Source organism: Ostrea edulis, chromosome 2, assembly GCF_947568905.1.
Source record: "Ostrea edulis chromosome 2, xbOstEdul1.1, whole genome shotgun sequence".
Lineage (NCBI taxonomy): Eukaryota > Metazoa > Mollusca > Bivalvia > Ostreida > Ostreidae > Ostrea > Ostrea edulis.
This window is the reverse complement of record NC_079165.1, coordinates 26,585,599-26,652,481: the sequence shown is the minus strand read 5'-3', so window position 1 is coordinate 26,652,481 and position 66,883 is coordinate 26,585,599. Positions and strand designations below refer to the sequence as shown.

Below are 66,883 nucleotides of genomic sequence, written 5' to 3'. Positions count from 1 at the left end.
AGGAAATATTATTGTGTGAAAATTCGTGATAAAGTGAAATTGATTTTTACTCTTCCAAAGAAATTTGGGCCTCCATGTCTGGAAATTTGGGCCTCCATGGCCGAGTGGTTAGAGCATCGCGCTCAAAATCACACGGCCTCTCACCTCTGTCGGCACGGGTTCGAATCCCGCTCGCGCCGGCAAGTGAGAATGTTTCCCAGTTTACTTTTGGAAGGTCGGTGGTCTCTTCCCAGGTACATTGTATCTGGGTTCTCTCTTCCACCAATAAAAACTGGGCGCCACCAGATAACTGAAAAATTGTTGAGTGTGGCGGAAAACATCAATCAAGCAGTCAATCCAAAGAAATTTAATATTACTGTACAATCTGTGTTACACTTCACTTATATTCTAGAGTTTAAAGACTCCATATTCTGTATTGCACTTATATTCTAGAGTTTAAAGTCTCCATAATCTGTGTTACACCTATATATATTCTAGAGTTTAAAGACACCACAATCTGTATTACACTTACATTCTAGAGTTTGAAGACTCCACAATCTGTATTACACTTATATTCTAGAGTTTAAAGACACTGCAATCTGTATTGCACTTATATTCTAGAGTTTAAAGTCTCCACAATCTGTGTTACACCTATATACATAAGTATATTCTAGAGTTTAAAGACACCACAATCTGTATTACACTTATATTCTAGAGTTTGAAGACTCCACAATCTGTATTACACTTATATTCTAGAGTTTAAAGACTCCACAATCTGTATTACACTTACATGTATATTCTAGAGTTTAAAGACACCACAATCGGTATTACACTTATATTCTAAAGTTTAAAGACTCCACAATCTGTATTACACTTACATGTATATTCTAGAGTTTAAAGACACCACAATCTGTATTACACTTATATTCTAGAGTTTGAAGACTCCACAATCTGTATTACACTTATATTCTAGAGTTTGAAGACTCCACAATCTGTATTACACTTATATTCTAGAGTTTAAAGACACCACAATCTGTATTACACTTATAAAGTTTAAAGACTCCACAATCTGTATTACACTTACATGTATATTCTAGAGTTTAAAGACACCACAATCTGTATTACACTTATATTCTAAAGTTTAAAGACTCCACAATCTGTATTACACTTACATGTATATTCTAGAGTTTAAAGACACCACAATCTGTATTACACTTATATTCTAAAGTTTAAAGACTCCACAATCTGTATTACACTTACATGTATATTCTAGAGTTTAAAGACACCACAATCTGTATTACACTTATATTCTAAAGTTAAAAGACTCCACAATCTGTATTACACTTATATTCTAGAGTTTAAAGACACCGCAATCTGTATTACACTTAAGTTATATTCTAGAATCTGTTTTACACAACAGTTAGATATTAGATTTCGTGGATCTCTTAATTCTTACACATACTGATATACCAGAAATAACCGGTTTTAAATCTTGGAAAGGTGTTATTACACCAGAGCTTTCACTTTACATCTATTATTTATGATTTTATATTAACATTTCTATTGTTTTTGCTTTTCATATCTTTTCAGATTCTAATGAAAGCCATTTCCTCATGAATGCATGAGTTTTAAACAATATGCGTATGAATACAGAACTACTTAACGGCTAGGAATTCTGATGAAATTTATTTCTTAAATAGACATTCTCAAGAAAAGAGGTGTACATTTATGATTTATTCTGAATGGCCAATTAAGATATAAGTTTCACTTTTGAAATGCACATGATGGTATGAACTGCAACACTTTACATCGGTATACTTCATGAAGTGCATTAGTTTTCTCTCGTAGGTTCGCCTCGCAACTGGAAGGAAGGGGGGGGGGGGGGAGGTTCCAGGATTACTCCTCTATCCTGGCACTGTGTCAAACCTATGATGATGAACATAGGCAGTGACTGGTAGTGAACCACGAGTGGACACAAACTAAACCTTGCTCAAATTTATAGCCCTGTAAATGTTTTTAGAGAATCCTTGGTCACTATATCCAGATAGCAAAACTAACTTGTAATTAATAGAAAGCCTAGCTTGTACACAATCAAACTATTAGCCATTTGCAGACTACAACTCCCATTCTATGGACCCAGCCTATTAAACCGGTGGTTTATTTCATGTCAACTGGAAAAAAAACTCGATAGAGGAACACGGTCTTGATGACGGCTCTTCAACTAAATGTTTTATGTCCTGTCGAAAATATTTCATTCATATTAAGACGTCACCAGCTGTTGATAAAGTGCCACAAATTTTGACCAATGCTTACCGCTCAGGGCCGTAAGTTTTTAGCTCACCTGAACCGAAGGTTCAAGTGAGCTATTCTGATCACATTTTGTCCGGCGTCCTTCTGTCTGTCTGTCCGTCTGTCTGTCTGTCCGTCTGTCCGTAAACTTTTCACATTTTCGACTTCTTCTCCAGAACCACTGGGCCAATTTCAACCTAACTTGGCCAAAAGCATCCTTGGGTGAAGGGCTTTCAAGTTTGTTCAAATGAAGGGCCATGTCCCTTTCAAAGGGGAGATAATCACAAAAATGCAAAAATAGGGTGGGGTCATTTAAAAATCTTCTTCTCAAGAACCACTGGGCCAGAAGAGCTGAAATTTACCTGAAAGCTTCCTGACATATTGCAGATTCAAGTTTGTTCAAATCATGGCCCCCGGTGTTAGGATGGGGCCACAAGGGGGGATCAAAGTTTTACATACAAATATATATGGAAAAACTTTAAAAATCTTCTTCTCAAGAACCACTAAGCCAGAAAAGCTGAGATTTACATGAAAGCTTCCTGACATAATGCAGATTCAAGTTTGTTCAAATCATGGGCCCCTGGGGTTGGATGGGGCCACAATAGGGGATCAAAGTTTTACATACAAATATATAGGAAAAATCTTTAAAAATCTTCTTCTCAAGAACCACTAAGCCAGAAAAGCTGATTTTTACATGAAAACTTTCTGACATAGTGCAGATTCAAGTTTGTTCAAATCATGGCCCCCGGGGATAAGATGGGGCCCCAAGGGGTGGATCAAAGTTTTACACACAAATATACAGGGAAAAACTTTAAAAATCTTCTTCTCAAGAACCACTAAGCCAGAAAAGCTGAGATTTATATGAAAGCTTTCTGATATAGTGCAGATTCAGGTTTGTTAAAATCATGGCCCCCTGGGGTCGGATGGGGCCACAATAGGGGTTCAAAATTTTACATACAAATATATAGGAAAAATCTTTAAAAATCTTCTTCCCAAGAACCACTAAGCCAGAAAAGCTGAGATTTATATGAAAGCTTCCTGATATAGTACAGATTCTAAATTGTTAAAATCATGGCCCCCGGGGATCGGATGGGGCCACAATAGGGGGTCAAAGTTTTTTTTTTTTTTTTGTTGTTTTTTTTTTTCTCTCGTTTTTTTTGTTGTTGTTGATATAGTGCAGATTCAAGTTCGTTAAAATCATGGACCCCGGGGATTGGATGGGGCCTCAAGGGGGGCATCAAAGTTTTACATACAAATTTATAGGAAAAATCTTTTAAAATCTTCTTCTCAAGAACCACTGAGCCAGAAAAGCTGAGATTTATATGAAAGCTTCCTGATATAGTGCAGATTATAAATTGTTAAGATCATGGCCCCCGGGGGTCGGATGGGGCCACAATAGGGGGTCAAAGTTTTACATACAAATATATAGGAAAAATCTTTAAAAATCTTCCCAGAACCACTAAGCCAGAAAAGCTGAGATTTATATGAAAGCTTTCTGATATAGTGCAGATTCAGGTTTGTTAAAATCATGGCCCCCTGGGGTAGGATGGGGCCACAATAGGGGATCAAAGTTTTACATACAAATATATAGGAAAAATCTTTAAAAATCTTCTTCTCAAGAACCATTGGGCCAAAGAAGTTCACATTTACATGAAAGCTTTCTGACATAGTGTAGATTCAAGTTTGCAAAAACCATGGCCTCCAGGGGTAGGTTTGGGGCCATAATAGGGACTACGGTTTTACATGCAAATAGATATGGAAAATCTTCTGATATGGACCAAGGTGACTCAGGTGAGCGATGTGGCCCATGGGCCTCTTGTTTCATTGTACCATGTCTACCGTGACCCGTGATCTCCGTTATTAAAGAGGAATGACACACCAGAGAAAAGTGGAAAATATGTACAATGTCGAATTGAAAACTTCCAATTTTTACCTTATTTAGTTTGAAAATACAGCTTTGATAGAAAGTAATCTGGAAAAAAAAGAAGGAAACCCCCTGCTGGATTTGAACCCGCGATCTACAGATCAGCAATCGCCACGTATACTACTGAGCTATCCAGCTCGGTAATAATATTTAATATACAAGTATTGTTAATAATTATTTTTTCATTGATGTTTCAGAAGGAAATTAGCCATTATGATGATGTGTTTCTCCTCCTTAAAAAGTAATGTCTGATAGACACGTGACTCACTTCAGACACGTGACTCACTTCTAATGCCGGGCGCTTGGCGAAGGAACAGTCACTACGTATGTTAAACTTGCTAGGCTGGACGGGGGCGGGGATCGAGCCCTGGCATCCCGGTTGCTAGGTGAATGCCCTAATGACGAGGCTATACTGCGACCGGTGTAATGGACTGTCTTGCCATTCTTGGCTCATTGATTTTGACTACGAATAACTCTGTAAAAGGGCTCACGGCGGGTGTGACCGGTCGACAGGGGATGCTTACTCCTCCTAGGCACCTGATCCCACCTCTGGTATATCCGGGATCCGTGTTTGCCCAACTCTCTATTTTACATTGTTAGTAGGAGTTATGGGATTGATTACTGTTGGTTATCTTCACCTTTCATACTTATTTTGACTACGGATTACTCTGCTTGCCTGATCAAGATATAGGGATCACAGCGAATATGACCGGTCGACAGGGGATGCTTACTTTCATACTTATTAAAATATCCAGGTGAATGGGACGAATGAATATGAGTTACCGTATCTATACTTGATTGCCAAATTTTACAAAAATCCTTAGAAACATGGATGCAATGCTGGATCTGCTAAACGTTCTACCAAGCCCCTATCGTTACTCCTCACGAAAATATAAACAGCTGTGAAGGAGAATTTGCAAATACATTATGCTACAACATATTTCAGAAGTGTGGATTGTAAAAAAATATTCTAAAGAACTTTTAGTAAATTTGAAGTCACAAAACATTTCTCAAATCAACAGCATCTTGTCTTGGGTGCCATTAGAGACTTGAACACTGATGTGGAGAGGTCACCAGCTCTTTAGTGCCAGCAATTTTGACCTCTACATGATGTTCTATCATGGGGTGTGTGTGTGTGTGTCTTTTTCTTACCAAAGCCTGCTGTGACACGAGTCCTCCACCTTTAAAGGGACTGATTCACGATTTGCCCCAAAATTTGGTTTGTCACTTTTGATGATCAGAATCTATACTGTCTAATGTGTTTAAAAGATTTCACACGAAAATTAAGGTTATACATTATCACAGAAGCTTATTTGAGAGAGTTTATTATTTGTTTTGTAAACAAAGATTGCGGTATGTTATTGTTTACGAAACTTTCAAAAGAAATGGTTATTGATTTAAGTTTATTATATCTTTCATATTTCAAGCATTCTTCAGGTAAAATGTGTCATCTAAAAGTTAAAAATTGTAACTATGCAAAATTTAGACGCTTTATATTACAAAATTAACATTTCACTGGTGTGTTTGTATACATGAAAGGACTCGAGTCTTTGTTTACATATCACAGATTTAAGGCTAAAATATTGCTTTTATTTTCGCATTCAGAAGGTCAAAATGTTGGTTGTCAACATTAAATGAGTTATATTCTTAATGTTTCACATAAAAAATAAAAAAAATATTTTGTTCAAAAATCGTGAACCAGTCCCTTTAAGGTCATATCCAAAAGAACCGTGAACTTTACTACCTATGTTAAACTCCCTAGGTTCGACGTTTGATCGAGCCCGATCTTCCTGGTTGCTAGGCTACTGCGACCTCTATAATGTACTTACTTAATAGTAAAGGAATATCCATGAACTTCGTAATGGTGTTTTATATCGCATGGTGCTATATCGGGGCAAATGAATATTCATAAACTTGGAGTTTAGATGATGGGATTCCTGTTTTGATGCTCATCTTACAAGGGATTACAGATAAATCCGTAGACAATTGGATATTACAGAACATTTGAACAACCTTTTTAGGATACGAGAAGAAACAACCCGCATTTATAGTGCAGAGTGATTTATAATTATGCAAGAAGAGCGGAAAATTTATAAACTGGGTAAAGTTTTACAAAATAATTTTCATTGACGTTTTAGTTAACTTTGTTGTTTTACTTGTGTAAAGAATGGAGGAAATCTATGTTTCACTATGATCTAGGAAAGTGAACATGTTACAAGAATAGGTTATAGTGGTTATTTTCATTTTGTTACTTCAAATTCTTCAGTCCTTTTCATGTAAGGCCTCGTGTTCTTGTTTGAGTGCTGTCATGTTGTCAATTGTTTTGGAAATTGACCGATAGTGGGACCGGCTGTTTGTTATAGGGAACGGAATTCTATTTTGAAACACTTTTGTTATGTAATCCTTTGTTATTTTAGGCTTTGATATAGAAGAAAGTCCACTTGTATTTAAAATGTTACCCATGAAAGGTGAAGATAACGAGCAGTGATCAATCTCATAACTCCTATAAGCAATACAAATGAGAGAGTTGAGCAAACACCAGAGGTGGGATCAGGTGCCTAGGAGGAGTAAGCATCCGCTGTTGACCGGTCACACCCGCCGTGAGCCCTATATTTTGATCAGGTAAACGGAGTAATACGTAATCAAAATCAGTTTGCCAAGAACGGCCTAGCAATCGGTATGAAACACGTTAGACAGCATATGACCCAATGATAGGTTGTACCGTTATAAAGACCATAGAATTGTTGAAATGCTGACTTTAAACGAGACTGTTAGAACCCCTGCACCAAGTTGACAATTACGGTTGAATATTTCTAATAAAGGACAGATACTGTCTACCATTAAAAATAATAAACAGTAATTGTTAATTTCTTGGACAGTGCCAGGTAAACCCAATTAAACATCTAAGCTGAAAATTTGAAAAAGACAATATATTTAATTTGTTAAACAGAAACAAATTGAATTTTAAATTCTCTAAATCAATACATATATCGGAAAATCACTGAGATTTCCTCTTAATCTAATTCTCTACTCCAAATTCAAGATTCACATTTCATTTAACTCCATTGGCCATTACTATATCGCATCAAAATTTAGATTTTAAAGACACATTTTTTTGCTGTATTTGAATTTCGCTGGAACCAGAGGCACATTCCGAAACTTCTTCACAATGCGTTTTCTTGATGTTTTCTTTATTAGCATCTCTTAATTCTAATTTTTTTCAATTTCATAAATAATTTCACTTTATTTCACTTGATGAGCATCTTGGGTTCTTTTGGCTCTCCCCGTACCAGAGGAACACATGTCGATTGACTCGGCAACATATAGTGAGTGAATATAAAAATCCTGCAGCACACTTGATAACTTACCTGACACTGTTCAATAACTGAACAAAATAAACAAACCAAGACTGGTTATATTGTCAGACTATTCAAAAATAGCTTTATTCATAATTATCATTGTCAATGCGTATATCGAAGCCTGTTCAGTTTTAGAACAAAAGATGTAAATATAAGCCCCAAACTGTCCATTCCGTGAGTGAAAGAACTGATCTCGGCCCTAAATCTTTCTCTCACAGAATGGACGGTTTTCGGCTTATATTCTTTATTTAGATCACATTGTTCAAAGAGTGAAGAATGATTTCATACTGTGTACTCTCACTTCAGTATTAGATCTAACAATGTAACAGAATTATCATTCGACCAAATTTGCACACAGAATAAAACATTTCGTCTGAAGTGAGTATTCAGACTGACATTTACCTCAGAAATTCGCTGACGGGCATGTTTCTTGCATAGACGTGCATACATATGCATGGACGTTTATACAGCAAGATTTGTTTACGTGAGTATTTTATCAGAGTTGATAAAATCTTATAAACTTTCACCCGACAAAACTTTATATACTATCTGACATAAGATGAGTCGGATGTTGTAAATAAATGTCACAGCAGAAGACTGGCGGCTATTTACACAGCCGTTTGGAGGCCGACACTAAAGAATCCACGACTAGATACAATACCACCAGTCCTATTACCATCCAGGGGATTAAGATGAACCACCGCGCGTAGTAATACACCACAGGGTGACAGTACTTGGGGGCATTGGGCGGCGTGGCTACCCACTCCAGTTCATGGATACTTGTATTAGCTGGAAAATGTTCAAAAATCTTAAATATTCAAAATTACACATTCTAAGAAATTACATTATATGTAACTGAATGTCATTACAAACTGTATAATGTCCTTCAAATAATAGTTGTAAGAATATTACGAACAGAATAGTCAAAATAAGCCTGGCTGTACTGTAAGAATATTATGAACAGAATAGTCGAAATTAGCCTGGCTGTACTGTAAGAATATTATGAACAGAATAGTCGAAATAAGCCTGACTGTAATGTAAGAATATTATGAACAGAATAGTCGAAATAAGCCTGGCTGTAATGTAAGAATATTATGAATAGAATAGTCGAAATAAGCCTGGCTGTACTGTATAAGAATATTATGAATAGAATAGTCGAAATAAGCCTGGCTGTAATGTAATACTTTTAAGACTTTATTACAAAAACATTTGCTTAGCATGCTTAGGGAGAAGTGTTTATAATTGATCCCCTGTTAGAGGTCCTACCGACGATAAACAGGACGAATAAGGCAAACCCTCCTAAGTTGAAGACACATTGTTTAATCTTCTCCTTATCTTTGGTTGGATGGGATTCTTTACCCAACACTATGATAACCACGACAATGGTCAGCACCCCGTCCACAATCAGGTAAATCGGGATAAAGGTTTGTACCGGACACTGGTACAGAAATACTGATCCTGAAAACACAACACAGTCTACAGTTATAATACTAGGAAAATCAATCTTGTACCACTATCTTTTAGGAAAGAATATATTATAAAATAAATCAACCTGATTCAATTCGGAGTAAGATAAACTGTAAATGCTATATTCATCGTACTTACAATTCAAACAGCTTTTCCTGTCATAAACTTATTTGTCAGTAGCCTGCCTTGATTTAAAATTAATTATACGCAAAAAATGCTCTCGATTTTCGGATCAGTTAAGAGACATAAACACCATGTGTAGGTGATAATGGAATATTGCTACAGAGATATGGGAAGGTGACGATGGAGAGGCTGAAGTCATCCCGTTTGTAATAAAGCTGAGCAGTAGGCGGGAACTATAGAAATTAGCATCGAATGTAATGTATATTTCAATTTCTATTAGACAGTATTTTGGTATGTTGATTTAACGTTTTCCTTTTTATTTTCAAATATAGATATCATGAATTATTGTCTAAATTGTAGTCTGGGTATGTGAGGGGATTAACTAGGTGGAAAGCGTGGCGATTTATGGAATGGCTTAACACAAACGACACAGTGATTTCTCAATCATAGTTTTATCGGAATCAATATTCGCAAAAGTTCCATCAGGCCTGTTTGTCAGTCTGTGTTATCTAATGATATGACAATCTTGGAACTATGATTCTGACTTTTAACCTACTCATCGGAAACAATGCTTTTACCTTTGAATTATAAGTGAGAAGAATATATATACATGTAGTCTTAATTGGTAACAATGATTTTTAAACGATCTACCTTGTAAACGTTTGAAAACTAAAGCTTGTCATTCAAATATCATTATTCATTATCATTTGCTTTCTCCATATATGGTAATACTTACCAAAGACAATATTTGACACCATCATTGCAAATATCACGCACAAGATGACTGCTATAAACACTGGAAAATAATTACTTTTCATCACGCACATATTACTATTTTCTTCACCAAAGTTTCTTAGAATTATCTTTTTTTTTCTTTAACTCTCTCTGTTACTCACCTTTTGATTTGCTGATGGAGTTGACACGTTTTGCAGTTTCTGTTTTCCCTACTGACATTTGTATTCTACCAAACAACGAATCGTACGCTGGAGGTGCCCCTGCTGCATATGAAAGGTGAAAATAACAAACAGTGATCAATCTCATAACTCCCTTAAGAAATACAGAATAGAGTTGGGCAAACACGGACCCCTGGATATACCAGAGATGGGATCAGGTACCTAGGAAGAATAAGCATTCCCTGTCGACCGGTCACACCCGCTGTGAGCCCTACGTCTTAATCAGGTAAACGGAGTAATCCGTAGTCAAAATCAATGTGCCAAGAACGACCTAAGAATTGCTATGAAACACCTCAAACAGCATTTGACCGAAGGATAGATTGTATTGGCAAACTAGATCATTATGCCGACCATAGAATTGGCGAAATGCATACTTTAAACGAGACTATTGAAACCCCTGTAACATCAACTTGTTTGTCAGTAGCCTGCCTCGATTTAAAAACTGATCATACGCAGAACAAGCTCTTGTGTATAGAATCAGTTGAGAGACATAAACATCATATGCAGATGATAATGGAATATTGCTATATTAATATGGGAAACTGACGATGGAGAAGCTGAAATCATTCCGTTTGGTATAAAGTTGAGTTCTTAATTTGCCGTGAATATTCATTTTCTATAAAAATACGTAAGTAGAATGTCTAAATGCAGAACTCTATGGTGTCTTTTATTTCGAGTTCACAGGGATATATCTAATTGACATATGAATGAAAATTATTATTGCTGATAGATAAAACGTCGTCGATTTATCTAAATGTAGCAATATTTCACTATCATCTGCATCTGGTGCCTCTTAACTGATTCGATATACGAGAGCATATTGTGCGCATATCCAGGTTATACTTGGATTAGATAAAGACTATCTGGGTGTCCATTTGTAATCTGTTCAGCACCCTACAATTCCAGGTATCTCTATTCATTCTGGGAAGAAAGGGATCCATTAGCATAAAGTCTAGAATAGATGATCCTTTCGAAGTTCGAAATACACAGATGGAAGTTTAAGGACTATTGTCAAGCGGTAATACATGTACAATAAACACCGGTATGGAGATTGGTTTTGTGGTCTATAGTCAAGCAGTAATGCAATATTCTCTTTAGCACAATTTACCTGGAGTCTGGCTGCCACCGGCTTCATCTACAGAGCTGTTACCACGTAAAGAGGATTCCCGAATCACTAGATAAATTTAAAAAAAAAAAAACTCCATGAAAGAGTAGATTATGAGAGAGAGAGAGAGAGAGAGAGAGAGAGAGAGAGAGAGAGAGATCACTGTCATCGTGTTTCTTACCCTTTTTATTACTCTCGGCAGCCGCTACCTCGGATTTTGCTACGGTTGCTATTCCGTACGATTCTAAAGGCAAACAAAAAGCTTTCCTTATTCTTTGCCATAATCAGGTTGTGACTTAATAACTGTTTCATTGTAAAGAACATTGACGAGTCTTTGATAAATGTTACAGAAACACTTACCAGTGCATTGAGTGATCCCAATAATGACATGGCTCTAGATTAGACCGGATGTTGTATTATACGGGTCGTCTTGTCCACCAGGATGTTAATATACTGTGTACATGTAACACATATGTGGTAATGTAGAATACAGAATTATAAGAACTGATGAATCTATCAACTTGTGTTCACTAGTTATAATTTTTTGACAAATGCGCAAACAAATGTTCTATAAATGTATTCTTTTTTTATTTTATTTTTTATTTTTGTGCACATACCTGTAAAATACTACGTACCTTCAGCTTATGCTTTGTTTCTCTCTCTCTCTCTTTTTTTTTAATGGATATAATACTAATGCATATCTGATGTACCGGTATATATATGTATTCCTCATCACATCAGGAAAGTTAAATAAATGAAATACTACTTCTTGCTTAAAAGTTAAAAATTTGTGATTTTTTCCCAATCGAATTGAATACATTTCTTGTGTCTGTAAAACTGGTTGTTAATCACCATGCTTTCTTTCACAAAACTGGAAGCTATGTTTGTTTCTGCTTTGTTTGTTTTTGTTCATGTGTTTACGCTCCTTTGAGAATGCTGATAATGAAACGAAAAATATATACAATTTTTAACAAGCGCGAGTATGTATATCACGGTCCTATAACTGTACGCTAGGTAAACCAAAGAGTAAATATTTATACAGTAAGTTAACTGTAGCTATAACTGTAAATGTCAATGCTCATTGTCTTAAATCCATTACTGCCAACATTGCTAAATTGAGTAGAATTTACTCTATCCGAATTTTTCTTTTAAACGTTATGCAAAACGGGTACATGTATATTACGATCAAGGAAATCAATGCTAAATAGATGACTCCTGGGTCACATGATCCACGATCTAATATTAATGAAAGTGCTCATTTTCTTTCTTTACCTTTTATTATTTTATTTTATTTATTTATCTATTTTGACTTTGCACATCGAGTGTGGCTCTGGTGTTAGATCGGTGTAAATAATCTGTGCATATTCATAAATCTGAAACAAAATGAAATAGCTGTTTTTACAGATGTAAGATCTAAGCATGATCATAATGAGCGAATGTACGTCACCACTGACAATTCTGTGTCGAGATAGCTTACTGATCTAGAGTAAGTCGGATAATGGTGATGTAATGTTAGAAACTGATATGCTTTACTCTCTTGGCTGAATAATTTCGTCATGATTTTCCAAGAGGATCATCTGACGGTCGTCCATGAGCTTGATTTATTACATATTTTCGCCATTTGTCAACTGTATAAAGATATCCGTATTTCAATTCACGGATTCTGTATATAAATAAATACCATGGGATGCGTGAAAAATATGAAGTGAAATAAGGGGATCTGAAATCTGGATATTTACTGAGTATACATGACCACTGTACTTAAAACGAACTTGGCATCAATTCCACATTTGGTATTCGTAGTTTACACTCCAACTACCCTTTCAAAAGATGAAATTCTTCAAAAGCATGCTTCATTTGGATGAATGTAAGTTACCGTACTTATACTGGATTCCTAAACTTGACAAAAACTCTTAGAAAGAGAGTTACATTGCTTGATGCAGTAAATGTTCTACTAAGCCCCTGTCTTTGCTCCTCACGAAAATTTCAACAGCTGCGAGAGAGAAAATTCCAATATACTATACCACAACATATGCCGAAAGTGGTGTAAATCAAATGTAGGTTCTAAAACATTCTTAAGAACTTTTGGTAAACTTAAAATCATAAAAGTTTCTCAAATCAACAACATCGTGACCGGTTGACAGGAGATGCTTACATCTCCTAGGCACTTGATCACACCTCTGTATACCCAGGGGTCCATGTTTGTCCAACTCTCTATTTTGTATTCCTTATAGGAGTTGTGAGATTGATCACTGTTATCTTCACATTTCATGACAACGTGAAAGCGTGGACGGCCTGCAGGCTGTTGGCGGGACACATTCAGCGATAAAGGACAGTCAGACGGCAACATGGTAGAGAGAAACACTTTGAGCGATGAAAGGCGAGTTAAATTTCATTTTGAATTCCCCATTCCGTACGACTACATCCTCATCTCCCATGCTGTACATTCTAATACAATGTAATATTTTTCTTGGGTGAATAACTCTTCATATCTCTCGAAAATTCATGCAATAAATTGTTTATTATACCGAAACAAAGCAAGACTATAAATGTGTATTTGAAATTGGAGTCCGCACATCTATGCATTGCCTGTAGCTGAGATCGCCCTAACGGTAACACCACGCCGTTTACGTATTACGGTAGAAGGTACAAACAACGAAATTCAGTGATAAGATAACAAGTTTTTTGTAGTTCCATTCTCCTTGAATGCTGATTTACTTGCTTGTCTTTGTATCAACCAAACCCAGGCAATTTAACTGTGTATCAGAGACCCTCATATTTTGTGCCATATGAACTATGAAAGTACAATGACTCGGACTCATTGTGACGTCACAATAAACTACGTCTACCTTGCCGTAAAATATATGGAAAATGAACGAGGTTGCCCAAAGGGTAAATATGATGGGGAGATATGATGCTTGAGAGGGAGATATGAAGTTTTGTCATCCCTGGCACGTGACTGTCTAGACCAATCAGATTACGTGTTGCATAGAATTCTCATGCTGAAGTATAATAATTATAGGTTATAGACTTTGTATGGGAAAATATGACGACCGAGTTTTTTGGCGCGTAGACGGACCGAGCTTGCGACAAAAAACGAGGTCGTCATATTTCCCATACAGAATCTATAACCTTTTTATTATATACTTTCAATTTCATTTAGAAACTAGCAATAATTTTATTTTTAACAATAACTTTATCGGTTTAACTGAGTAAAAGATGAAAAACACGAAAAATTTCAAAAATTAACGACGTAGAAATTTGATTGTGACGTAATGTTTGCGGGCCAGAATGTTTCCGGGCATATATCGTGTGATATATGCCCGCAAACTTTTAAAGAAAAAAGAAGAGATGAAATTGAAAGTATATAATAATATACAATTATTGCTGTTTTTTAGGTCAATACGATGATTTAGACACCTGAGGAGTACAATATTCACCGAGCCCGAAGAATATTGTACTTCGAAGGTGGCTAAATCATCGTATTGACCTAAAAAAACAACCCAGCAATAATTGTTTTATTGTATGATTAAATGATTTAAAAACCCTTCAAGATTGTTCTTTGCTTTAATTGTAAGTTTCAACGACCTATTATTGGTCCTATGTGGAAAAAATAATTCCTTATGTTCACCTGGAAGGTCTATTTTTGGTCCTATGTGGAAAAAATAATTCCTTATGTTCACCTGGAAGGTCACGTGCAGGTAAACATAACGTAGTATGATTTCTACATTGTTAGATCTCAGCCAATTAGAGAGCTAGGAATTGTTCAATCATATAATAATATTATGTATCGAGAGCTCGAGACATTAAATCCAGGGAACGAGATAATATTTCAAGAGCACAAGAATTAACTTATGTCAATTGCACGATACGTCTAGTACTAATTAGTAAGTTGGTATAGCATTTGCTCTGATCCTTTTGTCGATAGTTGATGACAATAAAATACGTTTAAACTAAGCACGACATAGCATGTCGAGGGCTTGGGGTAATTTATGGCCTCAATATATGATGCTGGCATGCGACTTGTTACGGATGTTTGCAAATTAGACAACAAAATGTAGCTTCCGCCAGAGAGCTATGCGTGGATTGTATGTGTGGAGACGCAGAGAACTATGGGTAGTATGTGTGGAGACGCAGAGAACTATGGGTAGTATGTGTGGAGACGCAGAGAACTATGGGTAGTATGTGTGGAGACGTAGGGAACTATGGGTAGTGTGTGTGGAGACGCAGAGAACTATGGGTAGTATATGTGGAGACGTAGAGAATTATGGGTAGTGTGTGTGGAGACGCAGAGAACTATGGGTAGTATATGTGGAGACGTAGAGAATTATGGGTAGTATGTGTGGAGACGCAGAGAACTATGGGTAGTATGTATGTAGGCGTAGGGAACTATGGGTAATATGGTCAAAATTAGTTTGAGTAAGGTGTCAAATTACATCCCAATTTCTTCTGTCATTTTACTCAATAACTTTAATTACATTTTTAACATTGTTTTCCCCCTAGGTTTGATATGTCACGTTCAAGGTCATTAGTATGAAGATCAAAGTCATTATATGCAAATAAGGGTGGTGGGGATATATTTTGTTTCAAAGCTTTTAAGTTTATATACTAACCCACTTTTTTCATATCATTGACTTTAAGGCAGCTTACTTAGAAAGGTATGCAGATATTGTTTCATGGTGTACTTTTTGAAAAGATTGTATGAAAAAGTAAGTGTAATTTGAGGCAACAATTTTAAATACATGTATATCCAAGTATATACATATGTATATATATCTATATATTACAATATTTTTTATTCTATTCTTCACGAATGAAGCATTCATCTAAAATGCTTTCTTCCTTGAATTTTTGCTGCCTGTTTCAGACCCAGAATCAGGTCCAAGTTATTCTGTTATTTGTACACGAATAAACAGTTCCTGCAATTACGTTAGTTCTAGAACCATCTGATTAAAATATACAGGATTTAAGAGATATGTACATAAATTGTATGTCAGTTCTAAAACTATTAATATCTATGGAAACGAGAGGGTTAATTCTATTCAGTCTTTCATATCCCCCTCGTTTCTGTCCAAGCCTTTATCAAGTATGTGGAAAACCAGTCGCGCTTCGGTTCGATTTTATTTCAGGTTACATTTGATGTGAATCGTTCGAAAACTTACGTAAATCAATCTGTGAATGATTCCCCCGCAAGTAAATCCAACTGAAACCATTCAATTCCACACTAAAGCAAGGCTAATCGTCGTCATTCAAATAATACATCTTTTCTGCTGTCAAATTCTCCTCCATAATAAACAATGACTTTAGTGCACGCGTCACCTCATTTTGTAAGACATCTAGAGGCTGAAGAGCATTAAAATGTACGTTAATTTAGAGATCTGTACATGAATTGTATTTTAATCAAACTGGTTCCCGAAAGTGACCGTCTCTTTAATTGGCTTGTCATTCGAATTGCAAGATGAAGGGAATTTTCGCAGTCTAAGGTATATAGCGCTACACGCTTCCATGTGTACTCCTTGGTATCCACATTCCCAATGGTTTTGCCTTTGATATCTTTACCAACTGTAATGGCCATTTCCTCATGAATGCGATGCAGATGTGAAAAACATGTATATAATTTGACGAGTATAGTACATCTTATTTCACGGCTGAGAATTCCGACAGAAATGAAAGTAGAATGTAAATATAAAACATAAATCAGTGTTTTTCATTGAGAAGAAACAAATCAGCACTTCATCATTGATAACTTTACAATGTCAGATTTAAGTATTAAATATCTCGTAATAACTTTACAATGTCAAATTTAAGTATTAGATATCTCGTAAATGTTGTGTTTTATATCAATTGATTCACTGTATATTGGAAGAGTGTATGAATAGACAAATACCTCACCCATCATAACCACTGGAGTGATCCGGGCCTTCCCTTAAATCGACTCCCGGAAACCGGCGCAAATCGATGTCGTAAATCGATTTCCGGAAACCGGTGCAAATCGATGTCGATGTGATAAATGATATCACTTGATTCTAAGACAATGTAACCTTTTAAGGATGACTTGTGATGGAATGAGTAACATTTATGACACTACATTACTCTAATTTATGATATAAGTAAGGAATATTTTGTGATGACATACTCTATTGATGATATAAGTAAGGAATTTAGTGATGACACACTCTATTGATGATATAATTAAGGAGTATTTTGCAATGACATACTCTATTGATGATATAAGTAAGGAGTATATTTTGTGATGACATACTCTATTGATGATATAAGTAAGGTATTTAGTGATGACATACTCTATTGATGATAAAAGTAAGCATGTAGTGATGACATTCTCTATTGATGATATAAGTAAGGAGTATTTTGTGATGACAAACTCTATTGATGATATAAGTAAGATATTTTGTGATGACATACTCTATTGATGATATAAGTAAGGAGTATTTTATGATGACATACTGTATTGATGATATAAGTAAGGTATTTTGCGATGACATACTCTATTCATGATATAAGTAAGATATTTTGTGATGACACACTCTATTGATGATATAAGTAAGGAGTATTTAGTGATGACATACTCTATTGATTTAGTGATGACATACTCTATTGATGATATAAGTAAGGTATTTAGTGATGACACACTCTATTGATGATATAAGTAAGGAGTATTTTATGATGACACACTCTATTGATGATATAAGTAAGTTATTTAGTGATGACACACTCTATTGATGATATAAGTAAAATATTTAGTGATGACATACTCTACTGATGATATAAGTAAGGAGTATTTTGCAATGACATACTCTATTGATGATATAAGTAAGGAATATTTTATGATGACATAATCTATTGATGATATAAGTAAGGTATTTAGTGATGACATACTCTATTGATGATATAAGTAAGTTATTTAGTGATGACACACTCTATTGATGATATAAGTAAAATATTTAGTGATGACATACTCTACTGATGATATAAGTAAGGAGTATTTTGTGATGACATACTCTATTGATGATATAAGTAAGGAGTATTTTATGATGTCATAATCTATTGATGATATAAGTAAAATATTTAGTGATGACATACTCTACTGATGATATAAGTAAGGAGTATTTTATGATGTCATAATCTATTGATGATATAAGTAAGGTATTTAGTGATGACATACTCTATTGATGATATAAGTAAGGAATATTTTATGATGTCATAATCTATTGATGATATAAGTAAGGTATTTAGTGATGACATACTCTATTGATGATATAAGTAAGGTATTTAGTGATGACACACTCTATTGATGATATAAGTAAGGTATTTAGTGATGACATACTCTATTGATGATATAAGTAAGGAATATTTTATGATGTCATAATCTATTGATGATATAAGTAAGGTATTTAGTGATGACATTCTCTATTGATGATATAAGTAAGGAGTATTTTATGATGACACACTCTATTGATGATATAAGTAAGGTATTTAGTGATGACATACTCTATTGATGATATAAGTAAGTTATTTAGTGATGACACACTCTATTGATGATATAAGTAAGGAGTATTTTGCAATGACATACTCTATTGATGATATAAGTAAGTTATTTTGTGATGACATACTCTATTGATGATATAAGTAAGGAGTATTTTATGATGACATACTCTATTGATGATATAAGTAAGGTATTTTGCGATGACATACTCTATTCATGATATAAGTAAGTTATTTAGTGATGACACACTCTATTGATGATATAAGTAAGGAGTATTTTATGATGACATACTCTATTGATGATATAAGTAAGGTATTTTATGATGACACACTCTATTGATGATATAAGTAAGTTATTTAGTGATGACATACTATATTGATTTAGTGATGACATACTCTATTGATGATATAAGTAAGGTATTTAGTTATGACATACTCTATTGATGATATAAGTAAGGAGTATTTTATGATGACATACTCTATTGATGATATAAGTAAGGTATTTTGCGATGACATACTCTATTGATGATATAAGTAAAGAGTATTTAGTGATGACACACTCTATTGATTTAGTGATGACATACTCTATTGATGATATAAGTAAGGAGTATTTTATGATGACATACTCTATTGATGATATAAGTAAGGTATTTTGTGATGACATTCTCTATTGATGATATAAGTAAAGAGTATTTAGTGATGACATACTATATTGATTTAGTGATGACACACTCTATTGATGATATAAGTAAGGAGTATTTTATGATGACACACTTTATTGATGATATAAGTAAGGTATTTTGTGATGACATACTCTATTGATGATATAAGTTAGGAGTATTTTATGATGACATACTCTACTGATGATATAAGTAAGGAGTATTTTATGATGACATACTCTATTGATGATATAAGTAAGGTATTTAGTGATGACATACTCTATTGATGATATAAGTAAGGAGTATTTAGTGATGACATACTCTATTGATGATATAAGTAAGTTATTTTGTGATGACACACTCTATTGATGATATAAGTTAGGAGTATTTTATGATGACATACTCTACTGATGATATAAGTAAGGAGTATTTTATGATGACATACTCTATTGATGATATAAGTAAGGTATTTTGTGATGACATACTCTATTGATGATATAAGTAAGGAGTATTTTGTGATGGCGTGAGTAGCATTTATGACACTTTTTTTTTTTTATAATTTATTAATTCATGACACTTTATTACTATATTGATGATAGATGCTTTAGGGATTTATGAGATTGATCATTGTTCGTTACCTTCGCCTTTTATATGTACTGATACATTGTCAGAGTAGATTGAAAGTGTGAGGGGAATATCAAAATCCCGCATTACATACATCAAAACACAAAAATACATACCATCTTTCCTTCTATGTTTAGTAAACCAGAAGTGATAAAAGAATTAGATAGGTTTCATGAGGAATATGTTTTGGTTCAAGCTGACAAAGCTTGTAGCAACATTGTCTTTGTTTGTAAGGCTCATTATCACAACTGTGTTTTAGACGAACTTGGCATTAATTCTACTTTTGGTAATCATACATATACTCCAACTGCCTTTTCAAAAGATGAAATCCTTCAAAACCATGCTTCAAGTTTAGACACATTTAATATCCCAGTCAATGGGTGGGACGAATATCAGTTACCGTACCTATACTGGATTCCTAAACTTCATAAAAACCCTTAGAGAGAAAGATACAAAGAATTTCAAAGATACACTGCTGGATCGAGTAAATGTTCTACCAAGCCTCTATCTTTGCTCCTCAGGAAAAATTAACAGCTGTGAAGGAAATACTTCAAACGTATTGTGCCACTATATATGCCAGAAGTGGTGTAAATCAAATGTGGATTCTAAAACATTCTAAAGAACTTTAAGTAAACTTGAAATCGCAAAGCTTTCCTCAAATCCAAAACATCAAAACGTATGACTTCAACACTTTACACGATCATTTCTCACATTAAATTAAAGACTATACTTTTTGACATTATAGACAGTTGCTTCTATAACAAAAATGGGAAACGGAAATATTCATTTCTAGTGATTAGTCATCCAAAAAATTATTTTCTTAAACACCATTCTGATTCCACACACAAGTATTCTGAAGTTGAAATTAAAAATATGTTGGAGTTCCTCATTGACAATATATTCGTAGTCTTTGGTGTCTCAGGTCTTCCAACAGCCTGTTGGAATTCCAATTGGCACGAATTGTGCTCCTTTATTAACTGACCTTATATTCATAAGAAGCAAAATTTCTTAACAATGCTAATTTTCTTTCATATGTCGATTCGATATATCCTTGTGAACTCGAAATAAAGGACACCACAGAGTAATCCACTTCTGCTTCATACTTAAATACTATTGAAAATAGATTTTGACGGCAAACTAACACCTGAACTTTATGATAATCGGGATGATTTCAGCTTCTCCATCGTCAACTTCCCATATCTACGTAGCAATATTCCATTACAACCTGCATATGGTTTTATATCTCTCAACTGATTCGATACACAAGAACTTGTTCTGCGTATCATCAGTTTTTAAATCGAGCCAGGCTACTGACAAACAAGTTGATGGTGCAGTGGTTTTAACAGTATCGTTTAAAGTCAGCATTTCGCAAATTCTATGATCTTTATAACAATATAGTTTGCCAATACAACCTGTCATTGAGTCAAACGCTGTCTGACGTGTTTCATACCGATTGTTAGGCCGTTCTTGGCACAATAATCTTGACTACGGATAGCTCCGTTTACCTGATCAAGACGTAGGGCTCACGGCGGGTGTGACCGGTCGACAGTGGATGCTTACTCCTCCTAGGCACCCGATCCCACCTCTGGTATAATATCCAGGAGTCCGGGTTTGCCCAACTCTCTATTTTGTATTGCTTATAGGAGTTATGAGATTGATCACTGTTCATTATTTTCACCTTTCACTGAGTTCTATACAACGAACAACAAATTATTTTTTATTAATGAGGCAATGTTTACTAGGAGTTAGAAAGATGGACGAATTTAGATAATATTTGAACAAAGGAACTTCATTGGTGCTAGTTAATAATTTCACAACAAAACTATTTACCTTTTTATTCACATTAGCAACTCTACATATCATAATGATATCAAGATACAATTGATATAATGAGATCTTTTAAAGGCCTAATTTTTAGTCAACGCCCACGAAATCTACCTGTTCTTAGGTTAATCGGATATCGTCTGTCCGCGGCGGAATTACACAATTCATTACGTCATGAAATAGTAATTGATGTAATAGAATGAATGGAATTATTGTACTGTGGCGGTCAGACGGGTTTCTTCGTCGATGGTCAGATAGCTCAGTTGGTAGAGCAACTGAATCGCTTTTCAGGGGGCGCGGGTTCGAATCCCGGTCTGGCCCGTTGCTTTTTCTCCCTTCCTGTTACATTTAGTTCCATAGACTAGCCCCTGGAACTGACAGGCGAAAATGCCTGCCAGGGGATAAAGATCCTGAGTTGATGTCTTCAAGTGTGGAGACATTTAAGGAGGTAGGAATGTGGCAGTTCGATCGTAGTTGGCCAGATATAATGATTTTTAAAACAAAAGAGATATTACATGTTTCATTAGAGTGAAAGTTCTGCATTATGTAATACAGGGGTCCCGGATTCGATTCCCGGTCCAGCCAAAGATTTTCTCCTCTCCCATACTACATTTGGTGTCATTGACCACCTGGATTTGCAGATGAAACTCCTGCCAAGGTTAAAACGAATCTGGGTTGTGTGTTTATAAGAACGAAGACAATATAAGACAGTCAGATGGCTTTGATCACGGGTGGTCAGATAGCTCTGTTGGCAGAGCAACTAAATAGAGATTCAAAGGTCAGTTTTGAATCTCGGTCTGGTCCGTTGTATTTTCTCCCTGTCACAGTAATCTTGAACCACGTAAGCATTACACTATACGATTCTGCAGCCTTACAGAAAGTTTTATTCTTGTTTTTATTAAATGATACGATCTTTGCATTTTTGCAACCAGGAATGAAGAAAAATTCAAAACGAGTACATCTCGTTTTGTCTGGAAGGCATTTTATGTTAAATACACTAACAACCTCAACGAAGTTTGAATGTTTATTACTGAGATGACTGAAATGTACACCATATAAGATCATAAACACAAGTCTGATTGTCAAACTGAATACAGGTACAAAAACAATTGCATTTAAAACAGTAATAAAATAAATATACAATGTTGTAACAAGTAAAATATACATTTTGCATTTGGCATGCAAACACTTGTTATTATCCAGGGATCCACATAATCCCCAAGAACCAATGAAGTTGTTTGTTTGCTCAGCGTTTACCATATAAGTAGCCGCTAGACGAACCCACGCCTAACCGTCCAAAGCGTTTGTTTGGGTTTCCATAAAAAAAGCCCCTGGACCCTTTCACACCGAGTCTCCAGAAACGTTTTTCTTTATCACCGTCCCGTTTTCCGTAGAGATAACCACTTGACCCACCTAATCCCAATTTTCCGAATCTTTTTTCTTCGTCGCTGCGTTTCCCATACAAATAGCCAGTAGATCCGCCCATTCCTAAACTTTTATATCGTTTATCCATGTCCCTCTTACCGTACAAAAATCCTCTTGATCCACCGATACCGAGGCGACTGTACCGCTTATCATCACTACGTTTTCCATATAGAAAACCACGAGATCCGCCAAATCCTAAGCGTCCATATCTCTTATCAACATTTCGCTTTCCGTATAAGTATCCACTAGAACCGCTCATCGACAGTGCTCCATACCTCTTATCCATTTCGTTCTCCTCATTATCTTCCGGTACGAATTCTTCTTCACTGTCTTCGGGATTATCTAGAATTACACCTTCCTTGAGATTGTTGATACTAAAGGCTTCTTTTAGGCACTCCTCGGTTATTTTCGTACAAATCTGACAGAATTTAAATGCTTTGTCTTCACTGCAGCAGTCCGTCAACTTGACGGCAATGACTTGGGGGAGTCTGGAACACGTGATACAGGTCTGAGCGACGTCTAAGTCCGCGTCACAGCGCGTGCCTTCTCCTGTGTCGCTGACAGGAATTGGGTTCTCCTTGTCAGCTGTTGACAGGCAAATCAGCCCAAAGAAAATTAACAAACGCATCTAAAATGTAGAAAGAAAATGCATATCAAATATCATGTTTGACATATCGTAATTCATAATATGGTTTACAACAAATGTTGCCCAAATTTGTATCATGAACACGATTAATGAACATAGTTTGTCTATATACAAAATACAGCTGAACTTCGGTATCTTGAACACCAATATATCGAATACCATGGAAATGTTGAAATGATTTTGAAGTTCCATCCACTCATTTTATAAGTATTTGCCCTCAATATCTCGAATCCTCGAGTATATCTCTTTTTCTCGGCCCAATCAAGTTCGAGATAACGAGGTTCGACTGTATATCTAAACAAGCACTGGTAAATTTAAAAAAAAAAAGGGGATAGAAAATGGACCGAATTTCCTCTAATATTGTTAACTGTTTTGCATATTGATCGTTTTTTCTAGATCATGCTTCTAGTGCATCATTTGTAAAGAAGAGCAACACATCCCCATGACTCACGTATATTAAACCTGTAGACAGACATGTAGTACACCAGCTCGCCTGAATTCTAATTAGAATCTTGTTGCAAATGATTTTAAAAAACGTTCACTTTTTAAATTCTAGTCAGAATCTTGATTTGTTGCAAATGATTTTAAAAAACGTTCACTTTTTGTTACGTGAATTTTCCTTATCAGTAATCATGTGACTTCAGGCTGTTGAGCCTCGTTCTGGGTGGTCCTTGTTCCAATACAAAACTCGATATTTTGGAACTTTCAACTGTATGAACTTTTTTCATTTTGCATTGACAACTTGAACAAAAGTTAAGATATTATCAACGGTGTTTAGATTTGGTTTTTAAAAAATATTTTGATCGTATATATAGTATAAGTACGTCATAGTATACGTCATCTCATACGCTTATCAAACCTATAAAGTTTAGAACCTACTTAAACTGCATTTACCAAAAGCAACAAAAAAAAAAAAAAAATGTTTCAAGAAGCCTTTCGGATTTTCAAACCAAGTGCAATTAAACAAATGAAAATCCTATCACTAACTGGTACCAACTGAACTTGCACAAATTTTCTTCATTGAAAACTCAGGTGGGAAATGACATGGGCATCATTAATGGGAAATCAATATGTCCTGACGAAGCACTCATTCGGTTTCTGAAATTACACTCCAACACCATAAACCTCGGTAACGTACATTAGTGACATTTATATCTTGAATGGACATATCATTGAAATTGGATAAACCTCTCTAAATGAAATAGCTAAAGTCGTTTGTAATTAGCAGAAAACGTCAACATATTCAAAAGGATGTTATTTTAGAGTCTAGTAGCAGTTTTAATCAGTTCGCTTGAATTATATTTACAATTAATACTCTGATATCCGCTTAAAGCAGGAGTAGAAAAATTCTAAATTTGATATTAGTGAACAATAGAAACCCTGGGAATGCTTCCATAATTAATGTATGTGATTTATTAAAAGTCAGACATCGAGGTCCTTATCTCATTTACAATAAATTGAAAATACACAGATTATACATATATAAGTTTAAGATATTATTACTAATTAACGTTTAATTCATTTAAGATCCGTGCTAGAATAGGTACTCAGTACCCCTTGCTTGTTGTAAGAGGCGACTAAATAGGGCGGTCGGATATAAAGACCGCAAAAACCGAGGTCCCGTGTAACAGCCGGTGTAGCACGATAAAGATCCCTCTCTGCTCAAAGGCCGTAAGTGCCGAGCATAGGTCTAAATTTTGCAGCCCTTCACAGGCAATGTTGACGTGGGTACCGAACGAAATCTACCGAAACGAAGCGAAGGGGAGGCCTATTTCATTTATATGTGGCAACTTTTACAGGGACCTGAGACACTTGACCATTGATTACTATTATAATTAAAGAGTTCGGCTACACAATCTGTTGTGTTTCGTTCGATTTTGATTTGATTTCGTATCGTTTGGTTTCGTGTCGGTAGATTTCTTTTCGGTAGACTTCGTTTCATTTCGTTTGGTTTCGATTTCGTTTCGCATTTTAGCGGTACCCTGGTGACGTCTTCATATGAGTGAACAATTCTCGAGCGGGACGTTAAACAATATACAACCAACCAATCTTTTAAGAAACAAGAGACTTCAGTTTATGAATCCCCAGAACGTGACCCTTGTTATATCAACCTTTTCACGTCCAAACTATTCTCACTTACATTCAATCTTTACATTGTCAATCTTGAATAGCTCGCTTACATTCGATCTTTACATTGCCAATCTTGAATAGCTCGCTTACATTCAATCTTTACATTACCAATCTTGAGAAATCAAAACTTGATATCTTTCACTGATTCCATAACTAATAAAATAGAGACAGGTTCTCCATACTCTTGATGTTCATTAATTATTGGATGTTTGGGTCGCTAGTGTGCAGAAATTGAACGTTCCTGAGATTGTTATTGCTACTACTCAGTTTATTTTGCAGCCAAGTTAGATTTTAGAGAAAAATGAATGAACAAGGTATTCAGTGTTCGGATGAATCCTTTGAAACATTCATTTTGTACATAAAATTCTATAAATATCCCGATGATTTCTTTAGAAGTATCCATTCAATGCAAGGTGAAGATAACGAACAGTGATCAATCTCATAACTCCTACAAGCAATACAAAATAGATAGTTGGGCAAACACGGACCCCTGGACACATCAGAGGTGGGATCAGGTGCCTAGATCAATACAATACAATTTACCACGAGTCATATTTAGACCACATTTTGTATTACTATATGTAAAATATGGTAATTTGATTCGGGGTTGTCTGACGGATTTGCCCAAAGTGTCGTATTGTTTTATTTTTTACTCATATCAAGAGGCGCCACACAGGTAGACAAATCGTAACAGCGAAGGTTCTTTATCGTGCCAACGCCCGCCGCGACACGGGATCTCACTTTTAAGGGCGCGCAGTAACTCTTAAGTCGGGTAAAAGCAAGGCTGAACCCGAGGTTTATGATGAATATATTAGAAATGTCACTATACCAAAATTTTGTTTTAGAGTTCTTACAGTTTGATTTGGTGTCAGAAGCCTTTGTCTCATATTTATAGACAATCATTAAGGATGATAACTAAGAAACGAACAGAAATCCCGATTTTAAGGATAAAAACTTTGATAGTACTAAGTTTTGAAATGAAAAAAAATGTATTTGTGAAAGGATTTTAAAAAAAAATAATAAAGTGTTGATTTCACGAAATTTTTAATTTCAAATGAAATATTTAGAATAAAAATGACAAATCTGTTGAAAAACATTTTAACAATGTTGTCAAATGTAAAATGAATTTCATTGCATTCAGTGCAATAATCTATAAGTTGATAAATATCATTTTTTAAAATTTCATTTCAAGAAATGTATTGAAAATGAACAAACATTAAACGTGTTCATTTTATAGAATTTTGAAATTTTCTTGATTAATTTATGATCAAAATGTGGATAGTAGGAAGAGATGATGAATATAATGAAACTAACTTTCAAGCAATCTTACTTGGTAGATGTTTTAAATGTATATTTTCTTACCTGGTATGGATCATAAAGCTCTCATATATATTACCAGATTCACAAGTGTAACAAATTTTCAATAATTTGTCTTGTTTTAAGATTTTCCATTAAATCCATTCAATGAAACCTATGCACTGCTTTCGCCTGGATCGATCGGTTTTAAGTGGCCAACAGTGAGATTTATTGATAGACAACTTTCTACATCACGAGATCGACCTCAATATTCAAATTTTATAGCTGATCTGATGCAACGGGAAAATTACAAAGCAAAACAGTCAACTTCTCGTTATGAGGAGAAGAACTGATTGGTTCCACTGTATTCTAGACTTTATGGCTGATAAAGTAGAATGGATTAAGTGCCCGTGTTAATGTCACTGCATGTTTTCTTTAGCTTATACAATGAATAATGAATACTGTTTTTTCCCCTTCATTGTAATTGCCTGTTTAGAAGAGTTTTCCTATGATGACAATTTATAAGATCTTTACCCGACAATGAGCACCATTTTACGGTATCCGTTGATGAGCAATCTTGTAACGCCTCCGTAGAACGAAAAAGACGGTCAAATTAGCACTGTCAATAAACATGTTTATTATCTTCGTCTGAAAACAGAAATTTGCAAAATGGACAATCTTAATGGCAGTTCTCCCCATTATGACTAATTATTTTGAATAATTGTATTTTCTATACTATCCATTTCTTTTGTCAACAATTCATCTCTTTTATTCCCAATGTCACCAAATGATTTTGAATTGTTTCAAAAGAATGCTATCCGAACACACTCTTAATGGTAGTAGATTTGATAATTTGATTAGCATTTCCCATAATGATAATTTTGTTTTGCATTCACATCGCACTTACTACTATCGTGTTAGCGATTGGAATGCATTTTCCCCATGCCTGGTCAAACTATACCAACAAGCTTTCCACCAAGTAATCGAAAAATTGTATCTTATACGAAAAGCTAAAACCTATAAAATGTTCTTGTTCCGAATTTGAAATAGCGGAAAACATTTCGATGAATAACTATTTCATAACAATAGAGGTGGGGATTATTAGTCTCCTACTGTACGTGTTTTTGATTGAACGGATTTTGGTATTCCTAATGTTGAAACTCTTCAATCAGATGACATTCCTGATATTTTTATAGGAGCAACATCTAGAATACAGATATCCAAGTCCAGTCACTTCTTGGGAAGAATGGGTTTGTACGAATATTTTTATTTTTATACTAGTTGTATGTAGTAATTGGCACTGCACAGTTTACAACACGAAGAGGTATGTGTTGAATCTAGCTGAAACATTGGATGACCCTTCCTTGCTCGTGGTATACATTCTTCTGTTTAAAGCTGGCATCGATAACACGATACAATAACTCAAACTACTGCTATCTGAATAAGGACATATTGATTCCGATGTTTATACATGTAAAGGTATATTGATTCCGGGGGTATATACATGTAATAATATATCAATTCATGATATACATGTATATCAGATGACGGTATAAACAAATGATGGTATTATATTGATTCCAATTCATATACATGTAATAATATGCTGATCCCGATGTATATACATGTAATGGTATGTTGATCCCGATATATATACATATACAGGTATTGTAAAGGTATATAGATTCTGATGTATATACATGTGATGGTATATTGATCCCGATGTATATACATGTGATGGCATATCAATTAAAATGTATATGCATGTGACGTATATACATCGGGATCAACATACCATCACATGTATATACATGTACATCGGAATTGATATACCATCACATGTACTTACATTGGCATCAATATACAGTCACATGTATATATATCGAATACGATAATGATGTACATGCATGTGATGGTATATTTATTCCGTTGTATACACATTTAATGGTATATTGATCCCGATGTATATACAGGTGATGGTATTTTGATTCCGATGTATATACATGTGATAGTATATTGATTCCGATATATATACATGTAATGGTATGTTTTTCCCGATGTTTACACAGGTAATGCTATATTGATTCCGATGTACAGTTATATATATATATATATGTATATATATATATTTACATAGAAATGAAAACTAGCTATATCAGTTTAACAAAAGTATGTTGAAAAGGAAAGAATAAGCCATTGTAAAAAACAGATGGTAAATGTATTGCACTGTCAGTGATTAAATAAATCAAGTTGTTATAATACATAACCTTTAATTATGCTAATTTATACATAGTTTAAAAAGACGTCCTTCCAAGAGCGACCACTCCGACATTGATGAAGATCTTTTTGAAAAGCTTGATCGTGATTATTGTTTGATAATTATGGTATGATTGAAGCAAATGTGCATGATTGTGCAAAATTGGGTAATGAGAAATTAATTGTACCCAAACGGCATGACTTGCCAAAAGTATTTAGGAACTTATATGTACTATTTGCAATTGAAAAAATGTTTGAGATTATTGATCGTAAATACATTTAAATTTATTCAGTGTATGGTAACCCGAAAGTAAGATTTTAGAAGTAAACTAGATTAGTTTCTGTCTCAAGTTGTAATAATTTTTCTCTTAATGAAAGAAAAGAAAACAGTTTTACTTTAACGCCTTGCTTTCTCCTGATTCTCTTTTTTTTAAATCTTGTTTTACTTTTAAATTCATTGCGTGCATTTTGGTGATATAATGATTGAACATATGCATTTATTGTCAATGTGTAATGTGTTCATGTAATATGTGTCCGGGTAGGGCAGTCGTAGCACTCTAATCTGGACTGGATATTTGGACTGGCACCTTCATCGAATTCGTAATTCATGTCTGCAAATTTACATTCAACTTCGGCCAGTTCTAGCAGTTAATGTGCACTTAGATGACACTGTCGTTCGCTTCATAAGTGATTTGACTGTTAGATTTACTTTCTATTACTATTAATTTTGCATTGCTCACTTTTTAGATAGGAACATTCCAAAATAAACAGTCATTAAATTTCCATTCAAATGAGGATTGAATATCTCCTGATACTGAAGAGTTCCTATAGTCTGTTTTTCTTTTTAGTGATATACAGTAGGAATGCACAGTTACTATATCACTAATATAAAAAAAACCCAGACTATAGGAACTCTCCAATATCAGGAGAAAAACAATTCCTTCATGGGAATCCTCATTTGAACGGGAAATTTAATTACTGGTTCTCATATCTAGACGGTAAGCAATGCAACATTACTAGTGATATAGATTGATAAGAGAAAGACTATGTGGTTTCTATAAGGTATTCCATTGATAATATGGGACTCTAATCACTTCACTGTAAGTTCAACAGTCAAATCTCTTATTTAAAGCCAATAGCAGTGTCACCTAAGTGCACTTTAATTGCTAGAACTAGCCGAACCTGAATGTAGATGTACATACATTAATTATGAGGGACTACTCCGAGATTCGGTGAAGGCGTCAGTCCAAATATCCAGCCGTAGCTCTAGTTTTTCACCGCTGCGACCCGAGTTCGACCCCCGTTATCGCTAGTGATGGTGAGAAGGTATGGTGGTCGCCCGCTCAGACACGTGGGTTTCCTCCGAGCACTCCGATATCCTCCCACAAAATGACCACTAACACCAACATCCGTACAAGTCGGTAAATAGCTAGTATATAGCTAATGTTCATCGTTGTTTGTATGTCCGACTTTAAAAATAAAGATTATAGCTTATTTCAAATTATGTGAAATATGCTTTGAATTGCTAAACAGTTTTTGATTCGCGGTTCTAAACATTTATCAATTTTAATGTGCACGAATACGCAGAATGAATTGAACAAAGACAAACTATTGTTTCCTCACAAGAGATCTTTCACAATTTAGCCAGCGATTTAGTATAAACCGTTGGCTCTGTAACATTTAAACAGTTTCAAAACGGCGTATTTACAAAATCATTTGAAAAACTGTAAAATCAATCATAGTTGTGGAATCTAATTCTCGTTGGATCCATGGTTCGCAAATCTCATTAGAAGTTACGATACCGAAAATCTCCAGGAATTTTTTGGTAGTTGTTAGTAAGATCTTGTTGCTTTCGCATTAATGCTTAGGTGTAAGTTTTTATGCTTACATTAAACCCGTGCAGCATCCAACACAGCACATCAGCTCAACCCAAACACTGCTTCTAACAAAACTACCCGGACTACGCATAGCTAAACGCATTCAAACGTATCAAAGCTGCACTTACAATAATCAGTATTCCAAGGATGGGAATAGTCAAGGAAATATTAAAAACAATAATCTACGAGTATTGTAGACGGAAATTCGGTACGTTTTGCTTTTTCTTTTTTTTTTTTGTACTTGTGTTTAATTCTGCGTAGATAATGTAAATTCCTTGCTTCCTCATACATCAGTGATATGCTAGGGCTTTCCTCTAACCTTGGTGTGAATTGTAGCTTGGGCGGTAACAGAATTCGTCAGCAATTTCCGACTGATACAAAGATTTGGTGCTTTTAGCCAAACAAACATTTTCTCCTTTCCTGTCTTACACAGTCTGTCCGTAATCTTTGGCCTTCGCTTAGTAGCAATCCTTCCATTCCTCCTCTGGTTTCAATAACCGGAAATTACACTATTACCGTGTATAGAAATAATGTAAATTTGCATATTCTGAGAATTTATGGTTATCAACAAAAGATTTAATGCTAGTTTTCTTGTATAATTATAAATACAAGTCATAACTCTTCGTACGACTTTTTTTCCCAATTGAAAAATTACTTCTTATTGAAAGGTGATACATCATATTTCCCACCCATTCTGTTCGTTGTTAAACAACAGCGATAGGAAATTGGAACTACGGATATGTTAGTATTTCAGCAGAGAACATCCTATATTGAAATGTTCATTTCAAGTGTCATTGGGCGACCGGATAACCAGCTAATTATGAAATGCTGTTAGTTACTACTGACATTTTTACAAATTGCAAAGTGCACACACATGTTCATTGTCTAATCGAACAGCGGATAATGACGGTGTACGGCAGTAAACCCGGCTAAGCGGAATGACGCAGGTATTACCAGAAAGTCGTGTCACGTGTGACCTCACCTGGTTTAGCTTCATTACCTAATTACACGTAATTAGTCACGTTGCAAAAAGATAAATGAATGAGTGTACTAGAGTGTTCCTTTTCATTAGAACAGAATCTTATGTTGTTAATGAGGGGTACTTTACAGTATGTTCTCTATGTATGGCACGCCAAATTCACAAAAATGAGCTAAACATAGTTTCACAGTTGATAAACTAGGTTTATCGACTGTAAACTATAGTTTACGAACTGTAAACTATAGTTAACGATTCGTTAACTATAGTTTTCATCCGTAAAACTATATTTAACGGTTGTAAACTATAGTTTACAAATGCTAATCCAAGTTTATCTGTCTTTAAATAAACGTTAACAATAGATTTTGCTGATAAATACAGATTCACATTTGTAAACTATAATTTACATTCGTTAACTATAGTTCACAATTGTTAATCCTAGTTTCACAAATTGTGATACTATATTTATCAGATAAACTTAATAATAGTTTAGACTTGTAAACCGTAGTTTACAATCGTGAAACCGTATTTATCAGATAAACTATGTTTTGCAATCGCTAATGATTGTTTTCATTGTTAATTATAGTTTACGCTTGTGAAACATAGATTATCTGTTAACTATGGTTTACAGATGTGAAATATAGATTAACGTCGTTAACTATAGTTTACGGTCCGTAAACTATAGTTTACAGTCAATAAACCTAGTTTATCAACTGTGAAACTATGTTTAGCTCATTTTTGTGAATTTGGCGTGCCATATCTATGTATAAAAACAATTCACACATGAACTGGCCTGGATTTCTCTAAATTTTGCTAAAATTCTGACTGCTCCAATAAAATAAATTTCAAACTTAAGTTTGAGATTTTTTTTATAGAAACCCAAGCCTGAACAGCCTTCTGTACAATTCAAGTGTGTATATTGAAGTTATTTTTGCAATTGTGAACTCTTGCCTGAGATTTACGTAGGTCAGAGAGAATTCGAACTTTTGTCAAATCGTTCATTTTGGCAGGTTCAATTTTTGGCGCGAGGGGAAAAAATGCGACTAAGAATCCAGGCTACCCGATTTACATAAGCTAGATAACGATATTAAATACTGTAAAGATGAAAAATTTGGTGCAGAAAAATAATGTGTTCATGGGCTCTTGTTTAAAGGAAAACCATGGGGGAAAAGTATTGTCGCTGGTGAATTTGCAATGCTTTTTATATAAACAATTCGAAGTGATTCTATGTTTGTGTTAATTACTAATCAAAAAAGAAAAAAATGCTCTTCAAAAGAAATGTTTTGGGGGTATTAATGTTTAGTTGTTTTTCTTTTATTTTGTTGTTGAATTTGCTTTGCATTTTTATCAAATAGGATAAAAATATCTAGAAGAATTAATAATTCGCCTCTTTGATACACTTCAAATTCTGTCCATTCTGTACAGGCTTTTCAAGAAATCTACATCTCGCAGGGAAATTTATTTTACAAATCTGAAAACGTTATCTTAATAACAGAAATATTTCATAACACATATCACACACACAGACAGTGAAGCGCTAAATTCGTTTTTCATTGTAATCATGAATGGCATTATTTCATATAGTTATTTGTTCGCCGTGAGTTTAATTTCCAAACATAAAATATAAGCACATAACTATTTACAATATAATGGAGGGGGGGGGGGTTAAAAGTGAGAAATAGTCGTGTGATCTATGAGGACATGAAATCAAATACAACATGTTTCACACGTGTTTTGAAATAGGAAAGAGCCCAAATAGGGAACGGATATCTATGCAGGAATTTAAAGGTTTAAATCATCAATAACCTCCTATTAAGGTCATGCATGTACTTACTACAAACCTTTTTGTTCAAAATTGATGAAAACGTAAGTCGCATTCATGTTTATATAAGTAAATTGAATAAATTTCACAGCATGGAATTCAATTTCTGTCCACAATTTCAAAATTCTGTCCAATACAATGAGAAAAGTTATTAAAGGACAATATATGACACAATAGACAAATGATACAATTCCCTAACATTTTAGAAATTAGTGCAACACTAAATACAACCAGAATAAGTCAAAACTCATATATCAACCCTTCCATGTTTTAATTTTTTTTTTGTAGCAAGTGTTAATCGATCCTCGTGTGATGTCATAGGTATTTGCAAAAATCTTTATCAAAATTTGTGCATGATAGAAACATATCTTTCGGAGGAATTTAATTCATTGCATACTGGTAAACTATTGATTTTGAAAAAGTTTATATTTTCCATAGATAATCAATTCTTTCTAATTAAAAAAATGTTGTCAAGGGCAATAACTCCTATGCTAGTATTTCTTCAACTGTATGTCTATTATACATGATTTCCCTAATATCCACAATTAATTTATACATATTTATGAATTAACATTTATTTTTAAATTGTTGACATTTAAAATTTGTCATTTCAACAAGTTTTTATCTATTTTAATTATTCTGTATAACGAAATTGTGTGATTTTCTGATGTTAACATATACTTTCGATTTTTTATGTCTGACATCTTTAAAAATGTGGCAACATACACATTTTCTTTGGTTATTGATTAAATTTAACTATATTGAATGGAAATTAATACAGATTTTGCACTTTTAACCATTAATATTGATAAGTCACATGAGGATCGACCCACCTTAAGTGTACGAGTTGCAATAAGTATCATAGAGATGATGAAAACTTCCTATGTCATTGGTTTCTGTGACCGGTTCACGGGGGATGCTTACTCCTCCCGGGCACCTGATCCCACCTCTGATATGTCCAGGGGTCCGTATTTGCCTTACACTTAATTTTGTATTCTTTATAGGAACTATGAGATTGATCATTGTTCGTTATCTTTACTTTTTCTGTTAAAATCTTATGACTACTCCAAAGTCAGTTTTATTTTTATTTTTTCTGAAGAAAAATCTTACTTCTTAAATAGCTAAGCGGGGGAAGGGGGGGGGGGAATATTAAATCAGAAAATCGTGAACGGTTTTACTTTCGAATGTGTCCCAGAAATAAAATGCAACTAATACCTTCAATTTAAAAATAAATCAAACTGTTAAGTATCTGCTGAGCTTTGAATGAAATGGTTACGTTGAGTTCATCGACAGTCATATTAAAATGAATCGGTACACTAGATTTTCTCCTCTTGCACTGTTCCTACGAAATATCATCAATATTCCATCATTGAAATATATTTAGGATGCTGAATGAAAATAACTTCTTTGAGTCATCACAGTGAAGGAAACCGGAAATGTGATAGAATTTATGAATCATATATTTCATGAAACCGAATATCAATTCATCATAGATCCCACGTTAGCAATCATGGAAGATACAAAACGCACTCCTGTATTCCTGCAACAATAGTACAAATCAAACATCTCATATGACACACCGGTCGCGGAAGCTTAATGGTAGAGCGCTTGCTTCGTAACGAGAGATCGTGAGTTCGAGTCCGGTTTGTGCCACGGTCGCGTCAAACTGAGTCGAAAATTTAGGTAGTGATTACTCCTTCTCCTAACGCTCCGCATTTAGAAGTAAGAGTCACGGAGTCTTTCGGATATGACCTTAAAAATGGGGGCCCCGTGTTATAACAGGCGTTCGCACGTTAAAGAAGCCTCACTGCTACGGCCCTGAGCTATTAAGCATAGGTCTAAATTTGTGGTACTTCATCTACAGCTGTTGAAGTCTCAATAAGAGTAAACTATTTTCAGGGGATGTAAAACAAACAACCAACTAACCATACAATAAAGAACACCATCGCCATTGTCACTAACTCCTAGAGAAGTCGGGAACCCGTGGGAGCCAGCGGTTAGTGGATTTCCGCTTCCCTAACCTAGGTACATTGTAAGACTGAAACAGTACTGCTCGCGAGGTTGTTTTCTACAGTAAGAAATATATGCGGCACATGGCTTGGAGGAAACAAAATATTTTTTGTATTGGAAATTGATTGTTTGACTTCTATTCAACCTACTGTTTGGAACGTCCGAAATTCCATCTAAGTTACTTTTCATAAAAGAAAAAAAAATGATAATTATACATGTAATTTCATTCGATATTTTTTTTTTCATTATGAAATATGTTGAATTTAGTTGAATGAATCAATGTAATTACATTATTACAAACTCGAACAGATTTTGAACAAATTGATAATATGGTAAACTAAAAAAAAAAAAATGGTGCATCTCTCAACAAGGATTGCCAAAAATTCCTCAACAGAAATTGAATATAAAGGCGTTTTATAGATGAACAATTTTCCCTAACAATGTAAGGATGAATGCCCCATAGGATTCCTGGAAGAAATCCTGATGTCCGTCTACCGGCAGCAATGGCGATCAGAAAACAATATAAAAACCGCTTTACACACTTTTAATTCAATCTCACCTAAATTTGGTAGATTCGTCAGAAGTCTGAATCCTATGAATCATCTGGGAAATTATCACAAATGACGGTAGAATCTCTCTCATGTATTTCTACAAACTGATTAAATATTAATTTATCTGATGTTTTTAAGACTTGAAATGTCACTGTCCGACAAAATAGCAATGCAATTTTTTCGTAGAATTTAGACATTGTGCGACATTTCATAATAGAATTTTGGTCTACTACACCAGAAAAAAAAATCTAGCCTGCAATTGAATTAAAAGGAAAAAAAGCTAATACCTTAAATGTATCGCTAAACAAATGTAACTTACCTCTATCTGTCAAGTTTTTGCTGAGTATATCATTTAATTTAAAATGAAGATGATAGCGCAAGTTCGTTATTAAATAGCGGCTCGCGGATTAGTTTTCCATCGATTGATCACGCGTTTTATTCCTACGCGACTTCCGTCCTAAACAAACGTTCCATTGTCCCAGGCACTTGGTCCATTTGATGCTCCTGGACGGGGCAACTTTTTGAATGCCTTTCGTAAATAATTGTGTTAAGTGTTGAAACATACAGCAAAGGAAACAAACGCTCTTGAAATTACACTCATAAACAATGATTAACGTAATGTTTGATTTTACGTGAGTTCGTATTGATACAAATCAATTTTCTGCTAATGGAATCTATCGGTTTTAAGACAACTGAATTGACTTTGAATTTGTTTAATGACCATTTTCACAATAGATCACGAGTGTTATCTTATTCGTCAATTTATTTTCTGTAATTTTACTCAATTAGGGTGAAACTATGAGCAAAGGGTCTGGCGCAATCTTTTGAAAGCCAATATGTTCGCGGGCTTGCAAACACATTCTCTGACACTCATTTAAAAATATTTACACCCGGGGCTTTATGTTTACTACATGGGAGGACGTTTGTCGTGGAATGTGGTCGTGGGATTTCAGAGTAGTGAAATCAATACCCCATATTTTGGCTGCTCAGTCCCTACACTCCATTTATTTGCTTTCGCTTCTGCGCTCTTTTAGAAAGCATGACGATATCTGATTGTAATAAACATATCGAGATCTATAGCAGATCAAAGCAAACATGACTATGTCATCATTTGTTGGGTGGGGGTGATCCTAAATAGCACGTGAATTCACCTCAAATATCGAGTATTTTGATGATTGTAATTGTGCAATTCATAAATCATACATGACATCATCTAGATGTTATTATAGATTGAATGTTACTAAATGTGGGTCGAAAAATCTGTTTTCAGAATACTAAGTTTTAAACAAACATTTTTCTTTTGTATGGGCTCTTCCTCTCGATATAAAGTATTGTACAATCCTTCATAAAGATACTGTATATCTAATGACAAAGTATAAAAAATCATTGATTCTAACCGCTGACACCCTCCGTACCGTTCTTAGATCATCCTCAACACGTAATTGCTTCCTCTCATTAAACAGGCGGCACTCACGGGGTGTAAATCTCTTCATTCATCGCAAACTTTGGGAAGGAAAATATGAGTTTGTTAAACAAATATGAAGCTTTGCGTAGGTGCTTTATTTATAATCATTGATTCGTTCAAATGTTTTTTAAAAAAAATACTGTATACACAAAGTGCATCCTTTAAAGATAACTATTACATACACAGGAAAAAAGCTGGGGTCAAGATTGGTAATGTTGAAAAACTTGCTTTTAATACTCACATAAAAGACATGATTTTGTTTTAGGTAATTGGCCTACAAGCTAAGTACAGTTTTGATTTAAAATATAGAAGATACATGTAACATGAATATGTGCAATCTCCCACTTCCTGAATGTTGATCCCACCATGCATTCAAAGATTTCAATAGACACTGTAATAAATAACATACGTATTGATAATCAAGAATTTTGTTTTGTTTCCAAACTAGTATGATCAGTGTATCTATATAATGGCGTTATTTGATAACTTTTACAATGAAAACTATTTGATTTCAAATAAAAGGAATAGGAATACTTATTGTAGTTCAGTTTTTCGTTCTAGACTAATTTAACTCTTGGACATCTTTACTCAGCCAATTGTTTACAATGTATGCATGAAAGAAAGAAAACGACGGCGTTGGTAAGTTACACAGGAATTAGGACGCATCAGACTCAAGTCATTTTACTATACATAATAAATGTATATCCCAGTGAACTAGACTAAAAGACACCACAGGGTCTTCCGCATCTGCTACATACTTGGATATCTTATTGAACATAGATGTAGCAATGCAGTATTCCTTTATCACCTGCATATGGTGGTTATGTTTCTCAACCAATTCCAAACGCAGAAGCATGTTCTGCATATAATCAGTTTTTAAATCAAGACAGGCTACTGACAAACAAGTTTATGTCACATGGGTATCAATAATCTCGTTTAAAGTCAGCATTTCGCAAATTCTATGGTCGTTATAAAGAATGTCCTTTACAAATACAACCTATCATTAGGTCGAATGCTGTCTGACGTGTTCCATACCGATTGTTAGACCGTTCTTGGCACACTGATTGTGACTGCGGATATCTCCGTTTACCTGATCAAGATATAATATAGGACTCACGGTTGATGTGACCGGTCGATAGGGGATGCTTACTCCTCCTAGGCACCTGATCCCTCCTCTGGTATGTCCAGAGGTCCATGTTTGCCTAACTCTTTATTTTGTAATCCTTGTGGTATTTATGAGATTCATGACGATCGTTAACTTTGCCTTTCATCCCAGTGAACTCGAAATAAAAGACACCACAGAGTCTTCCACACCTGCTTCATACTTAGATATTTTATTGAACATAGATGTAAACGGCAAACTAACAACTCAACTTTATGACAAACATAACGACGTCAGCTTCCCATATTCATGAGCAATATTCCATTATCACCTGCAAATGGTGCTTATGCCTCAACTGATTCGATACGCAAGAGCTTGTTCTGCATATAATCAGTTTTTAATTGAGGCAGGTTACTGGATAACAAGTTGATGATGCAGGGGTTTGAATAATCTCGTTTAAAGTCAGCATTTCGCAAATTCTATGGTCGTTATAACGATCTAGTTTGCCAACGCAACCTGTCATTGGGTTAAATGCTGTCTGACGTGTTTCATAACGATTGTTAGGCCGTTCTTTACACACTGATTTTTGACTACGGATAACTGTTTACCTGATTAAGATAGGGGTAAAGAAAAACGAGTATGCTTTCTTAACATGGATAACTCCGTTTACCTGATCAATATATAGGGCTCACGGTTGGTGTGACCGGTCGACAGGGGATGTTCACTCCTTCTAGGCATCTGGTCCCACCTTTGCAATATCCAGGGGTCCGTGTTTGCCAAACTCTTAAATTTGTACATGAGATTGATCACTGTTCGTTATCTTTGCCTTTGCATACATGAAACATACTTAATTCTACAGAAACGAGGCACCAGAGTGTGTAGAGGTATGTCTGTGTGCTTTGGGAGAAGTTGCCTTGTAAACCCACTAAAGGATTATGATCACAATTACATTTCTTTTTACGATAATTAACTTCAGTCAAACATCACATTATCTTGGGATCTGGCTGTCCAAAACCGAATTAGTCGATTTCATATAAGACAATGCATCGCTGTGTGGCATCTCATCGACAAATAGAACCACTGATCTTTGTCTTGATACGAGGACATTTATTTTTGAAAGCAGCATGTTGTTTACTAATGCATTTCTATTGCATCGCAGCTCACGTTTGTTTTGTATTGTTCATTTCATTTTAAAGGTACATTTGCTCAAATTTTATGTTAAATTTTGATAAAGATATCAATACTGTGGTATTCTATAAATGAAATGAAACAAAAAATCTATCAAAACCATGCATTTAAAAAAAAACTTCGGTTGTAGAAATATAAATGAAAATAGTTTCAAAATACGAACCGTGTTTCTGACATAATTTTCCCCCCGAAATGTGCCGAGTGCTTACCATGTAGCTGTTGTATTAATTATTTTCCAGCGATTATTGGATCTGTTGATATCTACCTATTCTTTAGTCTTTTACACATGATGTAGCATAATAAATTTAGTCTGATAGGTCCATATTCCTATGTCTACGAAAGATGAACTCGATGTCAAAATTACCGACGCCATCGTTTTCTTTCTGACCACATATTCCCACGAAATTAATTTTGTTCCCACCAAATTGAATATATATGTCAGTAATATAATCCTTAGTATGTAGTTTGTGACCATATACTTCTCTGTTTTAAAATCCATTGCTTTTTTGTAGACAATACAGGGGCTTTAGTTAAAGTTCATTGGATGCAGCCTCAATACTATAGACCAATATTTTGTGAGCATGCATTAAAGAATATTGAAATGACTGAAATAGGGTTTCCCTTTTTCCAACAGTTTTCTCTATAACAAATTGATGCTTTAGTTTAATTCAAACTTCTCGATTGTGTAAAATTGGAATCGTTCTCATGGAAGGCCTAGTGTGTTAGCGTTCCCAAATGACAGATGTTCATCGCACTCCAAAATGAAAGAACAGTCACAAATGTATATATATAATATTTGAACTAAAGATACTAAACTTGCTACAGATTTATTGTGGATTGCATAATTGCAAGACATGACGTATGTTGAATAAGTTTATATCGATGATGTCTGTTGAATAAGTTTATATCGATTACGTCTGTTGAATAAGTTTATATCGATGACGTCTGTTGAATAAGTTTATATCGATGACGTCTGTTGAATAAGTTTATATCGATGATATCTGTTGAATAAGTTTATATCGATGATGACTCTTTGTTTATGTATTGATATCTTCATAGGCAATGGAAGTTAATGTAAACTAATTTCAAAAAAATTGTGGGAACGAAATTACTTTTGTGTGAACAAATCTACATGTATTTCGTGGGAACGAATTTTATTTCTGCGGAACGAATTTTATTTCTGGGGGAACGAATTCTATTTCGTGGGAACGAATTTTATTTCGTGATAATGATTTTTTTTTAAATTTCGCGAACCTATCCTATATCAGCCACCGTAATTAGCCGCTTACCAGTGTTCAGTACCTGGCTACTAGTGGCCAACTTCTCTCTCGTTAAGTAGCCAGTTGCTAATTTCTAGCTTCTTGTAAATAACTAACGATCTTTAAAAAAAACCCACACAAATATTTTAAGATACACTCTGGAGGGTCCATGGGTCCGTGTTTGTCCAGCTCTTAATTTTGTATTCTTTATAGGAGTTATGAGATTGATTACTGTTCGTTATCTTCACCTTTATAAGAGTTATGAGATTGATTACTGCTCGTTATCTTCACCTTTATAAGAGTTATGAGATTGATTACTGCTCGTATCTTCACCTTTACAGGAGTTATGAGATTGATCACTGTTCGTTATCTTCACCTTTATAGGAGTTATTAGATTGATCACTATTCGTTATCTTTACCTTTATAAGAGTTATGAGATTGATTACTGCTCATTATCTTCATCTTTATAGGAGTTATGAGATTGATCACTGTTCGTTATCTTCACCTTTATAGGAGTTATGAGATTGATCACTGTTCGTTATCTTCACCTTTATAGGAGTTATGAGATTGATCACTATTCGTTATCTTCACCTTTATAGGAGTTATGAGATTGATCACTGTTCGTTATCTTCACCTTTATAGGAGTTATGAGATTGATTACTGCTCGTTATCTTCACCTTTATAGGAATTATGGTATTGATCACTGTTCGTTATCTTCACCTTTGTAGGAGTTATGAGATTGATCACTGTTCGTTATCTTCAACTTTATAGGAGTTATAAGATTGATCACTGTTCGTTATCTTCACCTTTGTAGGAGTTATGAGATTGATCACTGTTCGTTATCTTCAACTTTACAGGAGTTATAAGATTGATCACTGTTCGTTATCTTCACCTTTATAGGAGTTATGAGATTGATCACTGTTCGTTATCTTCACCTTTATAGGAGTTATGAGATTGATCACTATTCGTTATCTTTACCTTTATAAGAGTTATGAGATTGATTACTGCTCATTATCTTCATCTTTATAGGAGTTATGAGGTTGATCACTGTTCGTTATCTTCACCTTTATAGGAGTTATGAGATTGATTACTGTTCGTTATCTTCACCTTTATAGGAGTTATGAGATTGATCACTATTCGTTATCTTCACCTTTATAGGAGTTATGAGATTGATCACTGTTCGTTATCTTCACCTTTATAGGAGTTATGAGATTGATTACTGCTCGTTATCTTCACCTTTATAGGAATTATGGTATTGCACCTTTGTAGGAGTTATGAGATTGATCACTGTTCGTTATCTTCAACTTTATAGGAGTTATAAGATTGATCACTGTTCGTTATCTTCACCTTTATAGGAGTTATGAGATTGATCACTGTTCGTTATCTTCACCTTTATAGGAGTTATAAGATTGATTACTGTTCGTTATCTTCACTTTTTCAAACTAGTATCTTGATTGTGATTTCTCACTTTTTCGCGGATAATATCTGTATAAAGAGGGGTCTTCACTCGCTTTGTCATCCATCTCAATATCAAAATACTAGTATACCAGACTTAGGCTTTTGGTAATCAGTTATTTATGCCTGTGAAGGAACATATCCGTACGTTTTGTTTTTTAAATATAATCTTAAATAGCTGAGCGGTAATCTGGCAGTACTATTTCATTAAGGTGTACACAACGGGAGTAGTTATTTTCGTATTGATCCTATAAAAGCCCAGATATCATGTTGGATTTGACCAGTTACTTTGATACTGTTAAACTGAATACAAAGCAATTCAAGTTTTCGTGTGTAATCGTGATTAGCTTTGTGTTCACTTTGTATAATAGCTATCATTGGGTCAGTTGCTGTCTGACTTGTCTCATACCGATTGTTGGGCCGTTCTTGGCACACTGATTTTGACTACGGGTTACTTCCGTTTACCTGATCAAGATATAGAGCTCACGGCGGGTGTGACCGGTCGACAGAGGATGCTTACTCCTCTTTGGCACCTGATCCCACCTCTGGTATATCCAGGGGTCCGTGTTTACCCAACTATCTATTTTGTATTCCTTACAGGAGTTATGAGATTGATCACTGATCGTTATCTTCACCGTTCATCTATTTCAGAGTTTTATACATGATGAATGTCTAAAGAGTCATTGAATTTCAAATATATCATGCTTGTGCTATTAGCTTGTGACGGAGAAGCCCCGACATATGAAAGTTTCTTTGCAGTAGTTGGATGTTTATTTTACAGAAAAATTAATTAAAGTGTTATACATGATTTACATATTTGAATATGCCATTGTTTAGATGATCATCTAGTTACATGTAAACGTATATATCATGTTCAGATATCAAGCTTTTAAGATGATTATCTAGTTATACACAAATGAAGGTCATCACAAAAGGGACGGGGCAATCTTCCAATGTATCTTACTTAGCATCTAAAAATGACAGTTATCAAAAAAGTGTGGAAGTGGGGGACGTGAGTGTACTGCCACGGTGCCACCCCTCTCCCCTCCCTGGTTGTACTTGTCAGAATATGCACTAACCAAACAACATCGTACTTGCTGTTATTAAGTACTTATATTGAGATGGACAGTGGCCAAGATGCATATTTTTTCCAAGTTGAATGGGAAATCTTAAGTAGCTGGCTGTGTATTGTTTGGAGGTTTATTTAGACGAAGAGAAATAATATTCCTATCAAAATATACCATGGCAGTTTAGATATCATCCTTGATTTGTTTTAACTACTTATAAACATTGTTATGCAAATCACCCTCAACACTCAAGTTTTCTTTGAAAACCTTCAGTAGATGGATATTTACGTGACATAAACAATGGATGGCGTACACGAAGAATGATTTTTATATCAGGAAATGCAGTAGCGTATCAGATCTCCTACTTAGAGAATCCAATGACATATCCATTGTAATGCAAATACCTGTAAGCTTCCTGATTCCTGATAAAATCGTAAGGTACCCGATACAAAAATACTTCAAAAAATGTTTTCATCAAAGGAAAACTAGATATTAAATTCTCTGGTTTTATATCAAAGAGAATCAACGTAGGGAGTGATTCTCCATGAAATTTACTATTAAGTATAGGAAATGCATGTTTCTGACATATAAAATAACACAAAGGACCATTTCTCAAGAAAGCTGTTGATGAAAAGATACATAAATCATTTTTAAGGTAACTTCATACTCACTTTATCATCTGATAAAGGTATAAAAATGTTTATTACAGTTATAACTAATAAATTATCAAATAAATATATCTGTCATCGCATGACATACATTAACAGATTTACATGTATATATGAACTTAAGATAATTGCAATGTAACAATTTCATGAAACTGTTTCTTTACAAAAATATACAAAATGCCTTTGAAAAATAAAGGAAATATATCGCAAAATGAACTTGATAAAGAAATCTATGAAAACAGAGTTATTGCCCTTGGATTCAATATTTTGAAACCTGTCATTGATTATTCATTCATATATATATATATATATATATATATATATATATATATATATATATATATATATATATAACTTAGACTTTTGAAATATTTCATATTCAACAAGATTTTTTACAATAACTATCGGAAAATACGCCAACAAATTTTCTGTTTCCTATTATGTATAAATCTAGATAAATAACTGATTTTGTAAAATCTTATGATGTCACATGAGGGTGGAATTACTTTAAATCATAAACTGTAAAGAAACCACAGGTCACCAAACAAAATCTGATGGATTTTTAGCAGAAGTGTCTTTCTGTCATTTTTTAAAATTTTACAATAAGAATCTGCATGACTACAGATTTTTGTGATAAAATGTGACAGATAAACAGAAGGAGGGGATAGAGAAATCCCATCCAGTTAACAATATTTGCCGAGTAAGACGAAGCTTTGCCGGATCGCGTAGACAGCAAATCTTTCCCCGGAAATGTAAGTCCCTGCTCCACACGAGTAAATAATGAAAAATTATTTTCATCACATTCAATTCACAATTTAATTGATTTAACGAGGAAATCTGAAATATTTAAGGTGATCAAATCTCTATATGAAAACTAACTATGGTAGAGGTAACGACAAAATATTATAAGTATCATTCCTTAGATATACCGACATGGTGTTGTGTAATATATAAATGCTCATGTGATATACAGAGTGTATGATCCCAATAAAGATTCATTTTAAAAGGTACAATTTTAATTAATCCATTAAAGAATCATTTTAGATAGTAGAATTTTAATTAATCCAAAAGAGAATTATTTTAAATAGAATTTTAATTAATCCAATAAAAAATTATTTTAAATAGTAGAATTTTAATTAATCCAATAAAAAATTATTTTAAATAGTAGAATTTTAATTAATCTAATAAAATATCATTTTAAAAAGTAGAATTTTGATTAATCCAATAAAGAATCATTTTAAATAGTACAATTTACGCACTAATATGTAATTGTTTATGTACTCGGCTGGTTACATTCGGCGTATTAGTCTTGGTTTCCTTTTTTACAAAATATCTCACGATTTACTTCCTGTTTTTCAATGAAATAAACATGACATAGTGATAAGTAAATATGCTTTGTTATCACTCATGGGTATACGTTCATACTAATTCAGGAAATATACAAGAGATGTTACGGTATCTTGATCCAAGTCGTCAACTTTTTAAAATTTATTTATTTTACGATTTGCGCCACATTTGGCTTTCTTGAAATAAAACCGGCAAAGTTGTATTTGATTCTAGGAACATACAAGGCAGTTTGAGATTACTCCGTTTACTTGATCAAGATATAAGGCTTGCGGCCTGTGTGACCGATCAAAAAGGGATACTTACTCCTAGACACCTGAGCCTATCTCTGATATATGTCCGGGGTTTCAAGTTTGCCCTTCTCTTAATTCATTTAATTAAACAGTATTTATTCGATAAATTGACAGGATTGGGCAGCAGGCTTAGCCTATACGAACGTCTCCTTAATGTCGTCTTAATCCAATTTTTATAAGAATTATGAGATTGATCACTGTTATTTTCACCTTTTCGTTAATAAGATGTTGCTTCACATTATAAACTAAAAAGAAAACCACGAATATTCCCTTTTGCATTGATCCATTCTAAGTACTCGCTGACTCTGACGTAGACACTGGGGGTAACCCTCGCACGTGGTGATTTCCCACGATGTCGCACCCACCAAAACGTGCACCCCATGATCCCGGCATACCAACAGTTCCCAGAATCTCCCTAATATGCTAAAAAAAAATGTCGAGATACATGTCATCAAAAACAGTTTCTTTTAAAATCTTTATTCCTCATCCTGTTGAGACACCAATATAACTACCTGCATCTCATAGTATACAACATATTTTACAAAGGTCCATGAGAAACTTTATACAAATAATAGATACTCTAATTGCTACCTGTGTTTGCTAAACAAATATCTATATAGTATATATTTATCATCAAACGTCCAACATAATGATGAATACGTATAATGAATCTTAATTGTTCCATAAACCGAATTTCGGGAATAAAATGTTCATATTTTCCGTCTGTAAAGGATATACAGTGATGTCAAGAAACCAAATACGCGAATTTAACAGCGAAACATAACAAAAGGAAGTAAACAAAATATTTTAAAAGTTATTAACATAATTAATTTCATCATATTCATTTCTATGTTCATGATTTTATGGAGAGAGAGAGAGAGAGAGAGAGAGAGCGAGAGAGAGAGCGAGCTTTACAGTCTTTTGGAATTAAAACACCAACATTATGGGACAGTTTTCAAGGAAAGTGCTATATTTTTGTCATTTTTCCCCAAAATTCCAACCTGATATTCAAACTCCAAAAAATATTATCGTCTCACATTACAGCCTGATTTCCCCTCTGTTTGTATACAGATATGTGTATCGAAGATAGCTGCACCGGAAATTGTTCTCCATCTGTCTGCGCAGTCTCTGTTACCAATTACATCCATCTTAGCCTCCATCAACACCTCGGCTGTGCCGCTGTTAGCTAATTATATTTCAAATAAAGACAGCATAATCAGATATTATTCCAAGAGTTCTCACTCCGCAACATAGTTTGCATGTGAATGATTTTTAAATGTGTCATTGTACACCTTTTGAAAATGATTCACTGCCCAACTTTAGTCTGTGCTACATTTGTACGTAAGTATGAATATCTACACTCTCGTATGGTCAGGACTCTTTTCAGCACCTATCTTCAGAAGATCTATGATATAGAAAATCTTAAACGAAAAAATCGTGATATTCCATGAACAGGCCTATGATCTGGAAAAACCTACACGAAAAAATCGTGTTTTTCATGGTGAAAGTATGACAAATAACCAGTGACTTCCTGCTTCTGAGTCAAGAGAGCTACTGAGTCTGATCGTACCGGATTACTGTATACAGGGAAATACTCGCCCTGTTTTATTTTCGACCCCCTTCCTCTTCGTTGTCAGTGCGCGAAAAACACACTTCAAAGTTCAATGCTACAAACAATTTTTCTACCATCTCTTTTTAAAAGAATTCCAATTTTTACATTCTTACCTTTTTTTTATTTGACAAAATTTGGCCATGTTTGAAAATTTTCTTAATGTATAGTATTTATTGATACTTATTTACAAACATGATGCACTTTTAATATGTAATTTTTAATCAATGAGTGAAGAGTGCAAGCGATTACAGATCAGAGTGTCTTAATATAGGAAAGCTCTGAAAACAAATGCCCAGTAAACACTAATGATTTGATCAACTAGACTTAATTCAGCTTGTAATGTTGCTTTTTATTTTATATATATATATATATATATATATATATATATATATATATACATACATATATATATATATATATATATATATATATATATATATATATATATATATATACATGTTTTGCATAGTTATTCACATTTTGTACAGAAATATTTGAAAACGGAGAAGTTATATTAATTTGTAGCGAGTGTCCTTAAGCCTGGGTGACACTGTTTTCTCTCTTAACTTTCTTTTTAACACAAATGTGTGTGAGTGAAATTAAAACGGAGTGAAACCGTTTACTAGAGTAGAAAGGCGAAAATAACACTGGGGCGAAAATAACCCCGTGTACAGCAACTTAACGTTCATGAATGACTCCTTATTCCTTTAGTCCTTTCCTTATTGAATAATGCCAATATACCATTCATCGTAAATCAAAGATGTAAAATTAAAATTAAAAGTATTGTCGATCGAAATTAATTTCACATTTTCCGAAAACGTATTTCCAGTTACTGCACAAGCTGAAATGCTTTTCAAGACACGATGCAAATCAAAACTGGAGGCTAAATTTTTTTTTTTATCGATAACTCAGAAAATAGCGGATTATAACTATTACTTCTCAGATGATGCAGATAAAAGGTATCATGTTGCATTTATTTATCTGTTACAAGGTTAATGCGCAAATCAACGCTGACAATGGCATGTAATGTTCCCGTACTATACAAATAAATGAAGGTCATCTTACTCACATTTTTGTTTGTCGGAATTTGGTCCAGTTTTTACTCAGAATAATGAATACTATTGACTTTTAAAATTCGTGTTTCTTTTCTTAAAATTGTGGTGAATCTCACTTAACCCACTCACAAAACTTATGCAAGCGTGGCGTGATGATTGGCGGGTTGTTAAGTGTGGTGATATTTGGTATTGATATGATGATAGGTGTATTGATATCACTCGGAACTTCTCGCGTGGCTCGTACCTCGCACACTGATAAGGTAATGTTTGCATCGATATCGTGGTTTTCGTGACATTTCGTTACCGACCTGAGATCTTTCCCCAGCCAGTGATTCAACAGTCGGGGTTTCCGATAAAGCTGCTGGTCCCTCGGGCCAGAGGAATAATTTCGGCCCTGTTTGAGGTCACCTCTTTGGTCAGTTCCAGCAAGGCAATGTCGTTCCGTCACTATTGTAATCCGGATGCTGAAGAAATAAAATGTTTACACCCTAAAACAATTTTGCAGTACTTGAGTAAGAAATCTTACAACAAAACTTGATGAAGTGATCAATCAATCCTTTACTTTATTAGTTTCCCATTTCATTTGAAATTTTAAACTTGCCATAACAAAACATTTTCAATGTTAAACTATTATTTTCTATAAACCAACTTTTATTCGCAATGACATTATTTTGTGATTGATCAGTGCTGAACTAGTTTGTCGTGACTAATTTTTGCGACCCATATAAGTCTAAACAAATACAAAGAGACAATAAAGGATAGAAATATTCGCGATGACGAGGTTTTCGCGAACCTTGCGAAATTTCTCACACGCGAATAAAAATTGATGTTTCAGTATTCGCGATGACGAGGTTTTCGCGAACCTTGCGAAATTTCTCACACGCGAATAAAAATTGATGTTACAGTATCGCTCACCATGATGATTCTAGACACATCGGCGATCTGAGCGTTTCTGGTAGAGGACTGGCGATGTAAACCGGCCATCACTCTTAAATTCGTTGTTCTAGTGAAAGAAATAACTGGTGTTTCAATACTTGCACATACAAAATAATACTATAAACTTTTATATGGCACAAAGTACATGTATTCATCTACAGTAACTAAAAACCTAACAAGTTAGATAGGGCCCCGCGATAAATCTGAAAATCGAAAGGGGTCTTCCTCTGCCTACTCCAAGTATTATACTGTATAAAATCTATGAAAATCTTCCCAAGGAAACTTAGATATTGCGTGCCATAGAAAGTGCTGACAGACGGACAGACAGACAGAGTAAGGTGTCTTAAATGAAGATTAAAATCTGTTTTTAACTTCAAAGAAACTATGGGATTATTTCTTATATAACTATGATGTTATACTGAACTTTTTATTAAAGTGGCTAACTTGAGGATTACATGTGGAGAGAGAGAGAGAGAGAGAGAGAGAGAGAGAGAGAGAGAGAGATGAATTAAGGTATTTCAAGCATATTTGTATGAATTGTCATTCGAACAAGCCCTTTAATTGAACTGAATTCAAGCACACTTTTCCATCAAAATGAATGACCATGTTAGACATCAGTGGGCGATGCTCCTGATTTTCCCCACCATTTCCCAGACTGTTGTGGTGTTACCAAGTCAGAAATTGTGAAGAAAATATCAGTATAGTGCAACAAATATAATTCATATTGATGAGCCTGTATGTCTTCGGTCCTCTTCCGATTCCACATCTATCAAGTTCAAGGAAAAACGAAAAACTGCGTATCTTGCCAATCTCTCGTCTTCCATCATCCTTTCGTTGAAAGCCGTTTACATCAGTAAACTTCACCTCCATTCAGAAAATTGATGTTCTCATCTTATTAAGCCATAAATTGGAAGTGTGTACGGTATATACAATCTCCGTAGCATAAAAATAACTACTCTGTTGCTGTTTTAGATTTTTTGGGCAATTTTCGATCCCATTGTATTTATAAACGCGTTGTCCAAATAACCCACAAATAATACCAAATTTCAAGGGAGATGGAAGATCCCACTATTAGTCTTAAAGGGTTATATTTTCTATCGGAAGGAGACATCGTGTTGAGCAGTATTTAAAATTACAAGGACTTGTAAATGTACTACTTGACATGAATATTTTTGTTATATCAATGATTTTACAATATATATATATATATATATAAAACAATTTATGGTATGTTTTCCACAAGAATCCATGTAATTAATAGATATCTTAAGGATGCATACTACATCGACAGAATGGCTGACTTCATTTTAAAACTTGAATGAAAATATAAATATAATTTGTATATTCCTTGTAAATGGGTAGTTCAGTCGGTTAACATGTCGACTGCTGACTGTAGATCGCGGAATCGAATTCAGCAGGTCTTTTAAAAAAATTGCTTTAAGATTACTTTCTTCTAAATTGTATTCGGAAAAATTAAATGTTTTCAATTATAATACGTATTCTCCGCTTTCCATCTACATCAGATTTCCCTGGTGTGCTGTTCCTGCTTATAAGATTTCTCCAGTGTGCTGCTCCTCCTTAAGATGAAATTCGGACATAGAGACTTCAATGAGTACTGTACGTTTGTCATGTCAATATGGAGATACGCGAAAAGGTGAAGGTAACAAACAGAGATCAATCTCATAACTCCTATAAAGGATACAAAATTAAGAGTAGGGCAAACATGGACCCTTGGACACATCAGAGGTGGGATCTAGAAAGAGTAACCATTCCCTGTCCGTCGTGTACTTTCTCTGAGTATACACATTTCCAATGACTAGCACAGTGTTACAGTTTACAATTATCCTATTTAAAGCGACCCATACAATATGTTTAATTATTCATTCTATAATGAGAATTTGTGACACAAAAACATCCACGGCATGAGTGATCAAAGACCACTCGTTTTAGTAATTGATATTAGCAAGATAAATTTGGGGTGCTCTCTGCCCTGATGTCATTACCAGGGATTTCATTGTGATCAGTTATCGTATAGAGACAGTCAAATTGAGACCCAACTTACCACATAACGTGACCAAAGTTTTACAACCAATTAACTTTGATACATTGAAAGTTTTCAACAGCTTCAATCGGGGTATTGTAAACACGGCCCAGATACGACATCGTTCTACAGATGCTAATTACGTTACGGTCTCTACAGCGCTATCACCTGTCGTCTGCAGGCTGAATACGGCCATTGTGATGCCATCGATTTACCGTAACCCGGTTTGTCTAGTTGTAAAAACTTTATATTTTAACTCTAACATAATATTTGACAGTTGCTGAAAGGATTATTTAGATGATCCATAACTTTGTCATTGATTTGCCAGAGACAATTCCATCATGACGGTTTTAATGTCTGTTGAAACCTAGAGGCGTGCTATTAGAGCACTCGTCTCTAGAATTTAAAACAACTTTGATTCACCTATATATTTAGAAAAAGTTCAAATATATACGGTTTATCCATGGGGAAGAGAGAAATTTCAAAATGAATTCAATCAAATGAAAAATGAAAAATCTTGTCAGAACAACTTATTCTACATTGTCTGTTATGGACAACCATTATGCAAACATTTTAAAAAAATGTCTGCCTTCTAATGTAAGCAAGAACTAGGACACCCGTCATCGCATTCTACGCTGGGCACGTGCGATGTATGATAGCTCCCTGTAACACGTCACTATACGCTGGGCACGTGCGATGTATGTTAACTCTCTGTAACACGTCACTATACGCTGTATGATAACTCTCTGTAACACGTCACTATACGCTTGACACGTGAGCTGTATGATAACGATCCCTGTAACACATCACTATACGCTGGACACGTGCGCTGTATGATAACTCTCTGTAACACGTCACTATACGCTTGACACGTGAGCTGTATGATAACGATCCCTGTAACACGTCACTAAACGCTGGACACGTGCGCTGTATGATAACTCCCTGTAGCACGTCACTATACGCTGGACACGTGCGCTGTATGATAACGATCCCTGTAACACGTCACTATACGCTGGACACGTGAGCTGTATGATAACGATCCCTATAACACGTCACTATACGCTGGACACGTGAGCTGTATGATAACTCTCTGTAACACGTCACTATACACTGGACACGTACGCTGTATGATAACTCTCTGTAAAACGTCACTATACGCTGGACACCTGCACTGTATGATAACTCCCTGAAACACGTCACTATACGCTGGACACGTGCACTGTATGATAACTCCCTGAAACACGTCACTATTAGAGAGAATTAAGAGACAGACTGAGAAATACACGAGACTCTAGAAGAATGGCGTTTTAATCTGTTTAGTGTGATTGTCTGGAGGTTTCCTGCCTTTCATCAGGCCATGTTACCCGTGCTTTGCCCAATGAGTTCCTTTTAGCTGATGGACCGGCAGCGAATTTCCCCCCCCCCCCCCCCCTGTATTTAACACTTTCCTTATTCTATGTTTATTATACAAGAAAAGCAGATCTTAATCTCCAGTATGAGAAGGATCACGTGTGTCCTTCACATTATGTATCAAGCATCCCTCATAGAATTTGTGTTTAATTCATTTATTGCAGAGCAACCTAAAACCAAATTTCTATTTCTTTTTATCTTAATTTAATTTTTTTTTTTCAATGTAGACGATAACGAATGTCAATTAACTTCATAAATATCAGATCACTACAAACCTTGTTTCGAACAGTTTTGTTTTAGAATATATTTAATCATTTACATCAATGTATATGTGCTATCTAAAAGAGGAGGACATTGGCATGATATGTACATGTATGTTCAACAAATGTGAGATTATATTACCTTTAGCATTAGGTAAATATATATATTTCTTATAAAAGGGTGGTAACTTCTGTGATTCTTTATACATTTTAAATGTTTTGAATAAGCAAGCTATGGTTATATATAAAGTAGCCCATGTAAATAAAAAAAAAACCAACGGAATTTTTCTACTGATGTGATGTCACAACCACATCCGGTGACGTTGTGTGTAAAGCATTCTGAATATAATGAGATGCTTGAACAGATTCTCATGGCCGTAGGAACCGGGGGGGGGGGGGGGGGGGGGGGGGGCAATATTTTTCCAAAAAAAAAAAACTTCATGTAGTAAAATTGACATATGGTGTAATGTTTAATTATTTTTAAGCAAAAAGTTCATTTAATTCAATGAGACTCAGAGTCAGTCAGTGTGACTGTCCTTTAGCTTAAATAAAAAAAAATATTATGAAAAGCACTTAATGCCTTAACATTTCTTAGGGCATCATCCAAAAGGTCGTAATCATGAGGTAATGGTTCGGTTCTCGTTCCCAGCTCCGCATCTGGCGTCAAACCTATGATATGTAGTGACTGTTCCTTTGTCAAGTGCCCGGCACTAGTGTCGTTTAAAGTCCTTTACCGGTATTTGTTGACGACTCATACGAGTGAAAAAAATCTCGCAAGGGATGACTGATCAAAAGGTATCTAATATGTGTGACCTTGACTAACTTTCAGGTCTAATAATTCATTGGATAGCTTGTTCATAGAAACTTCGTCTTGATACAAAAATGTCTATGCCCAACTGCCCTAATACCAGTTCAACGTTTGTATATATTTAAAATCTTTTTGTAAAGCTAATATGATGAATTGTTGACTTTTTTATCATCACAGATTTTATGGTAAAGGTAAACCCGACAATGTGTGAAGTACTATTTATCAGTGACGTAACACCCCCAATGTGACGTAGGTCATGACGTGAAACAACTTTTTCAAAGCTTGTAAAGCCTCAGGTTGTCAAGACCTGTTTCATTCTTGGTCCAAGAGTAGACACTATCGTATCAGTGTAAGATCAACCTTCCGCACAGTTTTAACTTTGATTATATTTCACAATGTATGCCCAGACGGACGAAAGAAAGGCATTTTTCGAAAAAGTGCACGAAGAAGCAAGGAATGCAAGAAAAAAAGGGATGGGGAGCACTAAGTTTTCTTGTTAGATTCAAAGGGCAATTTTTTAAAGAAATACTGTATCCTCTTCCAACAAGCATACCTAATATCCCAACTTCGAATATTCGAAAAGATGCTGTTTCCTCAGAGCTTTATCCAAATGATGCTCCTTCTGAGCTTATCCCGATTCAAATATATGGTGATGGGAACTGTTTATTCAGAACTCTCTTTTTTTGTGTTCGGACATGAGGACAATCATAATCAGCTTATTGTTCCTCTTGACCGTGCTGATGCTAAAGAATATCAGGATGCTATCCACATCATGTGGACTCAAACAATTGCTACAAAAATAGATGGTTGGACATCTAATCATTTTGTTGCCTGTATTCACAAGCATGAGGAACCTCTTTCAAAGCGTTCGAGGTTATCCTTTGAGGATTCTGAACCTCATCGCTCATTTGAACCAAAACAATCACAAGATAGTCCTTCCCCACTCTTGGAGTCTAACACAAATGAGGAGTCTATTGAAACAGGTAAATTGGGGGAAACTGCAAACAAAGAAACAGACAAACATGATAAGGTTGCTTCCTTTATTGATTCTTCTTCTTCAGAAGATGATATCTCAGAAATACCAGTTCAAAAGGCCCAGGTTGTACATGAAAAATGGCATACACCAGAGATCGGTAGTACCCCAAACCAGCCACGGAATATTTTCTTTCCAGCAAAAAAGTTTGGTAAAAAGATGAGATCTTTCAATGCCTCCTGGTTTGATCGGTGGTCTTGGTTACATTATGTAGAAATCAAAGATGTTGTATTCTGTTTTCCTTGCATAAAATCATTTCAGAAGAATACTCTCAGTTGTCACAAGAAAGAAAAAGCTTTCATATCAAGTGGTTTTAAAAACTGGAAAAAAGCAACCACAAAATTCACCGCACACGAGAAAAGTGATTGACATAAAGAGGCAATGGAAAGGGAGTTTACGATAAAGATGTTGGAGAATGTCTTTCAAAGACGCACGAAGTCGAGAAGAAGTCTAACAGAGAGAATTTGCTTAAAATCACAAACATTTTGAAGTTTCTTGCTCGACAAGGAATTGCTCTTCGGGGTGACAAAAACGAGAAAAACTCGAACTTTAATCAACTTCTCATGCTAGAGGCTAAACGCGATCCCCAGCTTCAGGAATGGCTACAACGCAAGACAAATGAGTATGTTGCTCCAGATATACAAAATGAAATTTTGCAGGTGCTGGGGTTGCAGGTTTTGCGACAAATTGTTGCTTTCATCAAATCGTCTGAATTCTTTTCAATAATGGCAGACGAAACACGAGATATTTCCAACAAAGAGCAACTTGTTTTATGCATTCGATGGGTTGATCAAAATTTTACCGCTCATGAAGATTTATTAGGGATGTAATGTCTTTCTGACATTGGGGCTAATTCAGTAACCCTAGAAATTAAAGATGCCCTTTTGAGGTTCGATCTGCCCATCAACAAAGTACGAGGCCAGTGTTATGACATGGCTGGTTCAAAGACAGGTGTTGCAACACAAATTCATGCACTTGAACCCAGAGCCCTTTACATACACTGTTATGGTCATGCTCTTAACCTAGCTTGCAGTGATTCTATTAAGGGATGTAAGTTGCTTAGAGACACCCTGAACATTGCAAAGGATATTAAAAAGTTGATTAAAGAATCTCCAAGAAGGGAGATGATTTTCAATACATTAAAAAATGCCCAAAATCTAGAGAAAACGTCAGCGGAAATAAGGGTTTTGTGTCCCACAAGATGGACAATAAAAGCCGACACATTTTTTAGCATTTTGTCAAACTATGAAATTCTAAGAAATGTTTGGGATGAAAGCCTCCAATACGTGCGTGAGGTAGAAATGAGAAACAGAATTAGAGGAGTGGCTGCTTATATGTGCAGGTTTGATTTCTTCTTTGGGTGTTTACTGAGTGAAAAACTTTTACGTTATAGTGATAATTTGGCAAGGGCTCTGCAGGCTCCAAATCTCTCGGCGAGTGATGGTCAAAAAATGGCATCAATTACAATGAGTGCTTTGCAAAGTCTCCGAGATGAGACAATCTTCACTCAGTTTTACGAGGAAGTTGTTGAAAAAGCAAAACAGATGAACATCGATGATCCTGTTCTTCCTAGAAAACGCAAAATTCCTCGTAACCTTGATGACGGGACAGCAGCACATACTTTTTTATCGTGTGCAGATATGTATAGGAAAGATTTCTACGAGGCATTAGATCTGCTTTTAGCTGGCATAAAATCTAGATTTGACCAATCAGGTTACAAAGCTTATGTTAATCTTGAAAACGACCCTATATGATACAGATTTGAAGCCAAATGATCTTCACTACCAGCTTATAATGTTAAAGACTGTTTTGCCAAAAGACTTTACGCCAGATATACCAAGTGTGGTTGAATTTTTCAGACATTCAAATGAAAAAAGTCTGTTTGCCGAGATCCTCAAAATTCTCAAACTAATTTTGGTACTTCCTGCAACTAACGCTACCAGTGAGCGCTCATTCAGCGCCTTGAAAAGATTGAAAACATCACTGAGATAAACAATGAGCCAAATACGAACAAACAATTTGCTTTTATTGCATGTTCATAAAAATGAGACTGATGAACTGAATCCAGAAAAAATAGTTGAGGAGTTCGTAAGTGAAAGTGAATACAGACTGGAGATTTTTAGAAAGTTTACTGAGTACTAAATACCTTATGACTCAGAAATGATTGATAACAAAATGATAAAGATATAAACAAAAACAAAAAAAAGATTTTAAAAAAATCCTCAACACCCCCCCCCCCTCCAAAAAAACTTAGAATTAAAGTTGAGGGGTTTTCTGGGAAACTAATTAGATTCTATGTACATAATTAGAGCTTGTTCTGGGTATAGTCAGTTTTTAAATCGAGGTAAGCTACTGACAAACAAGTTGATGGTACAGGGATTTCAACAGTCTCGATTGAAGTCAGCATTTCGCAAATTCTATGGTCGTTATAACGATCTAGTTCGTCAATACAACCTCGCATTGGGTCAAATGCTGTCTGACGTGTTTCATACCGATTGTTAAGCCGTTTTTGGCACACTGATTTTGACTGCGGATAACTCCGTTTACCTGATCAGGATATGGGGTTCACGGTGGGTGTGACCGGTCAACAGGGGATGCTTACTCCTCCTAGGCACCTGATCCCACCTCTGGTGTGTCCAGGGGTCCGTGTTTGCCCAACTATTTATTTTGTATTGCTTTTAGGAGTTGTGAGATTGGTCGCTGTTCGTTGTCTTCACCTTGCATGTACATGACGTACACCTCAATGCTTGCACATATTTATGCAGTTATTTTTTAACTAATGGTTTTGTCGATATCACTTTTTTGTCGTAAATTACTTTGGTGTGGTGCCCCCCCCCCCCCCCCCCAAGTGAAATTGCTTCCTACTGGCCTGATTCTGGTATACATGGAATTCTTTGTAATATCATTATATTCTAATTACCGTTTATTGTTAAATAAGGAATATGAATTATAAATAATTTTGCTTGAGGCTTTCTTGGATCTAAAACGACAGCACTTATGCTTTTAAAAGTGTTCGCGTTGATTTTCTTGATTTCTCATCCGACCACTGAGGATTGTATGATATAAATGTTTGATATTCGGCATCATTTGCAGGCTAAAAAAATAAAAAGAATTGGAATCAACTAATTTGATTTTAGTTAAAATGTTACTACAGGCGTTTGTTTGGAGAAAGAAAATTCGGGTCCGAAAAAGTTTATGGAAATGTTAGAAAAAATACTGTTAAAAACACATCAAATAGTCACCATCGATTCTAACAAACAGTCATTGAAAAACATCGTATTGTTACAGGCGATAAAAATAAAGCTTCTCTGATTCTACTTTAAAATCAAATGACTAATTCATAATTACAGTTGGTCTCTTATGCCCCCCATTACAATGAATGAAATCAATTTCTTTTGTGTATATCTAAATCAATTAGACGATGAATGCGGAATAAAAACCATCACAATTAAGCGATGTCTCTTGAGAGCGCTGAGATCGTACTTCGCACTTTGTAAATATGTTACAAAGTGCAAACTTTGGAAGCTTTCCTTAGAAAATAAATCAGAATTCAAGTTTCTATAGAATCTGGAATTTTGATTTACATTGAATTCTGCTTAAACAATCTGGACTCTGGATGTGCTTAAAATAATAGCCTGAATTGTACGAAATATCATTTTAAAAAATATGCACAAATAATATAAAATAAATCATAGAGAAATATTCAATTTAATGAAGTGAAGATTGGACAGCAGTTTGTTCCCCTGGTCTCAGTATTCTGTTGGTTCAGTGTCACGTGACACTTTCAGAAAGTTCGTACATACAGACATGTAAGAAAACCCACACAAACTTGTCGGATGATGAGCAGTGACTTTCCGTATCATGCTGAACCTGGTAGCTCTGAAAATCAAAGATCCCTTCCTCCATCCAAAATCAAACACAAAATTACAACAGTTCTAAATAGTGTTCACTGTGTTCATTCTAACGGTTTCTGTTCACAACACATTGTGCTGTAACGGGAAGGGAGAAAATGCAACGGACCAGACCGGGATTCGAACCCGGGCCCCCTGAATCTCTAGTCAGGTGCTCTACCAACTGAGCTAACTGGCCACCGGCGATCTAACCCGGCTGACCGCTACAGTGCAGATGGATTAAATTTAAATTCGCTATCTTGTTTTAATCACTTGCATCCAAAACTAACCATATACTATTTAGTAATTATTCCGGGGTCTGCCAGATATTTAGTTTGATCCACGATGCGTGCCTTTTCCAAATTTGACCATGTAGAAATTGGATTTACACCTTACAGTGGGATTCTTTAAGTAAGAATAAAACTTCTAGTTTTTACCAGACACCCCCCCCCCCCCCGGAATTCCGCCTTGTACAAGTGCGATCGTGAGTCCTAAGTTACCCGACTCAATCAGTATGTTAACGACCACGTATGTAGAGAAATTGAGGTGAGAAAACAGGAGGGTATGAACGGCCACACTTCACGTCGTCATACATACAAGAAGCGCTGGTTTGGACATTTTGTAAACTTTACAATTGGGGTTGAACACAAATTCTTAAAAACGTATCTACGTTTTCTCCCTAAACTAACGCGCTTCATAAAAAGTATACCGGCGTGAAGTGTTGCAGTTCTTACCTTCATATATTTTCAAGAATGAAAATATTTTTTTACATTTACATTCTACTTTCATTTAATTTTGTCGGAATTCCCAGCCGCTGAAATTGACGTACTATATTTCTAAAGATTCGATTTGTTCACAACTGCAGCGTATTCATGGAAATGGTCATCATTATAATTAGTAAAGATACCAAAAGCAGAGACAATGGAAATTCAAATATAACAATATGATATGCTGTGAATACAAAGGCCATGCATGGGAACTGCCGATTTTCTCTCTCTCGGATTTGTAATCTGATATTCTCATTTCTCCAGTTCACAAGTGAATTTCTTTTATAGAAATGACTGTCATAAAATCATAGATTAAAAAAGGACTAAGACCATATTATCTTAATTTTTTTTATTTCAATGAAGTACTTGTGTATGAGACAGATTTTTCGAAATCACTAGAATTCCAAAAAAGAATCAAACCGAGAATTTATTTTTCGTAAGACGCCATCGCTGAAATCAGTACCGCTACTCGGGACACATGATGAAATGGAATTAAGAAATATTGAAAAGCGTTGCATGATTCAGAAAAGTGCATGCAAATTTCGTGGGTTCGGCGGCTGATTAACAATCTAGATCAATACACTCCTTAAGAAGAAACACACGCTTTACATGTTGAATCACAAAATGCCACTTTTTGACAACTGGGCAGTGTGACTGCGTTGTATGATTTCAATGATATAAAGAAAGAATTCAGATACCCTTCTTTTAATTTGCATCACAAAATTATCATCAGAATTTTAAATATCATTGAAAAAAATTAAAAGTAGGTGGAAATTGACCTCAGAAAAATTTCAAAATTCCATATGCGCCGAAATACTTGTGGAAATCAAATCTTATACACAACTTACATTTTATACATTGGGAGACGTTGAATACGTGTCATGAAAACTACAAATTGACACGCCGGTAAAATAGTCTAACACATGACAGAGGCACGTCCATATAAAGACAAAGACACGCTCATGTACACACAAAGACACGCCCATGTACACACAAAGACACGCCCATGTAAAGACAAACACACGCCCATGTAAAGACAAAGACACACCCACGTCCATGTAAAGACAAAGACACATCCATGTAAAGAAAAAGGCACGCCCATGTAAAGGCAAAGACACACCCACGCCCATGTAAAGACAAAGACACACCCATGTAGAGAAAAAGGCACACCCATGTAGAGAAAAAGGCACACCCATGTAAAGACAAAGGCACCCCGTGTAAAGACAAAGAAACGCTAATATAAAGACAAAGGCACGCCCATAAAAAGACAAAGACACGCTTATGTAAAAACATCGCACGCCCATGTAAAGAAGACACGCCCATAAATAAAGACAAAAGTACGCCCATGGAAAAACGAAGGCACGCTCATTTAAAAATACCGCAAACCCATTAAGGACAAATGCGCGCCTTCCTAGAGACAAAGACGCGTGCCCGTGTAAAAACAAATGGTATACTTATGTAAAGACGAAGGCGAAAAAAATAAGAGATTTGAAGAATCTTTTTCTCAGATGCGCAGATTGCTATTTTGAATTGAACATATGTTTCTTTGAAAATAAAAGCTTATCTGATCTAAAATGGTAAGTGAATGGTTTTAAGAAAGTGTTTCAAAGATCCCGATAATGACAAGTGAAGAATGATTAAAACTGATGCACAATAGTTGAAATATTATAGCAGGCTATAAAAGAAGCAACAAAAGCGACACATCATTGATCATATTTCAAACTTAAAAAATAAATACTAGAATATCAAATCCGTTTTCTCAAAACTGTTAATTATTGAGTATTAGTTATATCTCGTTCTGTTAATCAGTCATCTCGTTCTGTTAATCCGTCATCTCGTTCTATTAATCCGTCATTCCCATTATGTTAATCCGTCATTTCGGATTGTAATATATTTGAAATAATTTGAGATGTTGATTGGTAGTCTGATTCTTCAAGTGAGCAATCCATTCTTTCGTAAATCCAATACCCAATCCAAGACAAAAACTGCCAGTGAAGGGGACGAATTACCAAAGCTGCCCCGTGGAGGGGACGAATTACCAAAGCTGCCCCGAGGAGGGGACGAATTACAATTCGGAATTGCGGACTACCAATCAGAGGGATTCGAGGAAAAGGACTACATGTATCCATTTTCAATATTTCTAAATTGAGCTTTGTTGTTGTTGTTGTTGTTCCCTCATGACCTTCGTACCAATCAATCTAACAATCGTTAATTTTCAGATACTATTCTAGACTTGCTTTTTCTCATGAACTTTGTATCTATTTATTTTATTATTATTCCAAAGAAATATGGTGTCCGGGTAGGGCCATTTGCAAAAGCGTGACTGCACGTTAGTCACAACACGCCAACAAGCAGCGCGCTCTCACGCCGTGTTGATTGTTGTCGTGAGAGCGCGAAGGCGCGTTGCTCGTCTGCGCGAAGTTTGTTGGTGTGAGAGCGCGAAGGCGCATAACTTGTTGGCGTGACGGCTTGTTGTGACTAACGCGCAGTCACGCTTTTGCAAATGGCCCTATCCGGACACCATAACGAAAAGAAGCTTATTGTTTTATAATTTTGTCCATGGTTTATGTACTATTCAGATATCTACATACATATACTTCCTGCGTTGAATATAATACAGGGTAAAGCGCTGTGCTGATGTAGATAATCATATACATCAGTGGCGGATTTAAGGGGGCGCACGTAAATCGTGGTATCTAGTTTAGAAAAATGTAGTAAACAATAAAAGAAGCAAAAATTTCTTCCACTCCCGGAGAAATAAATGAAAAATTCTTTTTGATTTCTTGAATTACTTTATTGGGAGAACTTAATTTTTTCCAAAACCCCTTAAAATTTGCGTAATTTTACTAATTTCACCTTATCAAAAATGATAGAAAATAGTACGAATGACTTAAATAGGAGACATATTTCAAGCTCTATAAAATCTGTAAAATCTAGGAGCTTCCGGGGACTTCGCCCCCTGGGCCCCCACCAGGGCTTTCGCCCCAGACCCCCTGCCTCATAAAATGGCACCCCCGTATACGCAATTCCTGGATCCGTCCCTGTACATGACATATAGAGCAGGGGCGGATCTGGAGAACTTTCAAGGAGTTGTGCGACCCAAGTTCGTACCTTTTCCGCCGCCCGGAAAGGGGATCGATGAACTCAGAAATGACTTATAACGAACATTTTTTAAAAAGATGTTCAACCGAAAGAGAGAGGGAGGGGGTGTAACATGCAGTACATTATTCAGTGGATGAAATGGACATTTAATCTGGTATTCCAGATAACTGTCCGTCCACGCAGTGCGCAGCCGTGATGACGTAGTTCTATTATGTAATGAACTACTTGTCCTTGTCTAATGACGCGATAAGGACACTTTATAGTATACCAAAAAAGACGCAAGGGTTGATAAATATTTTTGGTTTAGTTTGGTTTTGATAAGTACAAGTGTAAAATTTCCAAATGACAAGTGACTTGTAAATTTTCTATAATGTTCAAAAGTTGAAATATATTACCCCTCCCTGAATTCAAATAAATATTCCCACTGTTTAATTGAGAATGATATCTTGCATTCCATACGGTAAATTGTAATCATTTTCAAAAACAGTTTGTCTACATAGAAAGTGTTGTTGATACGATGAAAATTCAATTCAAAGCGTTAAACTTCAAATTAGTACTAAACAATAACTGCGATGTTACTTTCTGAATGGAAAACGCGTCATGTCTATAGGATTGTTACAAACTGAATGGACAAGGAATATATGATATTCTAAGGGACAGCAACAGCAGTAGCAAGATGTCCCCGGAGCCATACATGTATACATTACATTTAGAGCTACTATTTATTTACATCTCAAAATTACGCCCGAAACCAACCCCCCCCCCCCCCAAAAAAAAACCCCACTCCACAAAAACAACAAAAGTATCGCAAACGGTATAACATACGCCCGTTAGACCTTCAGTGCAATATTTATATTTATTATATACTTTCAATTTCATCTCCTCTATTTTCTTTAAAAGCTTGCGGGCATATATCACACGATATATGCCCGGAAACATCCCGGCCCGCAAACATTACGTCACAATCAATACACAAGCAAATTACTGCGTCATTAATTTTCAATTTTTTCGTGTTTTTCATCTTTTACTCAGTTAAACCAATAACGAAATTGATAAAAATAAATTATTGTTAGTTTCTAAATGAAATTGAAAGTATATAATAAAAAGGTTATAGACTTTGTATGGGAAAATATGACGACCTCGTTTTTTGTCGCGGACGGACCTCGCAAGCTCGGTCCGTGTACGCGACAAAAAACGAGGTCGTCATATTTTCCCATACAAAGTCTATAACCTATAAGTATCCATGATGAGGAAAGGTAAAGAAAACTATTTCACCTACGTTTAGCCCTAAAGTAGGTCACGTTGCACCAATCAAGTTGAAATGTGTATTTCTCTGAGAGGGAGGTTGTGACAAAATTTCAGAGCAATAATTCATAACGAAAATAAAAATCTGGGAAACTGTTTGACATTCTTTAACCCCTAAAGTATGTCATGGTGCACCAATTCAGATGAAATGCAAACTCAACGTATATTCCTCCGAGAGGAGGCTTGTGACTAAATTTCAGAGCAATATCTGTAAAACAAGAATTTTCTACTAAGTGATACTATACGACCTTGACCTTGGACCTTGAAAAACAATAAGGAATCCTCCACTCGGCATAAAGTGTACGTGTACCTAGTTTGACGGTCCTAGCCACAACAGTTCGGTCTGTATCATGCCTACAATGTTTTCCTATTAAGAGATTCTATGACTTAAATCTCTGACATTGAAGAACAAAAGGCAGCCTCCACTTGGCATTTGAAGTATGTGCACCAAGTTTGACGGTCCTAGCCCCAAAAATTCGGTCTGTATTCTACCAACAAGTTTTCCTATTAACTGATACTATTACCTTGACATTTGACCTTGAAAACCTTAGACATCGTCCTCTTATCATGGTGATCAACTGTACTAAGTTGTAAGATCCTGGACCCTACAGTTTGGTCTGCATTTTTCTACAAAGTTTTCCTACTGTTACTACAACTTTGACCTTTGACCTTGAAGAACAAAAGGCGTCCTTCGCTTGGCATGAGGAGTATGTGTACGAAGTTTGACAGTCCTAGTCCCAATAGTGCGGTATGTATTCAGCCTATAAAATTTTCCTATTAACTGATGCTACGACCTTGGCTCTTGACCTTGAAAACAATAGACATCTTCCTCTCATCATGGTGATCGAATGAGCCAAGTTGTAAAATCCTGGAGCTTTCGGTTCGGTCTGTATCTAGCTTACAAGTTTTTTCTAATAAATGGTACTACGACCTTGACATTTGACCTTGAAAACCTTAGACATCTTCCACTTATCATGGTGATCAAATATACCAAGTTGTAAGATCCTGGGCTTTACAGTTAATTTTTTAATTTGCCTACAAGGTCCGAACGGACAGACAGACAGTCGACGCCATACCATACATTCTGTCTTTGACGGGCGTATAAAAATGAAGAAAAGAAAACAAACGGGTGTTCGTGTAGCGTCACAGTGGTTCACGCAGCTGCGACCCGAGTTAGATCCCACGGAAGCCGATAGGTGTCAAGAGTATAGAATTAATATTTCTTTGTCACATATTTACAGTGACTTTCTTTTGTTGTTCAGGGATTGTATCTGATTATCACAAACAGGTGTTTTTTATCGCATATGCAAGGTGAAGATAACGAACAGTGATCAATCTCATAACTCCTATAAGCAATACAAAATAGATAGTTGGGCAAACACAGACCCCTGGACACACCAGAGGTGGGATCAGGTGCCTAGGAGGAGTAAGCATATGTGATAAAACGAACTCCTCCCACCTTGTTATCGCATGGGCGGTACTAACATCAGAATTACACAACAGAAACAAGACAGGAATAATTCAGTTTTCGTGAAGTTACTTTTGCTGTTTCACGGGTAAAGCGTGCGCCGATTGATGTCTGGGGCGTTGAAACAGACGAGAAGTGATATGTAACAAATGCATGTATACACGTACCTGTGACCCGTTTTGCAGTCAGTAATGTTAAATAGTTCTCTCTCTCTCATTTTATAAAGAGTTTGCTAATGCAAGTCTTTAATCCTTTTCCCACTTTAATATTTGTGTTATACAGCCACCAGTATGTGATAGATACTGCTAGGAATAATCAGTTTTCGTTTTTGAAGAAATTCTGCTTCATATGAATATAAAAACAGGCCAGCTAACAAAGGAACACAATTTGTGCCCATGGGAATTCCAACAGACTGTTGGAAGACCTGATCACCAACAACCACGAATATATTGTCAATGAGGAACTCTAGCATATTTTTTATTTCAACTTCAGAGTACTTGTGCGTGGAATCAGAGTGGTGTTTAACAAAGTAAGTTTTTGGATGACTGATCACTAGA

General features: G+C 35.2%; 1 protein-coding gene and 1 pseudogene across 3 annotated transcripts; both read right to left on the bottom strand.

The window, feature by feature from the left end:
* Positions 1–22,819: 22,819 nt before the first annotated feature.
* On the bottom strand, positions 22,820–37,276 carry LOC125680341 (uncharacterized). 3 transcript variants are annotated; one of them, XM_048919826.2, is made up of 2 exons: positions 37,118–37,276; positions 22,820–23,862 (listed from the first exon to the last, which is right to left on the bottom strand). In XM_048919826.2, exon 2 carries the CDS (start codon positions 23,860–23,862, stop codon positions 23,056–23,058), a length of 807 nt encoding a protein of 268 aa, XP_048775783.1. In that variant the 5' UTR covers positions 37,118–37,276; the 3' UTR covers positions 22,820–23,055. The 3 variants fall into 3 exon arrangements, with proteins under 3 accessions (XP_048775783.1, XP_056012515.1, XP_048775784.1); XM_056156540.1 differs by lacking the exon at positions 37,118–37,276 and adding an exon at positions 36,807–36,897; XM_048919827.2 differs by lacking the exon at positions 37,118–37,276 and adding an exon at positions 27,373–27,800.
* A 9,601-nt stretch (positions 37,277–46,877) lies between these two features.
* On the bottom strand, positions 46,878–65,427 carry LOC125679839 (fibrinolytic enzyme, isozyme C-like; annotated as a pseudogene).
* Positions 65,428–66,883: the final 1,456 nt, after the last annotated feature.

Bases quoted from the DNA above. Each gene is read 5' to 3' on its own strand.
- LOC125680341 (XM_048919826.2), bottom strand. From the start codon at position 23,862: ATGCGTTTGTTAATTTTCTTTGGGCTGATTTGCCTGTCAACAGCTGAC.